Genomic DNA, 72,089 nt, shown 5'->3' on the forward strand with positions numbered 1-72,089 from the left:
CAAAGAGCAAATGTTTAAGCCAACCCCTCCATCTATTAGGACATGTTTAACTCGCATCTTATGAATGATGACTTCGATATGAAAGGGAGCATTATGGGGATGTTGCAAGGACATGTCGTCTTCTTTGGTGAATGATAAGCAGTGAGGGGTCGTGAGGTGTCCCACCATGGTTTGGAGTTGATCTATATCCAGATCTTTAGACACTATTGTATCTACTAATGCTCGTTCAAGAATTTCTTTGTGTGTAGGTGAAAGCTTTAAAATTTCTAAGATGGATATTTGGGCGGGCATTTTCTGCAATTGTTCCTCTAGATTGTATTGTTTTGTAGTGGATGACGTGTTTGTTGTAGGACCCAACAAAACAACTTTATCTTTGCTTCCTGTGATAGCATGAGAAGGTTCTTGATTTTGCTTTTCTTTAACTACAATCACATTTACCACATTATCATATGTGTGAGCATGGTTTACCTTCGCTTTACCCTTACCATTATTTGTTGTTGATGATTCACCCTTCTCATAGTTTGGAAGCCGAGTTTTAAAAGTTGTATGAGATTCATTTGTTGTGTGTCCATCCACAATTATTACTCCATTATCAATCAAATCTTGGCTGACATGTTTCAACCGTTGACAATTATCTATGTGATGTCCCTTGTTTCGATGGAAATCACAACAATGGTTATCATTCCACCAAGGTGGTTTTACTTGAGGTTCGTAGTTCCTTACTTCTGGTAAAGTAATCAATTTGTTTGCGAGAAGTGTCTTTAGTGCTGACCCAAGGGGTTCACCAATGTTTGTAAATTATCTTCGAAAGAAATTTTTTATAGTTGTTTTTTGGTGATGATTGTTGTTTTGTTGAGCCGCTGCTGAGTGGTGGGATAAATTAAAAACTGGTTGCTTTGGTTTCATATTGTTGTTATCCACTATTCCATCGTTGATGACATTATGATTTCTATTCCAAAACTTTGGCTTATCATTGTGGTTGTTGTTAGTGTTGTTAGGAGGGTTAACTTCGTCTTTGTATATTTTCAACTCACCTTTCTTTATCATGGCTTCCTCCATTCTGAGTCCATTATCAATCATCTTTCTGAAACTTTGATTTCCTTGCATTTTTAGATGATAACTCATTTGATCATTTAGGTTGTCGATGAATATGTCCATTTTTTCATACTCTGCCACTGTAGGAGGGTATCGTGAAGCTAACCGTCTCCATCGTTGTAAAAATGTCATGAAAAGTTCTCCACTCTTTTGTTTGACATTACATAGGTCTAGCATTGTTACTTCGTGTTGTATGTTGTAAGAGTATTGTGAAACAAACTTATCCACCAATTCTGAGAATGATCAGATTCCAAGTGGAAGTTTGGAGAACCATTCCATAGCTAGTCCAGTTAAGCTTTTCGGAAATAATCTCATCAAGAGGTATCCTCACGTGCAAACTCCATACTCATTGTGCAAAATTATCATATATGATCTCGAGGGTCAGTGCTTCCATCATATTTTTCGTATCTAGGAGTTTCACGACCTATAGGAAATGGTATCATGTTTAGATTTCTGTCGAATGGATAAGGATAGATTTCTTGAAGTATCTTCTAACATTTCCTCTCTGCATATCTTGAATTTGTGTTTGTAGTGTTTGTATTTGTTGCGTGAGAGTTGTGATAGGATTATCAACATGATTTGTTCTTGCATAACCATGATTTTGCATTCTAGGAGGATTTGGATCTCTTCTTGTATCATCTCTACCCCTTCTTGTATCTTCATTGGATTGAACGTTATTTAGAATTTCTACTTCATCTCTTTTGGGCATGTAAGTTTCCTCATTGGTTCTGGTGTTACTAGGAATTGACGTGTCATTCATTTTGAGACCAAAAATATCCTCATATTGTTCATTATTAGGGGTAGGGTTGCTTTTATTTTGTGTCAATTTGTTCACATCAAAATCTTGGGGAGTGTAGCACCAATTCTTGCTAACATTAGGAAGCATTTTTCTTTGTCTCCCTCCAATATTTTTTCCATAAATTTATCGTTTTGGGGATCTTTTTTGATGTCTCTGACATGTTGTTATGTAATTTCTTCTGCAACTTTTATTTCATCTTCGTGTTCCATGGTTCTATGCTCTTCAGTTATTTCCAATGTTTCGATTTCCGTCTCTGTGCTTTTTCATCTCCGAGCTCTGGTTAAAACGTGTGTTAGATATTGTGCTAGGATTCGATTGTCTAAAAGTTGTTTTGATGAGTGATCAACTGTCAATGTAAATGCGATAGAGTGATATGACACGAAAAGGTGATTCAAGTATTTAAAAGTTTGCAAGTTTTTCGATCTTCGATTCAAGAGTGCAATGATGATGATTTTGATAAAAACCAAGTCCAATAGGAACGATATATCCTACGATGTGGGACAAGGTTGTTTTGACCAAATGTTGTAGTTTCATGATAAAGGATGATAGATCCTGATGAGAAACTATATTTTGAGTGACCAGTTTATCAAAGAGGGTGATGATGCACTTTGAGATGTTTAGATCTTGAACTTGTTGAAGCTGAATACTTGAAAATCTTGAGGTGTTTATCTTTAGAATCTGATCTGACAAATGATAACTTGACCAAGTAAACCAATAAGACAACCCAAGCATAAAATGACAGATAACAGGTGTTTATGATCACTGTAAATTGACTGAACAAATATGACAGACCTGAAAAAGACATGCAAGAAGACAACTCTGGACCAACAAAGATAGAAATTCGTACAACAGTTTAAGCAGCTTCATAGGACAATACATACAGGCCCATACGACAAATCAGGAATCTCATATGACAAAGCACAAGCTCGTACAACAATTCCCATTGAGCAAAATGATAAACCAGAGGCCTTGTACGACAAAACTTTCTAAACCATACGACAACACAAGAAGGCTCGTATGACTCAAGACAAAACATAGGTAAAAAATGTTGTTTGGACAGATTTTTGATCATCGAAGTTTGATGTTTTGCTTCTGTTTTCCAGTTTTAGATGTCTGATTTTCTTTTTTCAGGGATGAAGACACAACAAACACGCGATATGATAAGTGAGCTCAAGAACATTACGCTACCTAAGGAAGTTGGCTGAGAGAGAAAACCTTTGCTTGCAAACTTAGGTACACACCCAATAGCAAATCAGAATACGTCTGCTGAGTCTCACACAATGGATTCTCAATGCCGTATTATCCGACTCCAAACGCTAATGGGGGCACGATATGGCAAGTGTCTTAGGAGAGTTATTATCTCTCTTGCACAAAGATTATCACCCTTTCGGAGGTGAATTAGGTAGCTTCTAATTTAATTGGAACTAGTAAGGGATCCGTTCAGTGTGTCGGGGTATAAACTCAATTAAGAGGTCTCCCAACCTTGAAAACCAAGGTTTGATATACCTGAAGGTACAGAGGAGAGTTATTCCTGAGCACTATCGTTGACTTGATTTTCATCAAATCACATTTATTTTATAGTGGGTTGGAGTACTTGGCGTTATCCGTTCCCACTTGGGTCATTCCCCTCTCACTGACCTTAATGACTTAGAGTTATTAGCTCCTCGGGAGGGTAGGCCCGCTAAAGATATGCATTATTGAAAGCAAAGGATGAGTCTAGCTTTCTGATCACCTAAGAAAGGTGAGAGCATACTCGCCTATCATCAAAACACATAATTTATGATTGTTCATTTCCATTAGCAAAAACAAGTGTTCCTAGAAAATTTAAAGAAGACATAAAGTTTGGTTGAGTCCTCCTAGGCAACCTGCAAAATAGATGCATTAGTAGTCATGATGTGTTTTGGTGAAATGAAGCTTTGACAAGCATAATCTTCGACAATCATCCTGCAAAAACCAGTTAGGCTGCCGAAAAAATCACAAACAGACCAGGGTTAGCATTAGTAATAGTCAAATTGAAGCATGAAAACCCTAAAATGCAATCTGCTTCGAAGACATAGGAGCAGAATTTCGTATGACACTATTTACCTGATCGTACAAGTATCCTTCAGTGACCATACGAGTGCAAAATGGAGCTCGTACGACAATTAAATATCCTTAAAAGCTTGTACGAGTAAGAAAGAATTATCGTCTACATGCACAAAGGAGCTCGTACGAGGCTGAAAAGGAACTCGTACGAGAGTTTGATTCAGACCCGACTAGAAATGAAGATTTGATGATGTTTGAGAGGCCAAAAATGAGATTTTCGTCCCCACGGTGGGCACCAAAATGTCGTGCCTGTGAAGTGTGATACCTGCAGCTGCAACACAAAACACTTAATAGATCATTACAAGCATGATTAGCAAATAATAAGCAAACAAAGATGAACCATGACAAAGCGACCTATCGCCTCCTAAGAGATGCGAGTATGGATTTGCTCTCAGATCTGGATAAGCAATCCTAGTGACTTGACTACACCTAGACGAAGGATTTGAAATGATAATGGTATGCAAAGATGAGATTGATTATGCTAGATTGATCCAAGAGACTAATTAAGCTAATAATATGCATGATTAAGCTACATGATTCAACAATTATGCTAGAAAATGATCAAATTAAACTAAATCTAAGATGCAATTGCTTACAACAACAATGCTCAAATGATATGCCTATAGTAACAATGCATAAGATGAAATGAGATGGGATACTTATTGCTCCAACATGGGGGATATTTATAGGATTTACAAGGTTAGGGGTGAGGTGTCAGGAATCAACGATCAAGATTGAGTATGAAGATATCAAGGGTGAAAATGGAGGAGGTTGGAGAAGAGGTTGGAGGAAGAGACACTTGTCATCTCTATGGTGACAAGTGTCAAGGAGCCTTGCTCATAAAAGGGCAAGTGTCCAAGAGAGGAGACATGTGGCCAAAGTGCCATGTGTCTCAAGAAGAAAATATCCACACCATAGGAGTTTAGGATAAGAAGGTTAGAATGTGCAAGACAGGATAGGGTTAGTTAAACCCAAGGTTAGGTAGAATGGGTTAGGTTAGGTGGTTAGAAGTTAGGAGGCATGTGGGTAATTTGAATTTAAAAATTCAAATAATAGGAAAAGACTAATTAACTCTCAACAACTCATAAATTGATTTGTTTTAATTAATTATGGGATTAGAAGAATTGATTGAAAAATGGGGGAGGATTAATTAATTTGAATTAATTAATCAAAGGGGACTATGGAAATGAACCTATTAAATAAATCCTTAGATTTATTAATAAGTAGATGAAAGGGAGAATTTAATCAAATTGCCTAATGAATTCAATTAAATTAGGAAGGGGGATTAATTAAATAATTGCTTATTTAATTAAATATCTTCAAACCATTTTTAGGTGTATACAAATAGAATTGCAAAACACTGAAGATCACTTCTTCAGGGAAAGATACAATAGATTTGATTACAATGAATAATTATTGTCAAGTTGAAGAGATATGTATCCTTTGAAATACCGATTACAATTCACTATTCTAAACATCTGAAACCGACTTCATTATTGCTCTTTTGCAATTGCATACCTTCATTCTTACACAATACACTATACACACCTTGTTGTACCATACATACCATTCTTCAAAAGATTTCATTCCTTATATATCATCCACACAAAGAGATATGTCAATTAGGTCAAACTAATTAGATGTAACATGTAGAGTATAAATGATGGACCCCAAAAACATTCTCCAAAGCAATGTAGAAGGGAAACAAGATGTGTGAAGCATCGCACCATGTTGACACACCTTCCTATCAATCCCAAATCATTGCCTTCAACTCTGCATGCTTTGCATTCCTGCAACCAGGTACACTGTTTTTGCATGACCAACACTAAGACCATCATCAAATCAACTGTAGATCAAATAGGAACACAAAACTTGAGATATACCATTCTTTTACATCCACCAACATCATATTACAATTGCAAGCAAAGATGAATCAACACGACACAATGTAGATCATAATAGTGAATCCTGTTTGACAAATAGTTCACTGATGCAGTCACACTTAGCCATAATTTGCTACAGACACCTAAATACATCTTCAATGCTCTGACATAGGCTTGAGTCAACCGAATATATCATCTATAGTCACCGCCATCAATCATCATACATCAATGTGTACACATAAGCTTGAGAACACAACCGACCTCATACTACCAGACCTTAGTTGACATCAATGACAACACATACTCATATTTGCAACGTAGTTAGGCCCTTAGGTTGACTCAACAAGATCAATATAGAGTAATAGGGGATAATGAATGTTGAGTAACTCTGCCTAATGTAAATTGAGACTAATGCAACTTGGAATTAATGATATGCATGATTGAATTTGTAAATGTGAATGGTCATTCAACAATGAAAATGTCCTAAGATGATGTCCGTAAATTACAACCCTAGACACAATTTAAAATCTTTAGGGCCTATGCTAATGAGCAATGGTAATATCTTAGGATTATTAGCTTTTGAATTAACTAATTTAAAATTGAAACTAGGGGATTAGATTGCACACATGATCTAGTCCAAGAAAGCAGATCACGAACATGGTCTGATCTACAAAAGAAAAGTCTTGAAAAATGATTCAGTGTTAATTTCAAACTTCAAATATAAAATAACAAAACGCTTAATTCACCTTTTTAATAAATATGTACCAAAAATACTCAATTGAATGCTAAAATTATATATTTATGCTGAGAGGCATCTACAATGACATCAAAATATCCGTAAACAAAAATCCATTTTTGAAACAATTTGACATGCAAATGACAGGTAAATGCATGAAAAATGCCATGTTTCAGCTTTTGTGGAGGTGTTATTTTATTACTCCAAATAAAATAAAACCCTTACCACTTGTCTCGAGCTAGATTTATAGCTTTTTGCATATAAGACTTTAATAGATATGTGTATCTTGATATATTTTACATATATTTTTTAAATATAAATATACAGTATAGAGATTCATACAAAATAATATGAACATCAAACTAAAAGAATAAACTCTACACTTTTTAAAAATAAAATACCAAATCCTTCACTCCAAGAAAGTATAAAAGGAGAAATATTCCAAATCAACATTACGGATTCAGTAAAAGGAGACTTCTTGGCTGCTAACCTGGAAAAGAACCTTTCGTTTCCCTCAATCTTAAACTGTTCAGCAAGGGTTAAGGTAGGCATTATTGTAATGATTAATTGAGTACAAGTGAAACACTCAAGCGTTGCTTGTGCTGCTGGTATTTCTCTTCGGCGCTTTTATTGTATTCGATAGCGTAGAGAGGATCTGCAAGACGTTATCCCACTCATCCGCATTGTCGAGGTGAGGAAGATTCCCTAGCAGCAATATTTTATCTTATTTCTGAAAGCAAATAAAATGAAAACAAGCTCATGTACTTATTTTTAACTTTCATTCTTCTGGGGTTGTTCACCAATGCATTTTCATCTTGTGGGGTCTACACCTGAGTATTCTGTACATATGAATAAGTTATGGGTAATAGGTTCTGATTGCTGGAAGGAATTCTAGGACATAATACCTTTCTCTGCTTAACAGTGATCAAGGTGGAGCACCAATATTTCTCATTCAACATGCGCAAGGGAGAGGTAAGTTATTCTGTAATAGCCCCCATTATTCAAGTTTCATTCTTTGGTTTGTTATCAAATGATCTTTGCACATAAGCACGTCCGAATTTCTGCACGTAATAAATAAATGGTGAATAGGTTCTATTAGTTAGCTGGTAAGTATGGATTCATTTGAATGACCCCTTGATTTCATTACAAAGCATTAATCTCATTCGATTTTATTTTTACTTTTGTTTGACAATTTTTATTTTAGTTTGGAATTTCATTAGAAAATGTCAATCTCATTATATATTTGGTGCGCCTTTTTGTTTTGGTAAATCTTGGGCAAGGTTATAGACAGCGTATGATGCATTGTGGGATAAGTTTGAACCACATTCTTAAGATTTTTAAATATAGGTCATGGTTGTATGTACCCAATGAGTATGTCAGCACTGTTAGGCTGGTTTATTGTGGTGAGGGGAATTTGAACCTGGTAGATTCTGTTGGGTTTGTTATGAAGATCCATTGATCTTGTTAGCTTCCAAGTTTTACAAATTTAACGCGTAGGGGACTCTGTTTGGTAGCTGGCATGTATAGGATATTTAATCGAAATTATGGTTTCCATCAACTTTTTTGTTATTCTGTTGTGCTTTTTTTCTCTGGGATTTGTTATCTGTGGCCTTTATTCTTATGGGTGTTCAAGTTTTTTTACTGAATAACTGAACCAAACAAATTGTATTGGGCCTGTCTCTTTCAGAAGGAAACCATCCAAATAGTTAATGCTCAATTGGGTATAGGAAAAATGGGAATCTGGGCTAAAATCTAAAGTTCCTGCTCCTGGGGCAAATCTGGTGTGAGTTCAGCATTCATGTTTGGAAAATCTTGTAATTGTGCATGTAATACATGCAATAGATAATCTTTCATTAGTTCAATGTTTGTTTGAGCTGTCATCTGCTATGTCTATTATGCACTCAAAAGAGCTGTTTTACTATAAACAATTTCAACAATTTTTAGCAGAACTAATAATTTGTAGCACAGCTACCAAAATGTCAATATTACACAACATACGTGATCTGCAAAATTGTGGTCAAAGAGAACACATTAGGTTCAGACATTTCACTCAAGACCTGTAAAATGGCTTTCTCACCTTTGCATGGTTCAGCATTGTCAAGGAAAGCAGTTTGACTACATTTGTCTTGGCTAAACTAAGTAAGAAATAGTGTGACAGTGTTTGTTATCCACACACAAAGAGCTTGTTTTGTTGCATTTGCAGCAATGCTTTGAGTTTGTTTTAACTCCGTTTTTCAATTTTTAAAATTCACTGTGTCTACAGAAGTGAAAAACCATGAACGGCAAACATTTTTTTTGTCAAATATTCTGAATCTGCTGTGTAAAGGACCAAAGCAGAAGAGAAGTGCACATCAAACTTGAATAACTGTTTGGCTTAGGTGCTGTGGCTGAGGAGGACTTGCAACCAGCTTTATCCAAACTGACTTACTTGGGAAGTATAACAAGATTTGAACCCAGGTTATCATTCTTAATGGAAACTACTCTGTCTTACCACAAGACTATAGCTGGCTGGAGCATATGAGCCATACTTATGACAAAGTGGAGAGATATACTGTTGACCTGAGCGTTATTTTGTTGTACTCACTGAAATCATTATTCGGCCTTTGTTTTGATTCCATAATATCATTTGATGTTTTTGATGTTTAGATAGTCAGTGTGGATAATCTAAATTATAGATGAGAACTTTTTAGTTAGAGGTTTGTGGCATAAGTTTTTTAAACTATTAGTTAGTTGATTTAGTTGATCCTTTATTTGAAGGAAATTCTGTCAGTGAGTATATGGCACAATAATTTCCTTTGTAGTTAAAAGTACTTTTTGTGTAGTTGCTTCTCATTTCCTCATTTGTCTCTGATCAATAATGATGTTTTGTGCATATGTGTCATTAGATTTTAGTTTATCAATACCATGCCTAACTTATTGGTTAAAAATTCCTATTAATTATGATATTTAACAATTATAAGATATATCAAATCATGCTAGACTCATCTGTAACAATGTTTCTACTTAAAAATTATATGGTCTTGAGAAAAACCATTATAGAGGTTCTAAAGCAACTGACTCTAGATACTTATATGATAACAGAAAACAACTATTTATGATGTCTACAAATGATAAGCCTTTTGACCGAGTCATAATACAGGTTCACCAATGAGCAAGTACTGTAAGATCTTTGGTGATGGCAATGCTTATAGACTTGTAGTTCCTAGTAGCTACACAGGCCTGTAGCTTCTTGGTTCTGGCATTACTTGCATCCAATTTTTTCTTTATACTGTCCAACTTTTCTTGGAGTTCTTCAATGGATTTCTCGAAATGCTTACTTTCTGTTCTTTAACATCTCTCTAGGTATTCTTGAAATTTCAATAGCAACCTATTTTTGCCTGAATGCTTCTTACTTCAGTGTGCTATTTGTTTTCCTTGAGTAGGACTTCAGAATTACTGCTTTTGAAATTTACAGAAACAGTTACAGAATCATTTTCTTTTTGAATTTTGGTCTTCTCTATCCCTTTGCTTCATTCATTGTTACCACTTCCTCTGATACTGGTAACAATGACGAAAAGGCATTATTAAAGTCTGAGATAATTCCTTTCTAATCTAAGTAGTGGTTGGTAAGGATGTGTAATCAATTGGCCAATTTTTTCACATCAACATTTAAGGATCTCAGATCCACCATCCTTCCAAATATAGATCATCCATCAATCAAGGGCTGGGGAAATAAGTAGTATCTATTGGTTTGATTCCAAGCAAGTGGGTGGATTGACAATATTTAGGACCTACTCCAGCCAAAGCAAATCAGTTTCTTTCACTCCATCAATATATTCCTTTGTTCTAATTTGGATTAAAAACAATGATATTCTTATGTTGGCCAATCAATAAGTCAACTTGTGCATAGTGCTTTATAAACGATTATTATTCTCTCACACTATCTTATGTTTTCCTATCTGTATTTTTCCACTTGTACCGAGTCCAATTGATCATCAAAACTGTGTTTCCTTCCACCAGAAATTTCTAATGTTTATTCATACATTGAGTTTCATTCCCATAAAGAAGGCTAGACATGTTACTAGAGGTTTGTGTAAGATCTATCTTCTAAGCAAAAGGTTACAGTTCTTTCATGTCCCTAAGGACTCTTACTCTACCTGCGGTGCTTGGATTACTTTTTAAAGCCCTTTTAAAGTTTAGGATGAGAAGACCTTGGGATGATTAGCATATCCCAAGGTAAAAGTCTGCTCAAGTTCATCTACTCAAGGTCATTGCTTCCTGATTCCTGATAGTCCATTTACAGGGTGCCTAGCTTGTTTATTAAAAGTAATTTTCTTTCTTCTATGAAAAGCCTATGTTCTTTTTCTTTGGATTTAAGTTCATTTACTTTTCCACTTGGATCCTAATATGCTAATTCTCGATGCAGTCATCTGCAAGAAAGGAGATAAAAAGAGATGAATGGGAGAAAAGGCTCAATGATGTAAAGATTAGAAAAGAAGATATGAATAAGCTCATAATGAATTTTCTTGTCACAGAAGGCTATGTTGAAGCAGCTGAGAAGTTTCAGCTAGAATCGGGCACAGAGCGTATCTTTTATGTTTACATTCAGCTTCCTTATTTGTTTAGTATAGTCTAATATACTGTTATAGGCTGAAGTTTTGTTTGTCTTATTATAGTTTTGCTACTGTAGAACCACATTTATTTGGCCTTTTATTAACTGTTAAGGTAAGGGTTACTTTTGTGCAAGATATAATTCTTGAGCAGTTCCAGAAAGAAGAAGCAGTGTTCCTGGTCATCTAATTGTTTTTCTTCTTCTTTGTGGTTTTGGAGTATCTATAGTTCTGTCAACAGTGTTAATGGTTTTCTTAGCTATAAACAGCAGATATGGATCTTGGAACGACAACAGATCGAGTGGCAGTGCGCACAGCTATTCAATATGGCAATGTAGAAGCTGCTATTGAGAAGGTCAATGATTTAAATCCAGAGGTCAGTTTCCTCCAATTTCTTCTGTGATAATCAGTTTGACAGCTTGTGAAATTCAAAGTGCATTTACTATAAAAAAATACTGCCAGTTGTTGTCTTCCTAAAGTTATGACAGTTGAATAATTTGTGATGCTGATAATGAGGAAAATTGTTTTATGTTTGCATGTTGATTTCTACAATTATGTGTGATTATCTTGTTACCATCCCTCTTTTGGATTTCTTTCTCATGTAGAAAAGCTGGATTTAAAAGGGATTTTTTGGTAAATGCTTTGACCTCGAGAGAAATAAAATTATAAAACTTTATTCTATTTTCACATAAACATTCTCTCTTCTGCCTAGCATTTTCGGATTTCTTCTTTCTTTGATCTAACAAAGTGTGGATGTATTTTTCTCAAAGTAAAAAAATTCCAAGTACCTTAGGTTTTCAATAAAACGTTAGAAGTCATTCATGTTGAGATCTTGTAAAAGCAAAGCAACTGATGGTTCAATATCTTTGACTGTAGTACTTACCAATTTTATTAAGTTAAAAATGGATGTGCTTTTATATACATTTTCTTCTTCCTTATTTTGTGTAAAAAATGTCTGTTCTTCCAAAAGTAAAGCCTAGACACACAATAGCAAGATGCTGAGATTGTATTAGCCAACAAACTCTTATGAATATAAACAATAAAAATGGGTATTTGCAGGCCTCTACCTTTTGACAGCTAGTCTTGTAGTTTCTAGTTGCCAAGGTGAACCAAAATAGTGCTGGATGTCTTCATACAATGAAAGTGAAGGGCTCAAGTTTGTCTTGAGGATTCTAAATTAATCCTCACATACTTTCATGCAGTTGTTTGTATAACTAAATTTGAATCCCCATTTTTATTTATAGGATTACATAGAATCATTATGACAACCAATATATTTGACATTGTTTATATTATAATAAAGTAAATGCAAATATTGAACACTAATATTATTAGAAGTGAAGTGAAATACATAGAATGATGCTTAAAACCTAAGCATGAAAGTTGACTTATTGTATATTTTCAGAAATTGATATTCTTATCACCGAGCAAAGTGCATTAAATGAAACAAGTAATCACTTAACACTTAACTTTTTATTGCAAAGTATGGGATTGGTTTGCGTAGTGCTTTGAAATTTATGTTAAATGCATCTTTGTTGAACTAGATGTGGTGCACAACAGATTTCTATTCAAAAAGACGATTGGCATTAGAGTAGAGGAATACTAAAAGATAATTTCAAGGTCTGTAAATAATTTTCATCTTATTTCAAGTGGAAATATTAAAATAATGATGAACATTAAGGGAACCTATTATAAGCCAGAAAATCAGTAAATTTAATTTTGTGCTCTAGATATTGAACCCTGTGCACACTTAAAAGCCTTGAATCATCAAACTTGAATTTTTGAAAGGAATATACCCTTTTCAACATATTTTTGAAAGTTTGATCTTATAACAGTTTATGCCTTTCAGCAACATAGAATAAATGCTAACAGCTGCATCATGGATGGTATGGACATTCTCTCTTCAGGTTGTCCTTAGATGGTAAGCCCCATCATAATATGTGAACATAACCTCCCATATTTCTATTTCTCAGACTCCATATTGAATAAATCATATTGTTTTCAGCTGAGAAACTAATATAATGGATTTTATGATAATCAATTTCCATCCATATTTGAATAAGGTGGTTTAGATTATAAACTTATCACTGATATTTGTTTGATGTTTCAAGCAATCTTTCAACAAATAGGCCATGGGTGCTGATGGGAGATGTAGATTTTTTTGGGGATTATTGTGTGATGACACCTAGTATTATGGATCAACTGGAAATGAAGAAGCATCTGAATTATTTAGCAAATTACCACCCTTAAGAACTGTAAAGAGGTGGATTTTATGGCAGGAGGTAACGGAGGAATATAGGATAATAGTCAACAACTGCATCATGGATGGTGTGGATATTCTCTCTTCAGTTTCTCTTTAGACTGTAAACCCTACCATAATATGTGCACATAACCTCCCATATCTCTATTTCTGAAACTCAATGTTGAATTTATCATAGTGTTTTCAGCTGACGAACTGTATTCAGATTTTAGTACAACCAAAATTTGAGCGGAACTTGAACAAGTGATTTATATTAAAAACTTATCACTGATATTTGTTTGATGTTTTAATCATACTGTCAAACGAATATGCAATGGATGCCAATGGAAGATATAGTTTTGGAGGATTATTGTGTGATGAAGCCTAATATTGTGGATCAATTGAAATGAAGATGCATCTGAATTCTTGAGCAAATTACCACTCTTTATAATTAAGAAGAGGTGGATTTGATTGCATAAGTCAATGGATTGGTCCAATATATTGAGACACTCATAGTGTTATGTGAATTTGAGATTGCCATGTTATTTTCTTCAATTTCTAGATATAATTAGAGTGAGGATGATTAACATTGACCTAATTTATTTGAAAAGGGGAACTTCCCTTCAACTTTAGTCATTGGTTGACAATGGACATGTAAAACAGATACCCAGATCTTTTGTTTTGCAAATTAGATTTATACATGCTCATTACTGATAGAAGAATATCAACTCTTACAGTTGTAGGATAGGCCTATATCTAGTTTATAAAACTCCTAGAGTAGATACAAGGATAGTTTATAAATGCTATCAGAAACTTCTGAAGTTGACCAGTTATGAAGAAACAAAAGAATGATAGCAGCATTTTTTTTGCATGACATTGAGATATAATACGAAACATATAAATAGGATTCAATTATTTGGGTTTAAAATGGCAAAAATTCATGTAGAATTTTGCAAACTACAAAATGATGATATATTCATAACAAAATAAAGAAAATCTGTTTTTGTTCTTTCATGCCAAATATGGTGCCTAGAGATAAAAACAAACATAAAAACTGAATTTGTTCAATGTTGCTAATCACAAAATTTGGTAAAAGTGGTTGTGTCTAGATTTGAACTTTTCATGTGTCAATCACAAGTTACATCTTATAGTATAAAACAAAATGTGCTATAAGGCCACCAGAGTATAGAATGTGAATTTGAAGCTCCAACATCTTAATTCTTCTACATTAGATCAGTTCATTCAATACCTCATCCAAGATACCCCAATCCTCATCTGAAAACATTGGCTGCAATCCATTATAATTCAAGATTAATCCCCTCAATAGCAATTGGTTGATCCTGTTTTACGCTACTTGATATTATCAAGACATCAGATCGTATGCAAGAAATTTTAATAGTGATCAAAATTTAAACAAGCAACCAAGTTATTAGTAACTTCTAACCTTGATTTTTTAAAGGAGAAGCAGAATGTTCTATCTAGAAACACTTTCAAGTAGCATAATTGCAAGGTTTATTCAAAAATCTGCATGGCTTTTTATTGATTCTATTTAGCTTCATGGCCAAATAATCCCACCATCGCCCCGACAATTTTTTCTTTGTAAAACCAAAACATAATATAAATCCATTTGATAACATTAGAAACATAAATTCTTTGAAAGAAACGAAAATAAAAATTATCCTTTAAGCATGTGTATAAGATAATATTTCTTTCAAATGTACAAACTAGTTACAAATCAGTTAATAATAGACATTCAAATCTAAAACTATTAGATTTGATCTACAAACAGTGGGTACAAGGAGCTGGGAATGGAAACATAGAAATTGCTGATTGAAATGAAAATGAGGAAAAAGAACATATGCACCGGATGTGAACTGTATCTGAGACTTGAAATGAGTTAAAGGAGACCAAAACAGTCCATTTGGTGAATTTTGGGAGCTGTCAGAGGTGATTTGTGAAAAAGCAGTGGAGCTGGCTATACTAGAAGAGCTCAGGTGGTCATAGGTGTGCACATGGTTTTCTGTCTATCATTCTTGAAATTTTCACTGAAGCTTTGTCTTCACTCACAATGCCTGTTCTTGCCTGCAAACTATTTCTGCAACCTTAAGAATGCAAAATACATAGATCTGAGCTTAGGGAATGCTGACAGAAAAACCTTGACCGGAAGCTAAGGTTTAATATTCTGTTATATGTAGTTAACCTTGGTGTGTTGCAGTAAAAAGGGAGAACTTATATATGCAATAAGTATAAACCAGCATTACCCGGGGACGCGTTTCCACCTGTTTGGCCAAGTTTCTGAAAAGGGAATGTTTGGGGGATGCTGGGATCCCCAAGCCATCCCCAATTTTTTGCTTGTCATAGGAAACGTCTCCAGTACGTGAAAACAGCCGACACGTCTGAGGGGGACAGCCGGGGACGTCCAAGATGTCCCTCAACCATCCTAGGGATGGTTGACCGTCCCCCCTGGATGTGTCATGTTTTGGGTTTAAAAAACAAAAAAAATCTTGCCCTAAATGTGCAAAAACCCCCAAATTTATGTCATTTTGTTGAGGAGAGCAAAAAAGGAGAAAGAAGTAGCAGTTGGAGGAGAGAAAAAGGAGAGGAAACAGCATGGTTTGAAGGAGCATTTGGAGCATTGAGACCACTCCAAGTAAGTCCATTGTTCCATTTTTTGTTTTTTTGTTTTGAAATTTTTTCAAAGTTTGAATAAGTAATGTCCATCAAATATCTTTTTTTTTGCCTCATATCTCAGTTCTCTAAACTTGCATTACCAATGATTACACTCATAAAACATGGCTAGTAGCAGTGACAATGATAGTAGTGACTAAGAAGAAGTTGGAGTTAAAATAAATACAACTAGGGGTGGGAGTGAAACAAAACCACAAAACAGATTTGAGTGTCCTTTAGCTACCTTAAAATCCTATGCACAAGGCCCTTTTAACCCCAAAAACTCTTCTTTGCCTTGTTCATCCCATAGACGTTAAAAAGGAAAATTCAGGAGGGAGTAGGGTGTGGGAATGTCACATATGCCATAATAATATTAGAGGGAGCTACACAAGTGTGTGGTCTCATTTCTTGGGTGTTTCGAACAAAGGAGTTAAATTTTGCAAAGATATACAAGAGCATGAGAAGCTAGAGTGTTATAGATTACATACGGAGGCAAAATGCAAGTATAAAGATGTGCCCTTGCCAGCGCAACCTCCTTCACAACCATCTACACTTCAGCCTATGTCACATATTGGTATTCATAGCGTGGATAAAAAAGGAAAGAGGAAGGCTAGTGATAGTGGGCATGCAGGGGCAGTTTCAACTATGTTCAATGTGCACACACAAGAAACAACAGAGACTTCCATTGTTGATTTTTTTTATGCCCATGCCATCTCATTTCATGTTGTGTAATGTCTCCCTCTTAGTAAGCCATCTCAGTGATTTCTTGGCCTTTATACTCCCAAAGGCTAAGTGGAGAAATAAGGAGAATTAAGTTAATTATTTATAAAGTTATTGAATAAATAAAAAAATAAAATTAAAAGGTGACTTTATATTTAATTAATTTAATTAAGTGACTAAATAAAAATATTATATCATAAAGTCACTAAAGTAACTAATATGTTTCTAGAAGCTTCTTGAAGGATCCATCGCCTCTTGGAGAAAAAGTATAAATAGAGGGGTCAGCCAAGCTTCTAAGCATCTAGGATTTGATATTTGCTTTGATGAATTTATTGTGGAACCCAGGGTTTCTGCAGTTTGCTACATTTGTCATTGGGAACAAACACTCCCATTGATTCGTATAACTGAGGTGGTGAAAGATCCTCCGAAGGGTTGCAGCCATTGGAGGAGATAACTCAGTCTTCTCATTGTGCCAATTTTGTGGCCTAGGGCCAACTTTGTGGATAAACGATTGAAGGAATAATTCTGATGCAAATTTCAGTTATATTGCAACAGTGCTGAGGTCCCATGATTTTGCTCATGGAGGCTTGTTTGTGCATTGATTTCATACGGGTAGTTGGGCGCTCCATTTTGTGAGTCTTGGCAATGATTTTTGCAAGGGTTTGAAGGCTTTCCTAAGATTGAAGGTGACATGAACAGTGGTCGTGAACAATGCCGTCGCTACAGTGGTCATGAATAGTACCGCTACAGTATATGGTAGATTCTGATGAGATTTATTTCTGCTTATCAATCCCAGGTTCCTTTCATTATATCTTCATGTTATTGCATTGTAATTGTTCTGAGTATAAATCTGAAATAAATTTTCAGGGCATTTGTATGGGCATTGTAGTCAGCTTGTTGAAGGCATTGTAATCTGATTCTATATCAGAATTTTATATCAGCAAACTATCATTTTTAAAAGTATGAAATATAATTGAAGTTTATATGACAAGTGTTTGTAAAAATGCCACTTAGCTATAGGTGTTGATTTGCATTAGATAAGTCATATATATGCTTTTGGAAAATGTCAAAAACAATTGCATCTTCATCCTAGTTCAGTTTTAGATGTTTAGAAGTCTTTGCAAAACTTTTTCTATTGTACCATTTTGGACTAAGTACAAGTGAAAGCAATCTGAAATTTATAACAGTAAGATATCCCTTTGTATGCCAAGTATTTGACAAAATTCTCAGAGTCAAAAATCAGAAAATTGAATTTAGAATTTGCAAGGGATATTATAGTGGTATCGGAGCCATTTTCCTGTCATCCTGTGATCAGTCAGCTATCAGATGAGTGAAAGAGATATCAGACATTATAATATGGAACTAAGAAGATAACAATATCAAAATCCACAAGTGCTTGAAGCAGAGATATTTTCAGTGGCTCTAAGAAAAAGGGATAATGGTAAAACGTTATAACCATGTCAGAAGGCCCTAGACTATCCGCGGAGGAAAAGGAAGAGAGAATGGAAAAGAAGTTCAATGGAATGATTGACATGATGACACGCCTACTTGCAAGAATGGATCAACAAGCGGCCCAAAATCATCATCAATATCACAACACAGTTGAACATAGTGGAGTCAATGGAAACAATGGTAACTATGAAAGAGAAAGAACTGCCCAACACATTGCAATCACTAGAGGATCAACCTCTAGACCCCTTTTTCCTACCTTTACACAAAGAGAAGAACAACCACAAGTTGCTGCAGCTGTACCTTTCGGAGATGAAGCAAGGCAGGCTTACTTGGAATATAGTACCTTACCTCCTGATTTGAGAGAACAATGGACCTTTGATCAGTTCATGAATCAAAGGAATAGGAGAAATGGTGTAAAAAATGAACATTATGCTCCAGCAAGAACATATTATCAACAAGCTCTTGGCAAGCTTACATTGGCCTATTTTGATGGAGGTAATAAGTGTACAGCTAGGGCATGGGTACAAAAGCTTGATAACTACCTATCATTGAGACCAATGCCTAAAGAGGACGCCATCAAATTTGCGCTACATTACACTTGGAGGGAGCTGCTCATGAATGGTGGTACCACGGGTTGGTCACTCTTGGTCATAATCTGATTACTACTTATGATGAATTCACTAATAGAGTGATAGAGAGATTTGATGTTAAGGATCTTGAAGTGAGTTTCCGAGAGTTGACACAATTGAAGCAACATGGAACTCTTGAAACATATGTTGCTGATTTTCAAAGGTTATCAGTTATGGTTCCCAATATTAGCGAGAGGCGATTGGTGGTCCTGTTCATTGAAGGTTTGATGGAGCCATTGAAAGGTTGGTTGAAAGCCTTTGATCCACCAACACTACAGGAGGCAATGAAAAAGGCTCAAAGCATGTGGAACTTGCAGCACCTTCAAGCAAGTTCTCATCAAAAGGATATTCTTCATATCGTGACAAGAATTTTTCCAAAAAAGAAGACAAGTCAAATCAAAAAGGGAAATCAGCAACCCCTTTTGATCGAGAGACACTTAATGATTTGAGAAAGAAGAAGTTATGTTTCTATTGCAAAGGGCCATATGATGCAAACCATGACTGCCCCTTGAGGCCTAAGGGTAAGGCCAATCGAGCTATGTGGGCTTTTTATGAGGATTTAGAATCTGATCAGCAAACAGATAATGAGGATTCTGAGACATAGAAGTCCGAGCATGAGGTAGAAGTGGAGACTGAAGTGAAGCTTAGGAGGCACGTCTCACTAGCATCCAATGCAAAGGTTCTTTTGGGAGGTGTGGAGGCCTAGTTGGACAAAAGATCATCACCTTGCTTGATACTGGCGCCACACATAATTTCATTGATGCTAGGTTAGTTGAGAGGCGTGGTATACGAACATAGGACTTTGAAGGAATAAGAGTGAAGGTTGCAGATGGCTACACTCTCAAGTGTGATAAGATGATCTCAAATCTTCCCATGTGTTTGAATAACTTTGAGTTAAAGGCCGATTTTTATGTGGTGAACATGGGAGATATTGATATGGTATTAGGGATGACATGACTTCATGACATAGGTGAGTTTACCCTCAACCTTCATGTCATGGAAATGAGATTTCAGATGGATGGAAAGACCCATGTGTTAAAGGCCCTCTGAGACACTGGTTGTAGGACTATATCTTTCAGGAGGATGGAACGGCTCATGCTTCATGATATGGTTGAGTGGGCAGCAGGATGTGTTTTGATGCCAACACAGGAGGAGCAGCAAAAACCTATTTATCCTCCTGACATACAAGAGTTGAGAATCAAGTATACCAAGGTATTTAGTGAGATTCCACCTGGTAGACCTCGAGACAGAGGGATAGAGCATATCATCGAGTTGGAAGAGGGTGCTAAGCTTGTGATAGTTACTCCCTACAGGTATCCCAAGTGGCTCAAGGATGAGATAGAAAAAACCAACAAGGAGCTACTGGCCATGGGTTACATCAGACCTAGTAAGTCACTATTTGCTTCATTTGTAGTTTTGGTCAAGAAGAAAGATCGTACCTTGCGTATGTGCATTGACTATAGGTTGTTAAACAAGAAGACTATTAAAAACAGGTATCCTATCCCTAGGATTGATGAGTTGATAGATGAGTTACATGGTGCCCAATATTTTTCCAAAATTGATTTAAGGTCAGGGTATCATTAGATTCGTGTCAGGGAGCAGGATATTGAGAAGACAACATTCCGTTGTCATTGTGGGCGTTTTGAGTTTGTGGTTATGCCATTTGGGCTAACCAATGCACCTGCTACTTTTCAGTCCACGATGAACAGGGTATTTCATTCATAGTTGAGACAGTTTGTGCTAGTCTTCTTTGATGACATCTTGGTGTACAACAAAACATGGGAAGATCAAATTGCACATCTTGATACAGTTTTGGGTATTCTTGGCAAGGAATCATTGTATGCCAAGGAATCTAAGTGTGATTTGGGCATGACAGAGTTGCTGTACTTGGGCCACATCATCAGCGCAGAAGGGGTACGTATGGATCCTGACAAGGTCAAGGCAATCATCGAGTGGCCTACACCTGAGAATCTTACATAGCTTAGAGGGTTTTTGGGCTTATGTGGTTTCTACTGCAGATTTGTTAATGGATATTCACGACATGCAGCACCACTCACAAATTTGACAAAGAAGGGAGCTTTCATTTGGACTCAGGAGGCATAGGGCTGTTTTGAAATGTTCAAACAACTTATGACTACTTGCCCAATACTGGCATTGCCGGATTTCACTAAACCGTTTGATCTACAATGTGATGCTTCAGATGAGGGGATTGGAGCAATCCTTATGCAGGACAAACATCCGATTGCATTTGAGGGCAGGAGGCTAAGAGGTCCTGAGAAGAGCTACAATATATATGACAAGGAGATGTTGGCCATTATGCATGCATTGGCCAAATTTAGGCAACACTTAGTAGGCAGTAAGTTCGTTGTTAAAACAAACCATAATAGCTCGAGACATTTCCTAGGGCAGCAGGATCTTAATGATCGTCAGCAGAAATGGGTGAGCAAGTTGCAATCTTATGACTTTGACATTGCCTTTGTCAAAGGAACACAAAATGTAGTTGTTGATGCTTTATCTCGCCATCTACATTTGAGCTCCATGGCGGAGGTTTCAAAGGTTTGGAGGCATTTGATTGTGGCAGAGTATGCCAAGGACTCTTGGGCTTCTGGTATTGTTGAGGGGTTGATACAGGATGACAAATACTTAGTTGTGAATGATCTTATCATTTACAAAGGGAGGGTCTTTTTGACCCCAGGATCGGAGGTGAAGAACATGGTGTTGAGGTCCTTTCATGATATACCTATGGCAACACATCCTGGGTACTTCAAAACTTACAAACAAATACAGGAGAGGTTCACTTGGAAGGGCCTAAAATCAGATGTTCTTCGCTATGTCAGAGATTGTCTTGTTTGCCAATAAAATAAATAGGAACACACCTACCCTGCAGGCTTACTCCAGCCACTTCCGATTCCTGATAGGAAGTGGGAATGCATATCTATGGATTTCATTACAGGATTGCTGAAAGCTTAGGGCAAGGATTGCATTTATGTGGTGGTTGATCGTTTGACTAAGTATGCTCATTTCTTTCCGATCACTGCTACATACTCAGCTACATAGGTAGCATAATTGTTTTTTTGTGAGATATTCAGATTGCATGGGTTACCTTAGAGCATTGTTAGTGATAGAGACAGTTGGTTTATGAGTCATTTCTGGAAGGAGCTTTTCAGACTTTGTGGGATTGAGCTCACTCCGAGTACTAGTTACCACCCATAGACTGATGGACAAACAAAAATAGTTTATAAATGGATGGAGGGATATCTCAGGAACTACATTGTAGGGCAGCAGAAGGGTTGGGTTAAGTGGATATACCTTTGTGAGTACTGCTACAATACCACTTACCATCTTTCTATTCAGATGACACCATTCATGGCCTTGTATGGTTATGAGGCGCCTAGCTTTCTTGACTTGCTGATGAGTGATAGTAGAGTGCCTAGTGCTGGGGATATGTTGTAGGAGAATCAGGATATCATGAGGGCTCTTAGGGAGAATATCCAGAACGCACATTATTAGTAGAAGCAGTATGCGGACCAAAAGAGAGGTGAGCACTCATTTGAGGTAGGGGATATGGTGTACTTGATGCTGTAGCTTTATAGACAGTCTACTCTCAAGAAGAGTGGTGCAAAGAAACTCAAGCCACGATACTATGGACCTTTCAGGATCATTAGGCGTGTATGTGAGGTGGCTTATGAGCTAGAGTTGTCGGCATATAGTAGGGTGCATAATGTATTTCATGCATCTCGCCTCAAGAAGGCGTTGGGACATCATGTGATTCCTTCCACGATTTTATCACCCTTAGATGATGAGGGTAAGTTGATATTGGTACTTGAGGCTATCTTGGATGTCAAGGAGAAACAGTTGAGTAGACGAGTTATCAGGGAATATTTGATCAAATGGAGGGACTTGCCGGTTGAGGATGCTACATGGGAGAACGAGTAGATTCTGCAACATCCAGAGTTGATATTTCTTGGGGAAAAGCAATTTTAGGAGGGGTGGACTGTAATGTCCCCCTCTTAGTAAGCCAGCTCAGTGATTTCTTAGCCTTTATGCTCTCGAAGGCTAAGTGGAGAAATAAGGGAGAATTAAGTTAATTATATATAAAGTTATCAAATAAATAATAAAAAAAATTAAAAGGTGACTTTATATTTAATTTATTTAATTAAGTGACTAAATAAAAATATTATATCATAAAGTCACTAAAGTAACTAATTTGTTTCTAGAAGCTTCTTGAAGGATCCACCACCTCTTGGAGAAAAAGTATAAATAGAGGGGTCAGCCAAGCTTGTAAGCATCTGGGATTTGATATTTGCTTTGATGAATTTATTGTGGAGCCAAGGGTCTCTGCAGTTTGCTATGGGAATGAATACTCCAATTGATTCGCATAATTGAGGTGGTGAAAGATCCTCCGAAGGGTTGCAGCTATTGGAGGAGATAACTCAGTCTTCCCATTGTGCCAAATTTTGTGGCCTAGGGCCAACTTTGTGGATAAACGATTGAAGGAATAATTCTGGTGCAAATTTCAGTCATATTGCAGCAGTGCTGAGGTCCCGCGATTTTGCTCGTGGAGGCTTGTTTGTGCATCGATTTCATATGGGTAGTTGGGCGCTCCATTTTGTGAGTCTTGGCAATGATTTTTGGGAGGGTTTGAAGGCTTTCATAAGATTGAAGGTGACATGAATAGTGGTCATGAACAGTACTGCTACAGTATATGGTAGATTCTGATCAGATTTAATTCTTCTTATCAATCCCAAGTTCCCTTCATTATATCTTCATGTTATTGCATTGTAATTGTTCTGAGTATAAATCTGAAATACATTTCCAGGGCATTTGTATGGGCATTGTAGTCAGCTTGTTGAAGGCATTGTAATCTGATTTTATATCAGAATATTATATCAGCAAACTATAATTGAAGTTTGGATGACAAGTGTTTGTAAAAATGCCACTTAGCTATAGGTGTTGATTTGCATTAGATAAGTCATATATATGCTTTTGGAAAATGCCAAAAACATTTGCATCTTCATCCTAGTTCATTTTTAGATGATTAGAAGTCTTTGCAAAACTTTTTCTATTGTACCATTTTGGACTAAGTACAAGTGAAAGCAATCTGAAATTTATAACAGTAAGATATTGTGATGAACCCTTGCTAGTTCAACTCTTCAATTGCTGTAATTTGTAGATCTTCTTTGTAATTTTTAATTATTGAGATGGTCTTTCAGAAATAGACAGAAGTTGCAGAAGAGGGTTTCTTTAATTTGCAACCATATTGAAATAATACATGAATTTAATCAACTGAAACAATGAATTAGAGAATTTAGAAGCATACCCGTAGGTCTTTAGCCAATTTATTGAGAAGAAAGAATAAATCAGCAACTTACAAAGTTCTGATTTTTATTCTGAAACAATTTAGATCTGCTCTTATTTAATACTAAGACACCCAAACAGTGGAAGATGGTGCCAATAAATGAGCAAGCTGTATGTTTGGGAAAGAAGCCTCCAAACCACTGAAGAATTGACAACAAAACAGTAAATACGGAAACCTCCAACAAATCTGCCTTGTAAGAAGCCAAATTTGCCCCAATTCAATTCAATTTGACTTTTGAATGAAGCCAACCAAGTTGCAACAATTTGATTGATCTTTCACAATCTCAAAGCTACTGAATTCTGAAGAATGCACTCTCTCCAAAACAGGTCCAAACTCTAGCCGCCATAGCCAAGTGCTTAGAAGAAAATGTCAAATGCTCAATATCAAAGAATGAGGTTTAATTTCCATCTTGGTTGCCTAAATACCCAAAAGGTGCGATTTTTGGCAATTAGGGATTTAAAAATTATAACTTGCTTTTAGGGTTTCCAACTTAACCCTAAAAGCAACGCCTAGCTTAGGAGATAATAAATTTTCACTTAAATGCACTTTATGATTTTATATTAATATTTCATTAAAATATTAATTGCCTGTGGAACCACTTAAAAATTCATCTCTCTCTCATTATTGCTCGGAAGCTGAATCTGTCAGAAGCTAGGGCCACAGTTCGCCATGCCAATGAAAATAGGACCATGTCTGTTTTTAGCAATTTTTCCCTAAAAAATAGGAAATCCTCATAAAATGTTAGAAACTGGTGAAACGAAAACCAGAACTGAACTAGAACAAATAGACAGACCACTCCTCAAGATACTACATTACTGACCCCTTTATCCATACACTGTTAGCCTACAAGGGTCCAAAAATAGGCTAACTCCTCAAACCCAAGTCCCTGACTAGGATGGGGACATTACAGATATCCCTTTGTATGCCAAGTATTTGACAAAATTCTCAAAGTCAAAAATTTGCAAGGGATATTACATGTGGCCCAATCTTCTTACTTAAAAAAAATGGTCAAAGATATAGGTGTTGTTGGTTCCTGTTTTGTACCCCTTGGAGATCATAAACTATGCACTACCCTCCTTGACAAATCATATTCTAAGGTGAGTTTGGTGATGGATGACATGAGGTAGACTTGGATGAGGACAGGTTGCTCTATTGTGATGGATGGGTGGATTGATATTAGACACCGGCCACTCAATAATATCATAGTCACTTGCACAACTCGCTCTTATTTTCTTAGAGCCATTGATTGTTTAGGGAAACTCAAGGATGCAAACTTTTAGTTTTGCATTTTGAGAGAGGCCATAGAGGAGGTTGGGGCTTCAAATGTTGTTTAGGTAATCACTGATTCAACACGTGTGCAAATTGGCAGGCTTGATGGTGCAGGGTGTTTACAAGCACATCTTTTGGACTCCATGTTGTGTTCATGCATTGAAGGACATAGGCAAATCAGATTGGTTAAAGGAAGTGGTGGCACAAGCTAGAAATATTCAAATGTTCATTTGCAACCACCACACCTCACTTTCTCTCTTCAAAACTTTTTCAAAGAAGGAATTTCCCAAACCTGTGGAGAGAAGATATGCCAGCTACTTCATTTTGTTAGAGAGGATGATTGAGGTGCATGATGCCCTACAGTTGATGGTGGTGAATTCAAAATGGAATAGATGGCCTAATGCAACCACTGTCTCCACAGTGAGGTAATTAATTGCTGATTTTCAGATTTTTGTTTAAATTTTTTTGATTTTAATAATTTAATTTTGTTGTCGAATCTTTCAAAGTTTCTAAGTTTCCTAGTTGTCAATTAACTTTGAGATTGATAATCTTTTTTCATTCTTATTTGAATGTTTTTTGTTTTTTTTTGCACTTTGTAGATATGTTTGCTCCATCATCTCACTTGTTGTAGATGTCATCAGATATGTTGATATAGACTCTCCTAATCTTGGAGAGATATATATATATATATATATATGAGACTTTTGACAACATGATTCAAAAGATGAAGGAAGTAATTTTGGCCAAGGATCAGAATTTGGAGTTATATGAGGAGTATGTTAAGCCCATTGTCATGTGGAGGTGGAACATAATGAAGTCTCCACTTCATATGGCAGCCTATGCGCTAAATCCAAAATGATATGAGCCCAAGCCTAGAAGGTGCCTACCTTGTGATGATGACAAGGTGAGACGTGGGTTTATGAAGGCCCTTCAAAAGATGTATTCACCTAAGGTGGCTGGTAGGCTTCGCGAGCAATGTAATGACTTCTCAAATCTTGATGGTCCAAACTTCAACTCACCAGATGCAAGGATGGATAGAGTAGTAATGGCACAAAAGAACCCTATTGGATGGTGGCAATGGCATGGGGCAGATGCACTAGAGTTGAGGAGGCTTGCCATTTGCCTACTTTCGTAGGTTGCTAGTTCCTTTGCTGCAGTGAGGAATTGGTCGACGTATAGCTTTATCCACTTCATCAAGAGGAATAGGCTTACCCCTAGATGAGTAGAGAAGTTACTGGTTGTGCATAGTGCTTAGCGACTTAAGGATTGTCAGACTCTAGAGTATCAACAGAGTCCAGCATCACGGTGGGATATTAATCCCAAAGACGCCACCTAGGTTAATGAGGAGGAATAGGAGGGATTGATTGGGATTCTGTTGGATGATGCAACCTTTGAGGTTGAGGCTAACGGTGGGAGTGACTCTGGATTTGATGAAGATTAGGGGCAGCAGCATGCTTTCTTTGTTTTACTTTTAGACTTTGACTCATTTGAGACTTTTGACATATATGATACATTGAAACTTGCAGCCTTTGGACATTTTGATATTGATATAATTATATGCATGATATTGACAATGATTCTAGATTCAATGAATTATATTTATGAATGCGTATGAATTTATGAATTTCAAGTTTCAACTCTCTTTTCAACTCAATTGCTACGTATAAAGTATATGTAAATATGATGATTGATAATTCTGATTCATCACTGATTTAAATTTTAGATTTCTGATTTATCAATGTTACATTGTTATGATTATCGTATGAAATTTCCCTACATGTTTATATGCTTATATATATATATATATATATACACCCTCTATCATCCCCCCGTCCCCTAAAATGGCAAAAACAAAATCTGTCCCTGAACCCTGTTTCCCTGTCCCGAAAACTTGGGGTAACATAGGTATAAACCAAATTACAATAAGTTACATAGATTCATATATATACACCCATAATATCATATATTCATATACTCTAATGTCTTACAAATGTATTATAATTTATTCATCATGCTTCATCCATATATATTTCACACATCCTTATTCCCACATATATTTATTTCATATTATTCCATACATGTTAACACTCTATTCCACATTCTTATCTTTGACTTTTCTCTCTTTATATAGCATCTTTATGCCTTTTCATAATGCCTTTCCATCATATCCTTTTATAATAACTTTTAAATATCTTATTCCCATGAATTTACCTTTCATTCTATAATATTTCACACTTATAAGTTTTATACCTTATTTTGGTATATTAGAGGTGTTTTAAGGCCATTTAAGTGGTATATAATGGATATATGGGTCTAGAAATGACCCAAATGACATTTGTGGTGCCTCACAACCCTAATATCTTGCCAATAGGGAACATGGAATATAGTTAGAGTTACAAAGGAGACTGCCTCAGTCTATCCCCTAGTGGGAATATTCCAACTTGTTCCACAAAAAGCAGAGTATGAAATTGGATAGTGTGTGCAGACCCAAGTGATGGTGTGTAACAATGATAAAGACAACTAAAAACCCTAAGAGGTAATATTGATGACAATGGTGCATATTTGTGATGGAGGACAATCAAGAAGATGCTAACATGATCAGAGGAGGAAAAGGCAAGAGGGTAAGAGCTTTAGATCTAGGGATATTTGAAATAGAAGGTTTCTGATCTGGGATGATTATGGAAGAGGACAAGTGCTTCACAAAGGGGGAATCAAGGGAAATAGACATGATGGATGTAGAGAGAACAAGGAAATGATGAATCTCCAATGGCTTGGATGAGTCAAGAGGCTTCCACAACTTAATATCTCCAGTCCTTGTTTGCTGCATTGTTGTTTCAATGGATCACCTCCAATTCTGAGAAGAGGAATGCTACTAAGTACTCTATTTTTCGAGCAAGATAACCTAATGAGTGATTAGAGGTATAAATGGGCTTAAATGCAATCCCAAATTAAGTTTTTAGGGTTGGTGCTAATAAAAAACTAGTTAGGATTAGGGTGAAAACTCTTGGATAATGTTCGGTAAAGAGACTCCAGGAGATTGGGGGTGCTTGCTAGGGGGGCAGCCTTGGTCATGTGAATAAGCTTAGTAGTGGGCATCCTTGCTCACATGACCAGGGGTACTAGGGGGCACCCATGGCACTGAAAGCAACCAATTCTTGCCTTTGGGGAGAGGTCTATGGGTCTAGTGAGCTTCCAAGAAACCTACATTGTCCAACTATAATCATTAGGGAGGCTAAAAATAGGGTAAAAAGGACTAAAAACACATTAAGATAATGAAAACTAAGTTCAAAAATGTAATAAGGAAGTTGTAGGCTATATTGTTTTTGTTGTTACATTTTGCCCTCACTTTAGTGGGTTTAGGACACTAAGTGGAAGAAGCATGCTAAAGTACAATAATAGTAAATTAAATATACCATCGCATCAATGGAAGGACACAAAAAAGGATATAGGTGTTCTTCTTCATCGTTCTTTGTTCATTCTTCGTTGTGCATGTACCTATTCTTGCAATGCACCTCATCAAGGCAAAGTAGTCACTGCATGGAGACATGCTTACACTATATATAGAAGTGAAAACATGATAACAAGATACAAAGCATGGAAATAAATACATACAAAAATCAACATTAAGCATAGACAACATGAAAAACACATGGAGAAACACAAACATGATCAATTCAATAAGGGAAATAGTTTCTAAATGTGATATTAAACACACACGATGGGTGTAGGATGGAAACAAGATGCGAAGGAACACACACATTCACTATGCTTCATGTGGGTAATGTGGTAGCATGGGGGAAAGGGAAAGAGAAAAAAGGATCCAAGTGGATCACATGATAGGAGGTAGAAACAAATATGATGCTTTAGTTTCATGTAGGAAAGGAAACCATGTCAAAGGTTAATAGGATAGGATAGTGGCCAAACATCTAAAGAAAATATTGAATAAATGTCATGAAAACAAAACCCCACAAACAATAAAACAATCAACCAAAGATTTGATAAATGTTGTGAAAACACCATAACACAAAACTAAATCTAGAGAAACATCAATAATAAAGTTTTCAATGTGTGCATAAGGTCATGAAAACAGCCACTAGGTGCAAAGGTTAAAATAATCACACATTATGATATCTACCATCCAAGTTATCAGTTTTGGTACTGGTTCAAGTTTGGATTCGAGGGTTCAATTTGTGAGTTTGGTTAAAAATATTTTGGGTTTGGGTTTGTCCATACAAAAACATATACAAATAAAAAATATATACATATTTGCAGCAGTAATTAGGTTCAAAATACACAACACATAGTATTTTATATTATATAATAAACAAATCCATCATATTAATAGTCAAATATTAGTCAAACTCAAATGTCCTTATATACAATAAAATTAAAAAATAATAATGTCAAGTGTCAACAATCAGCCATCATTGATAAAAATCATATGGGTATTCAAAAATATCATTATCATTATCCATATTAGATGATGTAGGTATTGGTAAATTAGAAGAAATGCAAATTGTGCCATGGGTACTGGCAATAGCACTAACACTAGCACTAACCCTAGCACTCTCATGCTCACTAGGTGGCTCATTGTTAACATCAAGTATAGTAGAGTGGGAAGTGGAAGCATCCTAGTCAATATGGTCTAACTTGATATCCCACTTCCTTGTAGCCACTTTGTTTGTGTGTAAGGAGCTGCAAGTTTGAATACACATACACTAAGTCCTCTGCCTTTTTTGAGTGTAGTCGATTGCACTTTATTGAGTAGATGGAGTATTTGCTCAAATTCCTTTATATTGCAGGTTTGAATATGCATACACCAAGTCCTCTGCCTTTTTTGAGTGTAGTCGATTGCACTTTATTGAGTGGATGGAGTATGTGCTCCAATTTCTGTTAGATACAGATGAACTAACAAGTTATTAAGACAAAATTTGAGAGTTAAAGAGGTACAAAATAACAAAATATAAATTATAAATTTAAAATATAAATAAAAAAAAGCTTTTTTTTATAGAACTTGAAATAAAATTTTGATCGTAAGAGGTTGTTGTGTGAATGATTGGCCTTGAATGTAGCACCGGCTATGAGCATCAACTTTATACTTGTCTTGAAGAGCATCAACATTAAAGTTGCTGGAGCATGCAAAACCCATGAACTCAACCATCACTGCATCCCACATGTCACAATCAATGAAGAGTCTGTGAATTGCTGCCTTGTACCCTTAATTGGCTTTAACATCTCTATATGGGCAACTCTTGTCACAAAAAGGAATTCAACACTATAATAGTTGAGACTCAATGCAAAGGCAAAAATACGTGTCAGAGTAGTCATTTTTTTCCATCTCTCTTCAATGATTTTGTGTTGTTGTTTGAAGAAAGTAATCTTCAAGATCTTTCTCTTTTGCATTTATGATGAATTTCATCTTCTCAATCATTAAGTTGATGCTATCATATATCTCACCCAAACAAGGCCTATCCAAGTAGGTGTAATGGATCTTGTTCAATATGGGCTTAGTGAAATTGGGGAGATACTTAACACAATCCTACCAAATGTCATCTAGGATCATTTGCTTAACCTCGACTGCTTTTGTAGTGCTAGATTGCCTCCAATGGACCAATTTGGGCTGATGACCCTGTTAGAAAGTGCCTCATGGACCTTCACAAGTCGTCTCAACACAATTGTGCTGGAGGCAAAATGGGTCTCAACAACTTGTTTGAAAATTAAAATAAAATTAAAAAGTTTACTAAAGTGAAACATATTTATTATTTAACTTGCCTTTAGCGACTCAAATTTTGAGAATGTTTTAAATATGCTTTGTGACATATGGTGGTTGGTGACAAACATTTGGATCTCTTTGGCCTCAACATACACTTGTTTGATCGTTTCAATTTTGGTGCCATTTTTTTGTAGGATAAGGTTGAGGGAGTGGACAACACAAGGTGTCCAAAAGTTGTGTGAATAACGCTTCTCAACCAATAACCCAACCACTCTACATTTTTTGGCATTATCTGTTATTACTTGGACAACATTTCTAGGTCCCACTTTCTCAATGGCTTGACAAAGAATGTAGCAATAAATGCACCATCCTTCACCTCCCCTTCACAATCCATTGCTCTCAAATATTGCTCCTTTAGGGGACACTATAATAATATTGGTCGAAAGTTGAATTTTTGCATCTTTCCATCCATAAAAAATGATGGACACCTTTGTTTTGACCCATGAATCCCTTATAGGTTTTAGGGACTTATTTACAAACTTTACCTCTTTTCCAATAAGGTGCTACGCACCTTCTCATAACCTGGGTCCTTGTACCTTTTTGGAGCCTCATTATTTGCTTTCACCATTTGTTGCTAATATGGTGAGTGAACAACATTGAATGCCAATCCATTTGCATAGACACATCTTGCTTTGTGTTGATTGGCAATCTCTCAAGACTCGTTATGAAATGCCATTTCCAATGGTTCCTTTGATCTCTTATGTGTATAGGCTACAATTGTGCTTTAGGAGTGAACAAATATGGGTGGCTCTCTATATGTTGAAAATGAGAAGGCAGTGGAGGGGGCTTATTCCTTGAGATCTTTTCTTTAACAAAGTATGATTTTATTTATGACCTATTGCTTGATTTTCTTTTTCTTGTTCTTTAATATATGCCAAGACTTGTGGTTTTGGAATGCCATAACCATCTTTGCCAAGACAAAATCTGTTGCCTTGCCCAAGGATTTTGCATAAATAGCTTTTCACTCGACTGTGTGCACTCGAATATCTAACTTTACATTCACCACAAATCCAAACATAACCCCCACCACCTAGAAACTGCTTTACCATTTCAACATATTTCCAAAGGGGAGAGTTTGGGTTTGTTTTGAAGCAGTGTTGACTCACAGAGATAGAACCAGTCACACTATTGTAATATCTAAGACAACAAGTTCAGTAAAATAATAATATATTTATACAACTCAATAGTTAATTCATTTCAAAAAAATTAATCATGTGTTATAGATACCTAGAAGAATGAAAACAAAAGAAAAACTTCAAAACAAAACAAAAGAGTTCATCTGTAAAAAAAATGTAGGAAAAAAAACCAAAAAAGAAAAAAAGCTACTTATTTTGAAGAAATCTTCCTCTACAGTCTCCTTGACAATAAACAAACTCTTGCAAATGCGTAGGGATAGCACAACTACTGGCTTGGAATGTTCGACGATCAATCTTCAACTCTATTTGTGCAGTGGCAAGCAAGAAATAAAGACCAACAATGGAGGATAATATTTTTGTTTTTCATTCGCAATATGAAAAATGAGTTTTCTTTTTACCTTTTGGATGTCTTCTATACCACGTTTTAAGATTTTGGGGGCAAATTGCACTTTTTTAGTGTAAAAAAGTAATTAAAAATGGCAGAATTCACTGATTTGGTGTAGGTACCTGCCAAATTCGCCCTGGGTTCACCCGGGACGGCTGTAGGTGTTTAGGAGCATCCTGCCCAGACCCATAGTCATGTCAGATCTAGACCCACACATGGGCTGGATTGGGACCTGGGTTCTGCAGGGCTGGATGGGTAACATAGATTTTATCCTTTATCTTTTATCTTTGAGTTTGTGCTTGGCTGTATATAACACACATCATTATCATTGTGCATCTACTTATCTTGTATTGGTGAAGAGTGTAAAGTAACAGTTTGGGCTGTACTCTGCCATTAATGTATGTGATTCTCAGTTTCTGCTGCAAGTTTTGAGTCATATCAACCTAGGTTTTACATATAGATGTCAGAAACCTTAGTCCAGTTAATTTGCATACTTAGAAATTGCAATGTTATAAGGGAACTGGGTAGAGTGTCTCACTAATGTACGTGATTCTCAATTTCTTCTGCAAGTTTTGAGAGTCATATCAACCCAGATTTTACATATGGATGCCAGAAACCTTAGTCCAGTTAATTTGCATGCTTAAAGATTGCAATGTAATAAGGGAACTGGGTAGAGTGTCTCACTTATGTACGTGATTCTCAATTTCTGCTGCAAGTTTTGAGAGTCATATCAACCTAGGTTTTACATATCGATGTCAGAAAACTTAGTCCAGTTAATTTGCATGCTTAGAGATTGCAATGTTGTAAGGGAACTAGGTAGAGTGTCTCAAAGATAGTGAGTTAGCAGTAGTTAGTAGTTAATAGTTGCTTTTTGTTTCTTACTAGTATGTTCTGTGGAAGTGTGCAGGACAGGTGTTGCCAATGCGAAGGACCTTATAAATTTGGACACAGTTATGGTAGATTGATGGTTCCTATAGGAGGATTGACGTGTAGCAATAAATTTTTATCTATTTGGCTAGCTGATTCTCAAGTGTGAAATGTTTTAGCCCCTTTTACTTGTTCCTTCTATTAAATTTTATGGTAAGACAGATTTATCTGTGTCCGGCCTATCATTTATATAGATATGTTTTGATCTTCCTAATGTTTATGATGTTTTTGCTTTGTTTCTTCCCCGTCCAAACTTTGATTTATGACCCTACATACATGCCATATTAAACAAAATTGTACCAAGTTACCTAGGGAAGTTGATTTCAACTTATTAATGCCCAGAACTAGTATTGTAACAATTGTAAGATATTTCTTGTAACTTTTGAACGATTTAATTTTTTCTTACCAAAAGTTGTTAGCTTTCCTGATTTGCATGATCTAACTGAATTTCAAGATTTTGCTGCAATATTGATTGCAGAAATTCATTTGTCAGTTCAGCATGAGTGAGTGATATGGGTTAAATTCCTAAATTTTTTGTGCTTTTGGGGTTTGAGGTATTAATGAAGATTTGGTGTAGTATGCAGAGGTGGGATTGTTTGTATGCACTTCTCTCAACAATTTCTGTACAGGATGACCCTTTTTCTGAACTTTTGCTGTTTGCGGATATTGATAGAAATGTGAAATATGTCCAAATATTATTATAAATAATAATTTTCAAGTGAATGTTTCACTATTTGTTTGGAATGTACGTATTGCTTGTCTTTTTCTTCTGATCTTCCCTTGTTTTATATTTTGTTTTTTTAGATTGACATGGTCTTTTTAGTATCAGTCAAATATTTTAGGTTTTGTAATTTTGTAAGTTTTCTGTTATAACTGTAGGCTTTAATTTATAGTGGAGGTTATTGGTTTAGGGCAAAGAGATTTATATACTGGTCTACTAGATTTATAAGATTAACTTGTTAGCCTGTTGTGCAGCAGATTTTGGACATGAATCCCCAGTTGTATTTCCATCTACAGCAACAGACATTAATCGAACTCATACGCAATGGTAAGCTACAAGAGGCTCTTGAATTTGCACAGGAGGAATTGGCACCAAGAGGAGAAGAAAATGTATGTATTTTCTACTTCATCAAATTTTAGATTAAACCTTGTTCAAGCACTATATATTAACTTAGTTACCAGGTTCAGGCCCTGGAGCCTGGATGGGGGTCCAGGTCCGTGTTCAGTATGGGATTGGTTCGCCGGAATTCATAAGTTATTTTTTTTCTATATTAATATGTGCTATGATGTGAATTTTTAGAGAGATTATTTTTTTATTTATAAATTCAGTTAATTTTTTTTAATAAATTCATTGATTATTATATTATAATACTAACGTATATTAATAAATAATATATATAATATTATTAATTTATAATATAATATAATATAATATAATATAATATATATTATAACAATATTGTATATTTATATTTATATATAAATATACAACATTGTTATAATATATATATATATATATATATTAACATTTTTTTGTACTAATGAACCCAAAACAAACCCAAACCCCTTTTCAAAATTTTGTTGAACTGGCAAACTGGGTTCTCGGAGCCGAACCAGGGCTCATCAAGCACTGAACCAAAGTAGTCATGGAGTCACACACATGACACTGATCATGAACCATATCAAATTAATAAGGGTTTACACTTTAAACATCTTAGAGAATACATTAGTACTATTAAAACAAGTCAATGTTGCTGAGACTCAATCTCAGCTAGAGCTACATTTTCTACCATACCAAGCTTACCTCGAAAGTATGCATATTTTATTCTAGAAAGAGGCTTGGTGAGGATATCTGCAGTTTGTTCATCTGTACTAACATATCTCAATTGAATAACATTCCTTTCCACCATGTTTCTAACATAATGATAAGGAATCTCCACATGCTTTGTTCTTTCATGAAACACAGGATTGACATAAAGCTTTATATAACTCTGATTGTCACAATGGATGATAGTAGGGTCTAAGGATTGTCCAAACAATCCTACAAGAAGTTTTCTGAGCCACACAGCTTCTCGAGCCCCCATGGATGCTGCAATATACTCTGCTTCTGTGGAGTTGAGTGCAACTGAAGGTTGCTTCCTACTAAACTAGGAAATCATAGCCGAACCCAAACTGAAACAACACCCTGATGTGCTTTTCCGATCAATTACACTCCCAGCCCAATTAGAATTAGTATACCCATGAAGGTTTAGGTCCACATCATTATATTTTAAACCATATCCAATTGTGCCACACAGGTATCTCAGAACATGCTTTGCCGCAACTAGATGTATTTTTCTTGGTTCAATCATGAACTGACTAAGTGCACTCACTGCATAACAAATATCTGGTCTAATGTTGACCAAGTACATCAAGGACCCAATCATTTGCCTGTAAAGAGTGGAATCTGCCAAGTCTGAATAAGCTGCATCTTCTCTTAACTTATGCAAGTTTGTTTCCATAGGTGTAACCATGGATTTACAATCCATCATTCCAAACCTTTTCAAAATGTCAATGGTATACTTTCCTTGACTTAGAATGATTCCATCAGATTTTTGCCATACTTCTAAACCAAGGAAATAGTGTAATAGACCTAGATCTTTCATATCAAATTCAGATGCTAACTCTTGCTTACATTTGATAATAAGATGATCTTCTCTTGTAATTAATAAGTCATCATTATAAAGAATTAGGATCAATATCTCTCCATTAATTACCTTGAAATATAGGTTTGAATCTGCATCATTCTTGGAGAAACCCAAGCCCAAAAGGTAATGGTCAATCTTCTCATACCAAGCACAAGGAGCTTGTTTAAGACCATACAATGCCTTCTTTAATTTACAAACATGAGATTCCTTTCCATGTATTACAAAACCTTCAGGTTGCTCAAGGGATCTTCCACCCCTTTGATGCAACAATATCAATCACGGTTTTGACAAAAGTATATCGGGCAACAGGAGCAAAGGTTTCTTCGTAGTCAATTACCTCCTTTTGAGAAAATCCTCTAGCTACAAATCTGGCTTTATATTTTTCAATTCTACCATCAGCAGCATGTTTAATTTTGAAGAGTCATTTAGAGGAAACATTCGATTTACCTTCTGGTCTAGGTACAATGTCCCAAACATCATTCTTTAGAATAGATTGGTATTCTTCTGTCATAGCATCTTTCCAAACTTGAAGACTAGAAGCTTCCTCAACACTAGTGGGTTTTGACTTAATGGTTTCACTCATTAATGCAACATAGGTGGAGAATCTGCGTGGTCTTTTACTTTCCCTGAAGGTTCCTTTTTGTGCTGCAAAACCTTCAGCCTCTTGCATCATTTTTCTTGCCCAAAGAGGTCTTTTCCGGTTTACAACAATATCTCTAGGCCCGTTAGTGGGATCCAAGGGTTCATTTGGATTAACATCTTCCACAAGTTCACGAGTCTCCCTATGAATCTCAGGAGTATGGTCTTCTTTCATACTTTGAGGAGGCTCTTGATCTTCAATGTCTATCTCATGGATATCCTTGGATTTTCTGAATGCAACATCTTCTTCAAAGATTACATCTCTACTTAACTCAATCAATTTTTGTCCTGGAATATAGATCCTATAGGCTTTAGATGTTTACTGTAGCCTACAAAAATTCCCTTCTTGCCTGAAGGTCCTAGTTTTGATCTTTTATCTTTGGGTATGTGTATGTATACTGGGCAACCAAAGATTCTCAAGTGGCTTATCTCAGATTTTACTCCTATGAATGCTTCTTCGGGTGTATTGTTTCCCAAAATGCTGTGAGGGCATCTATTTTGAATATAAACAGTAGTTCTAGAAGCTTCAGCCCAAAAGGAAGTATGAAGATTTTGGTCATGTATCATGGCTTTGGCTGATTCTACAATGGTCCTATTTTTCCTTTCTGCCACACCATTTTGTTGAGGGTTATAGGGAACACTAAACTCCCTCTTAATCCCAGCGTCACTACAAAAGTTTCTAAAGTTATTAGAGGTATACTCTCCTCCATTATCTGATCTTAAGGTTTTGATTCTTTTCCCTGACATATTTTCTACTAGGGCTTTGAATTCCTTAAATCTCATTAGTACTTCATCAGATTCTTTACTTTTCAAAAAATATATCCAAGTTTTCTTAGAATAGTCATCAATGAAAATAACATAGTACAAGAACCCACCTAAGGAAGCTACTGTCATGGGGCCACATAAGTCTGAATGAATAAGTTCTAAAACATATTTAGATCTACTTTCACTGTTATGAAAAGTGCCTTTAGTGTTCTTCCCCAAGGCACATCCTTTGCAAGTTCCTTCACGTTCTTGGTTAAGCTTGGGAAGTCCTGTCACCATCTTTCCATTGAAGGTAGAGCACGAAAATGAAGACGCCCCAATCTTCTATGCCAAATCTCACATGTGAATTGGCTATTGTGCTCGAGTCTTAACAAGTGCGCAATTAAGAAATGTTTCTCAATTCATGGTGCAGTTATATTTTCCAAAATTGATTTTATATGGGTTAGGATACCATCAAATTCACATGTGAGCTGGAGATATGCACGCACAAGACTGCTTTCCAGACACATCATGGTCATTATGAATTCTTAGTCATGTCATTTGGCTTGACAAACGCACTTTCCACTATCTAATCTACTATTTTGGAGGTATTCCAACCATATGCAGAATTGTGCTTGTTATTTTGATGATATTTTGGTTTAGGACAGAAGTCTATGAGAACACATGCAACACTTGTACGCTGCCTTCAGTACTTCGGAAACTCAACGACTCTTTGCAAAAGGGAGCAAATGCACCTTTGCGGCTAGTGAGTTATGGTATCTTAGGCATATCATCAGCAAAGAGGGAGCCAAAGTAAATGCTACATAAATCCAAGCAATACAAGACCGGCAAGAACCAAAGAATCTAACACAGCTATGGAATTTTTCTCAGATTGCGCAGCTACTATTTGATATTCATTAATGGGTTTCTCACTTAGCTGCTGCTCTTATAGATTTGACAGTGAAAGAGTGATTTGCTCGGAGTGAAGCTGCTAGAACAGCTTTCAAGGAGTTGAAAGGGCTAATGGGTACTTGTCCAATTTTTCCTGTAGCTGATTTTTCAGACCCTTTATCATTGGATGTAATGCTTTAGGCCTAGGAGTTGGTGCAGTTTTGATACAATAAGGAAGGCCAATATCCTTTTAGAAATGGAAATTGAATGAGGAGAGGCTCCTCTCCAGATACAACAATGAAATGCTTGTAGTCTGCATGCCTTGTCAAAATTCAAACAATATTCATTATTGTAAGAACTGACCACAATAGCTTGAAATATTTCCTTTCCTTATGCAAACTCAATAAACTTCAAGAAAAATGGGTAAGCAATCTTCAAGCATATGATTTTTATATCCAATATTGCAGGGGTCAAAAGAATGTAGTACTTGATACCCTTTCCCAAATTCCAGGTTTTAATGCTATCTCCATGGGCTTAGCTAATTGGCATACGAGATTGAAGTAGAGTATACAAGGGATGATGAATTGGATGCATTATTAGAAGATCCATAGACAGCACAAAAGTATAGTAGCTTTACTTTACAAAATGGAGTGGTCTTTTATGATAATGAGTAGTTTTTAGCTCTAGCTCAAAACTTAAATCTAAAGTCATGGCTGAAAACCCCTCTCCAGTCTACACCATCAGCAGGACATGTAGTATAATTCAAAACTTATGCAAATTTCAGAAAAACATACAAATGGAAGTTTTGAAAGGGATACTGATGACAGTTTGTGTCATCATGTGAATGGTGCCAATGAAATGTGGATGAAACTTTAAATAACCCCGGACTACTTCAGCCCTTGCCCATTCCAAGTGAAAAATGGGCATCCATCATTATGGATTTTATCACTGGTTTATTGAAAGTCAAAGATAAGCATTGTGTTTATGTTGTAGACTAATCAAGTCCCTCTCATTTCATCGCCATTGATTCTACTTACAAGGCACATCAGTTAGCAGTTATTTTAATGGAGAACATTTACAAACTGCATGGGTTACCAAAAATCATTGTTAGTGATCATAATCCAGAGTTCACCAGGAATTTCTGGAGGGAATTATTTGAGCTCACTGGTACCAACTTATCTTCAGCAGGAGTTACTGTCCTCAAACTGATGACCAGGTTAAGACTGTCGATAAGACTCTAAGGCCTATCTTTGTACTATGTAGCTGATCTGAAAAGCCCTTGGCTCAGATGACTGCACCTGGCAGAAAATTGGTACCAAACGTCCATAGGTATGACTCCATTCAAGGCATTCTACAGTTACGACTCACCTTTATTGATTAATTGAGACCTACAAGAAACCAAGGTACCAGAAGTACAAGATTTCGGTCTTGAAGAGCCAACAGTTTTTACAGGCTACCAAGGAAAATTTGCAAACAGCACAAGAGTGGATGAAGATTAAGCAGATCAAAACAAATCTGAGAGAAAATTTGAGCTGGGAGATCAAGTCCTCAAACTTCAACCATACAAACAGACTTATCCCAAGAAAAGAGCTTCTGAAGAGTTGTCACCCAAATACTATGGACTCTTGACAATTCTTTCGAAAGTAAGTCCGGTAACCTATGCACTCCAGTTACCTCCATCAACTATAATCCATAATACATTCTGGCTGAAGAAGGCAATTGGATAGCAAGTGCAAGCTTCTCCACCCTTACACCCATTGAATTATGAAGGCAAACTAATATTACTTCCTGACCAGATCCTTGCCATTTGAGATAAGCATCTGTGAAACGAAGTCATGACTGAATACCTGATTCACTGGAAATATATGCCTGCTAAAGATGCCTCATGGGAAAGGCCTGATATCTTGAAGCATCGAGCATTATAGTATATGTTTGGGGACCAATTAAACTCAGAGCAGTGGACTTGTAATGAATCAGCAATGAGTCAAAGTCAGTCAACAGTAAATTCAGGACAGTTTATACTGAATTAGAGGTTAAGTTAGGATCTGTCCACATAGTTAAATAAACAGATTGAGTTCCTAAAATAAAGAGACAGTTAGCACATAGTCAGGAGTTCCTAAATAAAGGACAGTTAGCACCTAGTTAGAAGTATAGTTAGGATTTGTCACACAATGGTAACTAAATAGATTGCGGATGATCGATCAATTAGCCATAGATTGAGGGTGATTGCCCATTCAGGGATGATTGCTGCCAGCAGATTTCCTCTTCTATCCTAAGTTACCGATTCGGGTACGGATTCGCGGATTTGGCAATTTTTTTTTTCTTTCTTGGGTAAGGATATGGGTATGTCCGTACACACACACACACACACACACACAGATATATATATATATATATATATATATATATATATGTTCAAACATCAAAATTATATAGGTTAATAGTTCAAACATACAAATATGAAACATACAATGTAACTTTCCCATACAACGATACATAAATGATAACAGATAGATCATTAATCCATAATTGCCAATGCCAATAAATAATCTGATATTCATATTCAAGTTTCAAGTTTCAAACTGATTCAAGTTTGTTTATACTTTTTTCAGTTTTTGACCTATAATTTTCATGTTTGGTTATAATTTTTTGACTTTTATGACCTGTGGGCCCCGTTTTTGGGAACACACGGGCCTTGGTTCTCCTTGGGTTCCACCCAGGTCTTGCCCAGGTGGTTGGGTTCTCTGTGGGTAACCTGGCCACCTGGGCAAGACCTGGTTGGAACCCAAGGAGAACCAGGCTCGGACCAGGACCAGGCAAGAAACAGGACCCGGACCCAGCCTTTTCCCCCAAGAACCGGTATCTGAGCTTCTATCCCATACCCTACCCCATTGTAAGCAGCTGTAGAATCATTTCTAAAAGGCCTTTGGAATTAATAGGTTTCCTTTTGAATTGTAATGGAGGACTTAGTGGCTTCTCCACATGATAGGTGCTCACTGAAGTGCTTGGACTGTTCAATGCATGGTACACAGACTTGCACTTGGAGGGTACATGGCAAGCCAAAAATTTGTGACTCGTCAAAAACTCGACAATTTAAAAAAAAAGGTGCTTAAATTTCTTAATTTTTTTTTTTGTAAAATTCAGTTACAAAATGTACCAAATGAATCTAAAGAACCATGGTGAAGTGTTTTCAATTAGATTTGATTCTTAAATATGAATTAAGCACAAATGGCATCATCATGTGGAGCTGGATACAATGGCTAATTGATAACTATTAACAATTTATAATGATTGTCTTTGAAAATCATCATCAATTGCATGTCTAGGCAAGTAAAATAAATTACAAGCTTTTAGAATTTTCTCATCTCGCTTCTAGTAAAAAATTGGGTTGTAGAGAGTCTACTCCTTGCATTGACTTGTGGCTCTTTGCTCAGTGTAGAAGACTATTCTTGTTCTTTAAGAATCCACAGGTGATTATTGATATATTTTGTTATATTCCTTGCATCTTCTACAATCAGCCTTACCCAATCAATTTTGTCTCTATCCTCCAAAAGAAGGTCAATCCAATGAAGTGCACAAAGGGTCCAAAACAGTGTTGGATGCCTCCCTTGAAGCAATCTTTCAGTCACCACATGTGCTGCTACGTTGTTAGTAACAACTTACACAACATTCTGTATGCCCACCTCTAAAACAACCTCCTCCAACATCAAGCTCAAAGTTTTTGCTTTTTTTTATTTTGTTGGAGAATATCAACTTATTATTTGAAGCCATGCAAAGACTGATGAGGGTGCAGTTCCATCCACTTGTCCACTTTTTTGAAAGAATTGTGCAACTAAACTTTCTCCACTACTTTGATTTTATATAATCATATTTGTATCTACAATAGCATCTTGGAGCAACTTGTTACTTAACTCTTTTGGAGAGGGTGCTTGTATCCTTTATCTACAATTGTGAATACTGTCAACAAATACCATCCAATATGGATGGACTTTTTGCCACGTTGAAAGGAAGCTTGTTGTATTACCAAATTTTTTGACATGTTGTACCTGCTTCTTTGTGGCTTCCTTGTTCCACCTAGTAGTTTCCAATGAAGGTTGTGCTCATTTTACCTTTCTAGGCACAAAAAATCTTGTGATTGAGCTCTACTTGAGTTGGACGAGTGAATGTGCCATGTATGTTTATACCACAACCAGAGCCCACAATCCTTGTCATATCTATACCGAATATTGTTGCCAGATTAGGAGCAATGGTTGCTTGTGCCTTAGACTTTGTTGTGAAAATTTGCAATGCAAATTTAAGTAGAGAAAATCAATAAACAGATAACACAAAATTTACTTGGAAAACTTGGTAAAATCATACCAGGAAAAAATCACAGGCAAAGATCTTTCATATTTTATTTCTCATGAAATTTTCACAGTTACAAGAGTCTTCAATAATCCAGAAAACATGACTTTGCATAGCATAAGACAATCAAGTTGCAGAGTCCTTTTCAAACAAAAAATTCTAAAAATAGAAAGTGTGGTTTGTGCAACTACATTCAAACACATGTTAAAATACCATAAATAGTAAATCCTCCCCCCCAAAAAAAGAATTTGGCTTCGTTGGAAAATGCCTTCGGCATGGTAGGGCAGCTTGTTGGAAAATTATTCTCATTGATGTCAAAGGTCAAACCAAAGCAATGCCAGTGAGATAATCAATGGAATTTAATGCAAAAATCAGATGAGACTTGGCACTCAGATTGGAAGTATTAATTTAAATTTAAATTGAATAAATAAATTTTTATTTATTCCTAGGGCCGACCTTGCAAGGAGATTTTCCCCTCTTGGAGATTTAAATCAAATTAAACTTCATGCTGTTATTGGGGCCAACCTCTCTTGATATGGGCGCCTAATTTTGAAGTTAAATCAAATCAGTTCCTTTTTGGGCTGACACTATCTTGGCGTCCAAGTTTTTGTTAAAAAGATTTATAAATAAATAAGTTAAAAAGAAGTCAAACTGGTTCAAGTGTCATCTCTCTTGGGTGAAGGGGTGCATGTGTGGGGTATTAAGGAAGATAATTTTGATGTGTAAGGGGCAAGAAATTAACGTGATATCTTTCCATACATGAGCAGACCTGAAGGTGTTAAAAATCAAAGTTTATGAGCAGATTTATGAAGCAAACTTGAGCAGATTGATGAAGCATATATGAGCAGTTTTATGAAGCATATTTGAGGCAAATTTATTTAGATTCTAAAATTGGTTGAGTGCAGATTTGAAATTATTATAGCAGATTTGTGAACAGAATTTAAGGCAGAAATATAGCAGATTAAGAGAGTTTTTCAAGAAGACCTAAACTTTGTTGTTAGAGGTTGGTGCCTCTCATTAGAAGAGATTGGTATCTCTTAATAAGTTAGTTCTTAGTTGTGGGGATTTGTGTCTCCAGTGGGTTGGTGCCTATGAATTATCAAGAGGGGATTAGTGTTCCTATGGGCTGGTGCCTACGAAATTTGTAAGAAGGTTTTGTACAAGAAATATTTTGCCATGGTTTTCTCCCGAAAGGGTTTCCATGTAAAATCCTATCTCTTATGTGTGGATTTTTGTGATTGTTTCGTTGTCATTATTAAAGTTTAATAAGTTAAAGATTGACTTATACTGATTCACCCCCCCTCTCAGTATACGTGTGTTTCATCAGGGCTATGACAACCGCCCTTTAACCCCTCATGACACCAACCTTCAATTGAATATTTTAGGCCTTTAGCCATGTTGGGTGCATATTTGAGTAGACCATCGTAATACTCTATGTCAAGTATTCGTCACTGTTGGAATAAGAACAAAATTGACTTCATATTCCAACAAATTTCTCAACTTATTTTCATCTAGTAATGCAAAAGTGCCATAATCTCTCATTTGACCTCATCTAGGGCCATTGCACATGGCTTGGAATTGTGATTAGTAATGCCTGAAAGATGATATTTAAGGCAATTGATGCCTCCACTAAGCTTCTTTGAACACTGGGTACAAATCACAGTCCCCACAACCGGTCCCATTATGACATTTTCAAGTGGGGTCACGACTTCCAAGGGGGTTTGATTCAATTGGGGCGGCTTTCACCTATTGAGTTTGAACATGATGCAAATATCAGATGCCATAGTTATTAAATTGCAACATTGATAAAATATTAAAAACAAAAAAAAAGTGTTAAAAAAAATATAGCAATTTGAACATGAATCTTCAAAAAAATTCGTAAAATATAAATGCATATGAAAAATTGAAATGTAATATGGTAATTAATTTAATGAATTTGACAAAAATAGAATGTCTAATCCTAAAATGTAAACCCTATATTGAGGAAAAATAAAAAAAATTGAAAAAATTTGATTCAAATAAAGTTGTGTAACTGTAAATCATTTAAATTTATTCAACTAACAAATTTATAAGTTGATTCAATTAAAGCATTTACAGTTACACAATTAATGCATTGACAAAAATTCTGTCCCCAAATCTTGTCCCCTATCTCCAAACCCCGTCCCTGCGTCCCCGCCACTCCTTTGTCGCCCCCCTGCCGTCCCTAAATTTAGGCCCTTGGTCCCCCTACCCCTCGTCAGTAAACTCTGTCAAGAATCATTTAAAGCATGAATTTGGAAGCTATTAGGGAATTTTTTGAGAAAGTTGGGTCATGTAACAATGAAAGGGGGTGTTGGAGTAGTGTAAGGGCATTGGAGTAATGGGTGTTGGGCATTGCATCACTTTTGGGGAGCTAATGATTTCTATTCCAAAGGCTCTACAACTTCTTGGATAGTTCTATTTTCCCTTGTTGACCCTGATCTCACTTACGAAAGAGGCACATCACTCCAGAATTTTCAAAAACCTAAATTGAAACATAGGGAACATGATGAAATAGTGATGCTGTTTAACAAATTGCCTTAGCTAGTCTCCTATATGTTGCGTTTGAGTCTAACAATAGCAATCATATAGAATTAGGTACTTAAAACTACAACTAGATATGTTCAATATGAGAAAGATTTGATAAAATTTGTTGCGTAGTTTTAAAATTTGTATCACGTTGGAGGAAGTCATACACTTAATGAAGGGTCAAGCTGTCTTTTTAGACCTTGAATATTTGTTACAAGCCCTTTTTGGGGACTATGAATGTATTGTCCTCCATCCACATGAGGCTTCAGTCGTATTCAACAAAGACTTCTTGCCCAAGTAATTGAACAAAATATTTCAGGAACGGCAACTCACAAGAGTCGTATACTTGACAGGAAGAAGAATAAATTCTTAAAAAAAATTGGGCTTAAATAATTAGAAGATACCATGACGATGGCATAAATCTATGACACAAGTAGTGAGGTTTCTACAGTTCAACCCTTGGTTTTCCATGGTTGTATCATCTTGAGTATAAACATTGATTTCCATGAATAAAATTTAAACAAGTTCATGCATCTTAAATTGCATTTTTGGGATTTTTACATGATTCAAATGCGATAAATCATTGAAAATCGTAATTTTTAGGTCAATGTCTTTTAAAAAAATCATGATTTTTTTAAAGAAATTTCTCGTGTGCCAATTTAATAAAAATCACAATTTTTTTGATTTTTTGCAGATGTTTGCTTCTATGGAATGTAGACAATTTAATACAGTTTGTGATTAAGAATGGTTTAACTTGAGAATTGATGATAAATTGAAAATACTAGAAAATTTAGCTTTATTCATTAGATATCAGATGAACATATTAGCACTCTTAAAGATTCTATCTTTGAGTTTATGTGATTTGCTGATTATGTACTAGCCTCAAGAACTTATATTTTACAATATTATTACTTGCTCAAAGCATGACTTCCTAGAAGAAGTTGAGCGTACTGTTGCATTGCTAGCCTTCGAAGATCCATCAACTTGCCCTGTTGGAGAATTTTTAGACATTTCTCAGCGTCAAAAGACAGCTAGTGAATTGAATGCTGCAATTCTAACTAGTCAAAATCATGAAAAAGGTATGCACGTCTGAATGGTTTGGTCAATTCATGTTTTTGATTTGTTGATCTTTTCCTGGCAGTCCTTACTTAAGCACTTTCTATTATTCTAATCTGTACCATACTTACATTTCCATTTTATTGTGGTAACTTTTGCAGACCCTAAACTTCCAAATCTACTAAAGATGTTAATTTGGGCTCAAGCACAGCTTGATGAGAAACTCCGTTACCCACATATTACGGATATTGTGAATGCAACGATGGAGGATCCTATTGTTTGACCAACTGGCTTGAAGTTGACATTTCTGTTTTTCTTCGTCATTGCAGTTTCCCTACACATGCCTAAAAGCTTAAAGCTTCACATGTTTTCGTCTCACAGTCTGCTTTCTTGAATGCTCCTATAAGTGGAGATTTATGCTTATTTCCTGGGAGTTTAAGCTGCAGGGATCCATAAAGAAGGATGTTCCAACTTTGTAAATGACTTGTGCTATATTTTATTAAATCCAAAATATTGCGCGCAACATAATAATCTGCAAGTCATTGTCCTAATAAAATAGATCCATATGTATAGAGAAGTTCTGAGGTTGATTAGATAGATCAACTCATTCTTTTGTTGCTGCCATGTTTGGATGTATGTGTATGTGTTCTCACATCTCCTCTCCCATGCACACATGCGATACAAACACATCTCGTCAATGTGAAATCTTTTTGTTGCATAGATTTTTTCTAAAATCTGTGATATGCTTTAATTATTAGTTGTGCAGTTAAAATCATTTGCACAGAATCGGATGTCAGAGATACTGAAATTGCAGTCTTGGGCTAAATAACAAAGCCTTGTTACCACTTTGGCTTGTAATAACACCTAATTCAAGGCTAGTTTTTATATTTCAATTGCATGACACTATCATCGCCTATCCAATCTTTGATGTCACTCACGGTTGCTGTTTCCAAGATTAATAAAAAGTGATGTTAGAGAGCTGCCGAATTTTGTCAATTTGGCACATTTTTTGAGGGACAATATGTTTTTGATTAGATAAATGCTTTTGACCAGAGCTATGAACTGGAAGGGGGTTTTGAAAGGACCCAAAATCTTGAACATCAAGAAAAGGCATCAACATGAGACAAGAAGCAACAAACAAACGAGCCTTAAAACCAAAGAAGTCCCTGAGAAACAAGCAGCAAGGCCACAGCAGAGGGATATCCATAACAACAATTATGGAGGTTTGAAACCAAACCTCACCAAAGAACTTTGAATTGGAGTCAAAGCCTGACCTGAATGGGCCATCTTGCCTTTTTTCAAAGAAGAGCCACTCAACCTAAGGATGCTTAGACATAGCATCTGGTTTTCTCATCTTAATAGGGAGACCCCCACACTTTCCCCACATGACCATAACTGCAATGTCCAAATCTTTTCCTTCATTCCTTATATCGGAGTGCTCTTTAACAACATTCTGACACCCTTCCCATGCTCGGGAGGATTCATGATACTTTTTTATCAACTTTATGGCAATGCAGGCAAACATGCAAAGACTCATAATGGATTCTCTGCTACCAAACACCAAGTTTGGAACACAGTTTTATGATGTACGGCAGTACCTTATCAACATCAACACTAGCACAATATCTAGCAAAAACCAAAGGTTTCATAGATTTCATGGCATTATCAATAGATAAATACAGACCAAGAGAATTGGCTATATCTTGTATAATCTCTTCTTCTGAGTATTCTGAAGAAAATCCTGGAAGCCTAACTCAAACAGAGACTCAAGCTTTCCTTGGCAGCATTGAAACTAGTAGACCATCTTTTCAATGAAAGATCAGAGTTACCAAGGACCTCTTTGCAAAATTCTTGTTCTTTCCTCCAGAGCTTGGGAAGAGAATAAGAAAAATCCATGTCATGGCAGCCACACAAATTTGACTGGGCACACACCATCTTTTAAGAACCCAGCTTTGGACAACATCAATATTCAGACGAAAGCTCGAGGATCTCGCAATGAGGGCATTCCTAATTTAGGTAGAAGCTCTGTTGACAATAGCATCAGGGACCCTCAAAATGGCACATTATTCGTTCAAGGCGAAAGCAACTTCACCTAGGCAAACATCAGAAGCATGCAATGTTGAATCCGAAAATGAGCCACCCACCACCGACACAATAGAAGTGGCCCTGGTTTGCACAGCGTTAACAGACCTCAAAACACACCCAAGTGGCCAAATTTTGGGAAAAACTGTTTTGCAGGTTCGGATTGGAAACCTACAAAATCTGGGGAGAAGGGGTCATTAACACTTAGGAGTACCAATGCAAAGAGGTGTTGTAACAGAGGAGTTAAATCCCTCTCCAGAATCTCCCTGCAGTTTCCATGAGCTTGGTGGCAGGTTGAGATCCTGTCCCCACCAAAACCCTACTGGGCTCCCAAATGCTCCAATTTTGTTCCTGACAAACGTCTGATCATAACCAATCACGTCCCTAATAAAAGGTTGGGACTGGAGGAGTCTGCATGCGATGGTTGACCAGGGTGGACCCAGAATAGATCTTGTAGAATCGCAACATGAAGTATCAATGAAGACCTTCACAAAATCCTTCCTTACGGCCACATGGGAGGCAGGCTCCTTCAAATGAGCCTCAGTCAGCAAATCAAGTAGCATCTTGTCCCCCTCGTCCCAGGCTCTAGATCACTCATCCTCATCTGCATTGTTAGGATCATCCTTGGCCTTGCCTCCATTGAAGGTCTTCCCGCTTACAAAGGAATTCAAATTCCTGCTTCTGCTTCCGCTCCACTCCACTCCATGGATATGTTTCGGTTGTAGCTATGAGGGACAGTATGTTGGAACGCCTGCATACACAAGTATTTATCAGGGAATCATAGAACTTGAAAAAAATATTGGGCGTATACTTTCCATAAGTTTGATGTTGCCAGCCATGTAGTAAATCTGCATATATCATATATTTCAATTTAGTTATATGTTTATTCTTTTATCTGGGATGCTTTCTGATCTTGGACGCTGTTTTATATATCATGGACATATGACTGAAATTGGTCTGAAGGAAATTCATGAATAGATATGCTCTTGAGAATGAGTTTACAAATCTGCGAGCGTAATGGTTACCCTCCCTAAGCATGAGGACCATTGAACTTGATTATCAAGAAAGATTAATATGTTTCTTCTAAGCTTCAATTATCTTATTAATGCTTGTTTGGTGGATGCCGACTTTGTCGAGTAGGTTGTTTGCAGAGGCTTCAAGTCAGCCACAATGCCGATGACATAAGAGACATGGTCATTGTGCTTCTCACTTGGACACAAGTACACACCAGTGAGTGGATGCTTTATTAATCATCTGTATAGTGCTCTTACGAAATTTCGCCAATCTTGGTTTCCTTAATTTTGCTCCTTCTGCATGATTTGAAGATTGTTAAGGATGTGATTCCTGGTCCCTTAGATGCTGGTCTCATTATCAAAATTCCTTCCTAATTCATTCAATGCAAATTTGGTGGTTTTCTCATAATCACTTTGCACCATCTATTCAGTCATCACAGCAGATTCAATGTAAGATTCTTTTAATCAAATAATTTACCATTCTCTCAGAACAAACAGTTTTCTACGAGTCTCCCGCGGATAATTTGGAGCCTGGAGGTTATACCGGCTTGTTTTTTAACAGCATTTAATATTTAAAATCTGATATATAATGTCAATAAAAATCCAAATTAATATATAATGACCTAATATTTTTCAATTTTATGGTATAAATACAGGTGATCTTATTAAACCAGGTCTTCAGGTAATTAAAATATAAATATATTCATTAGTAAAACAAATCGTATCGACAAAAGTTGGAAAACGAATTAAACTCAATAATAACGAATTAAACTCAATAATATTAGAAAGGCATTATATAAAAAATGTGTTATATATTAGAAACATCGAACATGACCATAAATTGAGTGGCGATACTACTATCATAGTCGTATATTTGCAAGAGATGTTTCTAAAACTTAATAATTAATAGGTACACATTACACCTTATAAAAATAGTAATGAATGTATCTTTAATTTTTTATATAATGATTGTATTTTTTTTTAAAGTATAATAAATATACTTTTTAAAACTATAGTGATATTCATAGCTTTTGAAGGAAAATTTATGGTTAGAAAGATTTTGAAATGGGTACTATTAGTTGTTAAATAGAATAAAGTAGTAAGAATTATATATGTTGTGTTCATAACATAATTGATTTCATACAAATTAGGAAATTATGGTTTTTGGAAGGATGTTTTTATTCGAATTGTTCAAATGTTCATGGAGATTCAAGAGAAGATTATTCTTGTGTTCTCTAACATGAAATATCATTATTTAGATAGGTTAGTGCTTGTTTTTGAAGTACTTGGAGCATTATATTTTAGAACTATCCTTCAACTCTTCAGTAGTATAAAACGGAAATGGTTCAATTAAGGAATTCTCCAAAAAAATGTCTTTTCTTCCTTACATCTTAGCAAAGAAGAGGGTTCAAAATCTATTAAGGAGAAGATTCTACATAGGACGCATCATAATGGTTCTAAAAAGTGACAATTTGTTAAAGGACCAAAGTGTTCAAATACTTCATAAGATTTTAGGCATCACTTCTCTAAAATAATCTTTAAGTCAAAATTAAATTCATCTTTTTCTTGATCCTTAAATATAACTCACCATTATTTTGGAAAGAAACCTTGTTTTGACTTGTCAAAGCCATTTTTTAGTTTTTTTATTAGCACATTACCTTTAGTAGGCATCAACATCATTGGCATCATATAAATAGAAACTTTTTGGAATTAGTTATTCTAGTTGGGAAAATTTGTTTAACTTTCTATTCTACTAATTTGTGCACACAAACTTTTCATATGATGGGGAAATTTCTACCTTCATATATGACGCTTAAGCAAGAAATGGATCTTGAGTTTGAATGTTTGTATTTGTTTTAAAGATGACCTTAATTTTTTTTCTTTTTGCTTATTTTCTATCATATGATATGTTAAAAAATCTAAGAACTTTTGAAAATTTATTAATCCACCTTACAAAATTTCTCTCTAAATATCATCTACAAAATTGTAACAGAGAGATTTCTGAAATTTCAATAGTGATTCTCTCAAAATATCATCTACAAAATTGTAACAGAAGGATTTTTGAAATTTCAATAGTTATATTTATAAAAAAACAACTTACATACTCGTTTCATATCATTCAACAACCTACTACATGGACTTGCTACAATGACAAATAAATAGGGAAAATTGGATATTACTGCATAGTTCACATGAGACATTGAAGAAACCAGCAAGTTCCTTATTGGTTAGGATAGAGAATTTGAAATCTTAATTAATACATTATTATATCTAAAAAAGGTCCAATTGATTTTATCACTCTTTATACATATCGATATCAAACAAATGCTTTCTTCCTTTTAAGATTTCATATAATTGGAAAGTTCATGGGCAATGGTTACTCCATTAAGAATAGGGTATGTTTGACAATACACCTTTCTCATCAAAGATAAGTGTTTGGACATGATCTTGTATATCATATTACATAACAAAATGAAAATGTATATATCACAAACATTTCCTCTTTTGTCAAAATGGTTTTATTTTTCATGATTATTGAATTACTATTATATCTTGATTTAAAGTTTTTCTAAATTATTAAAAGCTAGCAAGGAGATTTGTTCCCCTAGAGTGTTCTTCCTTATAGACTTCCTCCTATGAGATTAGGGAGGTTTATTAATTTATTATTTTCTAATATCAAAGAGGAATTATATTTGAAAAAAATTGGATTTGTTTCAAACCTATACATTCATTTTCCATAGAATGTATTTTAAAATTCATCATAATAATTTTTAATGATTCTAGATTCTATATCTTATCTCCTAATTATTTAAGATCTATGAAAAAAGCTATACCTTTATTCTTATTTTAACCATAGAACCCTTGAACTCTAATTTCAATGGATTTCTTCTTAGACTAAAATCATGTACATCTCTTACTCTATTTCTATTCCTTCAATTATATCTTTCAATTCATTCCCCCAAACAAGAATTAATTTCTAAAACTCATAAGTTTTTGTTTGAAGTTCCCCTCTTCTTGCCCTTAATATTTTTAAAATTTTATTTGCCTTATTCTTTCATCTTGGTTTTTGTGAGCCAACTTTAAAGGGTACTTTCTAGGTTTTACTTCATTTACAAATGCTTATGTAGATTGGTCAATAGTATGAGCTTGTCTTATTTAATATGTTAGATTTTTTTTAATCATATTGGATTCAATCACTTATTAGAAATCTATCCAGACTCATACATATCATCAATTTGGCCAATTATATACCATTGTTATTGTTTTTGGTTTTATATTCAATGCCTCAATCATTTAGGAATAGATTGGATTCTTGAGCAAATTGAAATAGAAGTGATGTTTCCTTTAATATATTAACTAGATAGAAGATGGAGTTGAAGTATCCTCCTATAATCCATTTGTCACACACATAAACATTCTTTAATTTCATAATGGATTAAAAATACAAATCCCTTCCTTGTGAATTAAGCCCACATATATTTACAAGAATAATTCTCCCATAACTTTAGGTTTCATCAAATCTAATTGAATTTGAGTTTAGGTAGACATCTAATTACAATCCGAAGAAAGGTCTAAGGTTTTATAAACACCTCTATACCCTTTCAAGCACCATTTGAGTTTACATATCTTATTTTCTTTCTTCTTAAGCAGCCTATGAATATGAGAGAAATAAAAACCTCTTACCTTTCATGAGAGGATAATCATGACAACTTCTTTTGCTTGCATGCATGTGTGAAGGGCCTATTCATTACAACTAGTTTGTCTCTATTGTTAGTTGATTTTGCTCTTTTTTTTTAACTTTCATTTTTTTCTTTCTTATATTTTCAATTTTTTTGATCTATTTTGGGATGGTATTCACTTATTCAATTTATTTTATATTTCTTGAAATCGATTGAAAGGTTTTTCTTGGTTTCTTTAAGTTGCAATTTAGTATTTTTTGTCTTAATAATTTTTCAACCACAACTTATCTAAATGAATAATTCTTTCAAATTTATGAGAGTGAGAGGTTATCCATTCCAAGCAACTTATCAATTTTGTTCTTTAAATTTTATTCAATATTATTTAATTTATAGATCCTCTCTTTCTTGAATCTTATTGTGAGTGCACTTGATTTTGCTTGAAGGAAAATATCTTTTAAAGCCTTAAATGATAGATAAGGGTTTAATGTTCCAACTTCAATATTGGCGAAATTTACTTTGTTAGAGACAAATATTTCAACATGTATCTTAAGAACCCTAGTTTCTTCAAATTTTTATATAAGCATCTTACCTCCTCAAATCACAAATATTTTTTACAAGAGAAATCCTCACTTTAATCTACCTAATCATTTTTTGTAATTATTAAGCATTCTAAAATCTTCCTTTATGTTCTTTTAATTATGTAGGAACAATGAGATTTTATAACTTAGATTCTTAAAGAATTTGAGATATATATTTAAATAAAGTATGAGTAATTGAAGTTGCAATGGAAATAGAGTGATCGTTTTGATTGGTTAAAACATTACAACAAAATTAGAATCTCGAATTTGGTATTGGATCATTGATGTATACACATAAAAATGGCTATGAGCGATTAAATAAATAATTTATATTTAGTTAATATTTATTCTTCTATTAAATAGTTAATTTGAAAAGATTAATTTATTTAATTCATTTCGTGTCTTTCTATTAATTAATTTAATTGAAATATTTTATTAATTAATTCATCTATCCTATTCCTCTAATTAATTAAATATCTAATATTTAATTATCTCCTTCAATCAATTAAATATCTAATATTTAATGGTTATTCTCCTATCCTATAGTCTCAAATATTAAATAATTTCTTAAATTATTTAATCCCCCTTTTCCAACTCACCTTCCATCTCCACTTCATCTTCCCTTTGCCAACTCATCCATCATGTGGCTAAGGAAATTAATATTTCTTAAATATTAATTCATCATTTATCTCCAACCTCCAAAATTAATGAAATATTGTGTGCGTACACATATTTCATAACCTCCTTCTATATTCTTTCCAACATCCCTATATTTTAGGAAGGACTTGAGTCCACTTGTCCTCTCATTCCTAAATTTTCTCCAACCATCTCTAGATTCCCTCAGTCAGCAACCCAGTCAAGGTGAGATGAGTGATACTTATCTTCTCCTTCCCCCTTTCTCTCAACCTTCACCTTTTCTCACAACCATCCAAATCTGCAGATCTGATCATGATTGTTGATCTAAGCCACATCACCTTATCCTCTCAAGGTCTATAAAATCAAGAGTTTTAGTTGAGAGAGAGTTAGTCTTCAAGTGAGTTTTCAAAGCTAATCATTTGTGAAAACTTATGCATCTGTGAGTTTTAATCTTGAAGCAAATAGCATAATCATTTTAGCATAATCATGTAGTATTACATATCATAGCATTTGTGAACTATCAATTATCCATCCATTCTTCATATGCCATCTTGGAAGCTATCAATGCTTGTTTGAGAGCACACCATCTGCAACCAGGAACAATGGAGTTAGGACACAATGAGACATAAATCATGAAGGTAAAAATAATGTTTTATTTTAATATGTATTTCATGTAGTTTCATTGGTTGAGTGTGGATTTCCTGTAGCATTTCCTTTGTATTTTGTGAAACTAACTTGTTGCAGGTAGCATTCTGAGGATGAAATTCAAGTCGACACATTTTGGCGCCCACCGTGGGGCTCATGGACCTCACATATACCTTTAAAAATCTTGCAAAAGTAAAATTAACACATTTGTAATGCAGATTCACGCATGTGTGAATTTTGACAGCACTTTTGTTCAATAGGTTAGCGCATTTGCATCACAGGTTAACACATTTGCATCGCAGGTTAACACATATGTCATGTATGTTAGCGCTTTTGTCTGAAAATCTGTGTATTTGCATTACAGGTTAATGCTTTTGTCATCTAGGTTAGCGCACTTGTTAAAGAAGTCACACTTTTGAGTCCACAGAGCAGCGCTTTTGTAGTGCAGGTTAGCGCTTTTGAGGTGAAAGATAGCACATGTTTTAGAATAGCGCTTTTGTTTACAACTGACATAATTTTCTTGCAGGTCCGAATGTCCCAGCACTAAATTTTTCAAACTACTGACATGCATGTGCAGGATTGTGTTTAAGGTAAATTTTATGCATTTCCTCACCTAGTTAATTAAAAGCCCTATTTTGGAAAGTAATATATCATATTTTGCTCATTTAGTCTAACTAAGGGGATAAATTGACAGCATGCAACTTGCATTTTGAGTAACTTCTCTAAAATAGTTGCACGTACACTTTTAAAAAGGCTAAAATAAACACCATGCTTGTTGGAGCAACATCTCCAAATAGAGGATAGATCATATTGCTATGGAAAGTTAAAAAGAACACTTATATTCCGTGTCTCGAAAGTGGTAGGTATACACTCTCCCCTTAATTGGGTGATCAAAAAGCCAAACCCACTCTTTTATGCTTTCTTTACTTTCAAACAATTAAATCCTTTAGAGGGTCTGCCTTCTCGAGCTTCTTTGAGGGGGCCAGTGAGAGGGGAACGACTTAAAGTGGAAACGGGCTAATACTGAGTCCTTCCAATCCACTCTAAATAAATCGTGTTTGTGACGAAAGTCCCAAACAACATGTGCTGATAAGTTCATACCAACACTATGTTTCCCCATAAACCCTATGGAGCGTAACCTCTATAGGCTGGGAACCTTCTGTATTTATAGAGCTGAAAGTGCCGCATGTATGGCCACATGACCATAAGCCTTTACTAAAAACCACTTGTACTAGTTGCCAAAATCCTTCTAGTTGTTGGTGCAGGAGGTTGGACCTCTGAAGCGGCTCACACACATACGGTTCTTAGTAGAGATATAAAGTTTGCCATGGAGAGTTTTCATGGAAACTGGTGCTTGGCTGCCCCAGAGAAGTGAGAGCCAATGGGGTCAAGCATCTAAATATCCGCTTTGAATAGCATAGCCTCGAAAAAACCCCATGTGAGATTCAACAACTATTGTCTCAACCTGCCATAAGATTTGTACTTGCTTGTGCATTTTTGTTTATTAAACATTGTGTCTTCTATGTCTGTAACATGTTCCAAATGGCCAAAAATTGAAGAAAATTATCATCTACGGGTGGGCAAAAATCCAACAAATTACTAGAAAAATTGATCAAAAGGGTAATACAAAGGCTTTCCAACATTTGAAACACCAGATCAAACTAAAGTGTCAAAACATCAGTATCGAAATACTTCTTGAGTAGATTTGTCTCTAAACCATCACGTATTTTCAAACTAGCTCAACAACTGGGAATCCAACAGGCTATTCCCAAAAGGTTTCTATAAGCATAAACATTCAACAAGCTATTGATTCAAACATCTTAAGTACAAAAAAATCAACATCATTGTCAAGTCTCTCATCAGGATAATCAAATCCTCTATCACGAAGCTTGATCAATTTATCCTATGTTCATAATCTTGGATATATCTTTCCTATTTTGAACCTAGGTTATATCAAAATCAGAATTGCACCAACATTGGAATCAAAAAACTTATAAAATGTCAGATGCTTATATGAATTTTAAGTATCACCTTAAGAAAAGAAGACCCAGTTATACAGCTACTCAGAAAAGAATAAGATTCTTGTATATCAATTGCAAGATCTTATTAAAACATAGGACATTCCTACACCGTTTTCGTCACTATTTAAGTGGTTGCGGTACAAAGTTTGACGGAGAAATTTTGCAAAGATGTGCTTTTCAACAAAGAGACACTTTATCACAACGAACAAACAATAACGGTAAAATCAACAAAGCATATCTTCCTAAACCAATAATCACCTATTGACTTTGTCCTTTGGAAATTTCAATTTTTTTGAAATAATCACATGCCAATTTGGACTAGAGCTCAATACGAACAACTTAGAAAACAACAAAAATAAATGGAGGAAGAAGATAATCCTACATTCCAAACTTTTGGGTATACCGCTGTTGACGAAGAAGCAGTCAATAGCACCATTAGAGACCTTGAGCAAGATTTTAAATTTGATAGGCTAATGGAAAAATTGTTGGCAAAGCAAAAAGAAAAATATCTCTTGATGTTGGCAAAATTTGGAGCTAAAATACCACAAGTCTTTAACATAGAAATCTTGAAACAAGATGCGGAGACAAGTAACACCCAAAACACAGATGATCCAAATAACGAAGATGTGAACAAAGAAAGTCATGAAGAGACAAGAAAAGAAAGAGATGACACAAGAAAAGAGCGTAGTGATAAAAAAACTTACAAAGAAACAAGGAGAAACTATGTGGATAATCCGTTGTTAAACCTTACTCAACAAGTGCAAACTCTACAACAAAAGATGCAAGATATACAAAATGGAACAAGCTCCAAGAATGGAAGATATATGCCCATATCCTTTCGATAAAAAATTGAATATGGTACCATTTCCGCAACATTGCGAGATCCCTAAATATGACAAATACGATGGAAAATCTGATCCTTAGGATCACATTAGGGTGTTTTGTACTATGAGCATGGAATTTGCCCACGATGAAACTTACCTTATGCGTCTTTTTCCTAGGAGTTTAAATGGACAATCAATGGAGTGGTTTTCAAGATTACCATCCGGAATCAAATCTTTTGAAGAACTTGTGAATAGATTTATTTCACAATACTTCTACAATATAAGGAATGAGATAACAATGCTGGATCTATGCAATGTTAAACAAAAGAACGGTGAATCTTTTATGATCTTCTTACAACGATGGAAACACATGTTTAATAGGTATCCAAGAGATGTGACTGATCAAGAAAAAATGGATATATTCATTGATAATCTTATCGGTGAAATGAGTTATCGACTAAGAATGCAATGTCTTCCCTCCTTTGCCAAGATGATTGAGAATGGTCCAAAAATAGAGAATGCGATGGTAAAGAAAGGAGAGCTAAAACTTTACAATAATTCCAACAACAACAACAACAACAACAACAACAACAATGATAAACCCAAGTTCTGGTCAAAGAATAAGAATGTTAGCAATGGAGGAAATGACGATAATAGTGCTACAAAACAACAACAACCAATTTTTAATCTATCAAGTCAAATCCCAAGCAATAACAATCCAGAAAACAATAAAACCAAGTCCTTCTCCAATCCTCGGAGGAAATTCACAAACATTGGAGAACCTTTGGAATTAACTTTAAAAACTTTGCTTGCTAACAAATTGATTGTTTTACCAGAAGCAAGAAGTTATGAACCACCAGTAAAGCCAAATTGGTGGAATGACAATCTTTTTTGCAATTACCATCGGAATAAAGGACACCAAACAAATGATTGTCAAAGATTGAAACACCTTATCCAAGATCTAATCGATAATGCAACTATCACAATGGATAGCCACTAGACAAATGAATCACACCTAGCTTTCAAAACTCCACTTCCGAATTATGACAAAGGTTAACCATCCCAATTAAAAGATGACAAAGGAAAAGCCAAAGTGAATTACACTTATACATATGATGATGTGGTAAATGTTATCATTGTTAAAGATAATCCATCTTCAGAGCCAATCAATGTTATTACGAGAAGCAAAGCAAATGTTACCTTCCTAGGTATAACAAAAGACCCAACATCCACTTCACAACAATAAAATTTAGTAAAGCAATTACAAAGAATACCCGCTCAAATATCAATTTTGGAACTTCTCAAGGTTTCACCTATGCATAAGGAAATTTTGGAGAAAGATTTAGTGGAAACAACAGTTTCAAAATATTTGGATATAGATCAGTTCCAAAACATGGTAGGACACCTTATAGCTCCTCATTGCTTATCATTTTCTGAAAATGATGACGCATCCTTACAACATCCTCACAATTCTCCCTTACATGTTGAAGTCACCATTAATAAAACTCGTGTCAAACGCGTAGTCATAGATGGTGGAGCCGACTTAAACATTTGTGCATTAAGTTTGATAAAAGCTTTGGGATATTCAAAAAATGTAGTGGACCCAAAGAAGAAAATAACCATTAAGGCTTATGATAAGCAGAACGTTCTTCTAAAGGAACTGTTATGTTACCAATCAAAATAAGACCTGTGGAAAGGAATACATTGTGTCAGGTTTTAGATTTGAACCTCTCTTACAACATTCTTCTAGGAGGACCATGGATTCACAAAATGCAAGCAATTCCTTCTACATATCATCAATGTGTAAAATTTCCTCATGAAGGACGAGAGATCACTATAATTGCAGATTCTAGTCAATATTACAATAATTTGAAGCCAACACAAGATACAAGAGTTCCACATAACAAAGAATCAGTATAGCCTACCAAAGAAATTCAAGAAAAGTTATGGGAAACCTTTGAGGAAAAGCTCAAATTAAATGATGAAGGAATGGGAAAATATTCTTTGCATAATTTTCCACTTTCCCCTAAGTCATATGGAAAGCCTACAAATATTCAATCAAAGACATGTTTAAAGGAACATTTGTTAGAGCTGGAACTCTTGAAGAAGAAAATGAAGACAAAGACATTCTTGGTTGGTTGTACAAGGATGAAGATAAAACTATAGCAACAACAACAAAAGTCAATATTCCCATAAAACAATATGGCAAAGGTTATGAAATCATGCAAAAAATGGGACATGAAGGAAAATAACCAATTGGTAAGCGACATCAAGGTATTTCAGAACCTATTTGTCCCCACTCGCAATCCAAAGAAGATAAATCAGGGCTTGGATATCTAAAATCCAATCAAAAGCAACATAATCATCAACAACAAAAGTGGAGAAAGAAATCAGTCTCTAAAGAAGAACAATGACAAGAAAAGCTACATCAAGTAGGAGAAATAGTAACCAATAAACAAAAGAAGCAAGAAGAACATGAAAAGAAAGAAGAGGAGATTACCATCAAAGATAAAGAAGAATCTTGTCAACAAGTTTTCTGAAAATACAAACAAATGCAAAATTTGAACAAGATATTCCAGAAGCAGTGAAAACAAAGATGGCAGAAATCAGGGAACTTTTTGCACCATGCAACATTCTTGTATGGTATAGTGGAGTAGTCCTAGATCATGGTTCAGAGACAAATTCAAATGCGTATGAATGGGATCCAGATGTCTTATCTAGTACATCAAGTAAGGAAAACAATGAAGAACAAATAGCTATTATAGTGGAAGACTTATTTAATACAAAACAAAAGATGGAGTTAGAAAGAAGACGAGAAGAAATTAGAATTAAGAGAAAAGAGGCGTATGCAAAACAACAAAGGAAAGAGAATGACAAAGACAAAGAAGTAATGCCACAAGAAGTACAAACATGGATAGATCAAGCATCTGGAAATATAAGATTTTTATCAAAAGAGGAACAAGATGTATCAAGATGTGGCAGAACCATAGAAGAATTAAGAGATAGTCAAGTAGGATTGACTATTAGTCCAGAAGAAGTTGAGTTAGAAAGGAGACAAAATCTAGCAAAAGAATCCTCTTTATCATGTACACAAGTATGTCAACTCCAAAATGCAAATGAGGTCAATCAAGAAGGAATTTGTAGTATTAAAGACGTGTGTGTTGATATAATCCATTCGTTTAAGGGACAAACGTCAGTTGAAGAACCACTTGAGTGTGAACCACAAAATACTAATACTGATTTTGTTAGAAATAATTGGGAGACGCTTGAGAGAGACAATTCTCAAAAACATTTAATCTATGACATTACCTACTCTATGCCAAATTATGATCATTATGTCATGAACTTTGAAGCACCTAATGATGACAATGACTATGATTTACCCCTTCTTCATCTTGAACTAATTGATTGGGATAATTTAGAAAACCCTGAACTAAATGTCTTTTCCAATGATCATGACTTAGCCGTGTCCCTTAATGCTATCAAACCCATCACACCTAAGATATCTTCCATTGCAGAATCAAGTAATGTTTCTCGTAGTCAGAAGAATGCCAAACTTTCCAGTCGTAAAATTGAAATAAAACAAGGAAAGAGACCTACTGTTGAAAACCATTTCATGGCAACACTAGATCAATCAAAAGGGAAATTAAAGGACATATTTGATGGTGAAAACCTCTTTGAGGCTCCAGAAGATGGAAAGTTTGACATTCTTCCTGCATATTTTCAGGATATATCTGCTATCCTGATAGAACCAATAGAAGCAGTAAATATTGGTACATCAAAGGATCCTAAAATACTTCATTATGCTGCCTCATTATCAGATGAAGAGAGGAAATAATACATGGAATTCTTTAAGAAAAGACAAATAAATTTTGCTTGGTCCTATGCAGACATGCTAGGACTTAATTCAGATCTTATCATGCATCATCTTAATGTGTATTTAAAATCAAAACCAATTAAGCAAAAGCTAAGAAAATGCATCCACACATTGCTCTTCTTGTAAAAACCAAGCTGAAGAAACTATTAGATGTGGGTTTTATAAGACCCGTTGCTTATCTAGAATTGGTTTCAAGTATTGTACCAGTGTCAAAGCCAGATAAAAGCATAAGAGTTTGTATGGATTTTAGAGATTTGAATAAAGCATGTCCAAAAGATGATTTCCCGCTACCAAACATTGATATAATTGTGGACTTATCAGTAGGGCATGAGATGTTTTCATTAATGGATGGATTTTCGGGATATAATCAAATCACCTGAAGATCAAGAAAAAACAACTTTCACCTGTGCATGGGGAACTTATTGCTGGAATGTTATGCCATTTGGGCTTAAGAATGCAGGGGTGACTTATCAAAGGGCTATGACAACAATTTTCCATGATATGATGCATACATTTATGGAAGATTATGTAGATGATATACTTGCAAAATATCATACAAGACAAGAACATTTGAACATCTTAAGCAAGATTTTGACAGGCTAGAAAGATATCAATTGAGATTAAATCCAAAGAAATGTGCATTTGGGTTAACCTCTGGAAAACTTATTGGGTACATTATATCAGCTCGTGGAATTGAAGTAGATCCTGAAAAGGTCAAAGCCATCATGGAGATGGAGTCACCTAGGAACATAAGTCAATTGCAATCTTTACAAGGAAGATTGCAATCAATCAGGAGGTTTGTCTATCAGTTAGCAGATAGATGTCTTCCATTCACCCATCTTCTACATAAGAATATTCCATTCAAATGGGATCTAAAATGTGAAGAAGTTTTTTTGCAAATAAAAGAATATCTTATGAGTCCTCCAGTACTGATATCACCAACCAAAGGGAAACCATTGTTGCTCTATATCTTAGCAACAAATGTATCATTAGGAGCTCTCCTAGCTCAACATGATGAAGAAGGAAAATAAAGAGCAATGTATTATATCAGTAGAACGCTTGTTGGCTATGAATTAAAGTATTCCTCAATAGAGAAGACATGTCTAGCAGTTGTATTTGCAACTCAGAAGCTGCGACATTATATGTTGATTCATTATGTGAAACTAATAGCAAAGATAGATCCACTCAAATATTTGTTGAGCAAGTCAACCTTGACAGGAAGACTAGCCAAATGGGTTATGATACTAAGTGAATTTGATATAGAGTGTGTTGACCAAAAATCTATCAAGGGACAAATCATTGCTTATCAATTGGCTGATGCACCTTTACAACACGACATGCCTTTGCACATTGAATTTCCTGATGCAGATATTTTGACAATAAGTACAAACTTTTGGGAATTGTACTTTGATGGTTCTTATACACAATATGGATCAGGCACATGAATCTTTTTCATCACACCTCAGGGACACACAATTTTGAAATCATATAGACTGTGGTTTCCATGCACCAACAATATTGCAGAATATGAAGCATTGTCTATTGGGCTCAAAATGGCCATTGAATGGAATGTCAAAGATCTACATGTCTATGGTGATTCACATCTTATCATCAACCAAATAAATGCTGATTATCAAACTAAGGATGATAAGCTCATGCCATACAAACAGTTGGTAGAGGAGTTTAAAGAACACTTCAAAGAAATATCATTCACCTAGATTCCAAGAAATGAGAATAAAGCAACAGATGCAATGGCTACAATAGCATCTCTCTTGCAAAATAAGGAGAATCAACATCGTTACGAATTTCTCGTGGAAGATATCTTAACCCCTACCTTTCAATCCCAACAAATCTACCGAATTGCCATATATCAGGAACCAGTCAATTCTTATACGGTCAAACTTATCAATATTTAAAAGAGAATATCCTTCCTCTTGACCTATCCCGCAATTAGAGAAGGGATTTTATCTGCCAGTCCTCTCGCTATACTATTATTGTAGATATCTTATATAGGCATGGTCTAGATGGTACTTTGTTGAGATGTCTTGAACATGAAGAATTTGAGAAATTTCTTAACGAAGTTCATGCAGGTATTTGTGGCACACACTCAAGTGGTTTATAGACCTTGAGAGGATAAGGTGATGTGGCTTAGATCAACGGTCATGATCAGATCTGCAGATTTGGATGGCTGTGAGAAAAGGTGAAGGTTGAGATAAAGGGGGAAGGAGAAGACAAGTGTCACTCATCTCACCTTGACTGGGTTGCTGACTGAGGGAATCTAGGGATGGTTGGAGAAAATTTAGGCATGAGAGGACAAGTGGACTCAAGTCCTTCCTAAGATATAGGGATGTTGGAAAGAATATAGAAGGAGGTTATGAAATATGTGTACGTACACAATATTTCATTAATTTTGGAGGTTGGAGATAAATGATGAATTAATATTTAAGAAATATTAATTTCCTTATCCACATGATGGATGAGTTGGCAAAGGGAAGATGGAGTGGAGATGGAAGGTGAGTTAGAAAAGGGGGATTAAATAATTTAAGAAATTATTTAATATTTGAGACTATAGGATAGGATAATAACCATTAAATATTAGATATTTAATTGATTGAAGGAGATAATTAAATATTAGATATTTAATTAATTAGAGGAATAGGATAGATGAATTAATTAATAAAATATTTCAATTAAATTAATTAATAGAAAGACGCGAAATGAATTAAATAAATTAATCTTTTCAAATTAACTATTTAATAGAAGAATAAATATTAAATATTTATTTAATTGCTCATAGCCATTTTTATGTGTATACTTTTTGCCCCTCTTTGAAATGATGTCGAGACAACATTGTTTCAAAGATTAAATCAAGTCTCGATAGTGTGCCTGATGGAGATTAAAATCTTGATTGTGTTCCCCCTCGAGAGATTGATCGTGAAATTGCTGAAAAATTTCGGTTTGAACGATTGATTTCATGATAATGGAAAAGTTTCGCCAATTAAATTCATTTGTAAAAAATAAATTAAATTGCCCCATTGAAAAGCATTAATTACTCTTTCAAATAGTAAATATAAAATTAACCAAGGTTAATTTTAATTTCATTGTCATCCTTGTCAGCTTGTGAAGAAAATTGTCTTGGTGAGGTGGCGAAATGATGATTCCTGTGAAGATCCATCAATTTGAGCATGTTCGACGATATCGGCGACCTCCTGAGTATGGGGATTTGGTATGTATCTTATCCCGAGCTTTGTTTTCAACTTGGTATAACTTTTCATGTTTTTTTGGCGCGTTTTTGGATTTTTAAATCTTTTTGCGATTTTTGGCATTAGGTTAGCGCTTTTGCATTTAGATTTAGCACACATGCAATTAGGTTTAGCTCTTTTGCTCATGATAGCGCTTATGCCCATTTTGTTAGCGCATATGCTAAGGATGTTAGAGTATATGCATCAGTTAGTGCTTATGTTTCATTTGTTAGCGCATATGCATTGTGTGTTAGCACTTTTGCAAGTTTTGCGCATATGTGCTTAGGGTTAGCTCATTTGTTGAAAAGGTTAGCACATATGCTTTGTTTAGCACTTCTGTTCAATAGGATATCACATATGCTTTAAATGAATGTTTTTGATAGATGCAAAATAATAATGATGATACACTACATGGTTAATGAAATGCACTTAATTGAATGCAAACTAATGCAATTTTTGAAATGCAACTAAATGATTTGAAATGATTCTAAAGATGAATGCACCTACGATGATCAAATGCAACTAAATGATTTGAAATGATTCTAGAGGATAGAACCACCATCTATGAGTACGCGTTTGACACGAGTTTTATTAATGGTGACTTCAACATGTAAGGGAGCATTGTGAGGATGTTGTAAGGATGCGTCGTCGTTCCTCTAATTAATTAAATATGTAATATTTAATTATCTCCTCCAGTCAATTAAACATCTAATATTTAATGGTTATTATCCTATCCTATAGTCTCAAATATTAAATAATTTATTAAATTATTTAATCCCCCTTTTCCAACTCACCTTCCATCTCCACTTCATCTTCCCTTTGTCAACTCATCTATCATGTGGCTAAGGAAATTAATATTTCTTAAATATTAATTCATCATTTATCTCCAACCTCCAAAATTAATGAAATATTGTGTACGTACACATATTTCATAACCTCCTTCTATATTCTTTCCAACATCCCTATATCTTAGGAAGGACTTGATTCCACTTGTCCTCTCATGGCTAAATTTTCTCCAACCATTCCTAAATTCCCTCAGTCAGCAACCCAGTCAAGGTGAGATGAGTGACACTTGTCTTCTCCTTACCCCTTTATCTCAACCTTCACCTTTTCTCATAGCCATCCAAATCTGCAGATCTGATCATGACCGTTGATCTAAGCCACATCACCTTATCCTCTCAAGGTCTATAAAATCAAGAGTTTCAATTGAGAGAGAGTTAGTCTTCAAGTGAGTTTTCAAAGCTAATCATTTGTGAAAACTTATGCATATGTGAGTTTTAATCTTGAAGCAGATAGCATAATCATATAGCGTAATTATTTTAGCATAATCATGTAGTATTGCATATCGTAGCATTTGTGAACTATCAGTTATCAGTCCATTCTTCATATGCCATCTTGGAAGCTATCAGTGCTTGTTTGAGAGCACACCATCTGTAACCAGGAATAGTGGAGTTAGGACACAATGAGACATAAATCATGAAGATAAAAATAATGTTTTATTTTAATATGTATTTCATGTAGTTTCATTGGTTGAGTTTGGATTTCCTGTAGCATTTCCTTTGTATTTTGTGAAACTAACTTGTTGCAGGTAGCATTCTAAGGATGAAATTCAAGTCGACACAATTGATAAGGAACATGAAAGATTTGATTAGAAAATTTTGATGTTTGGACTATGCCACACCTAAAATTTAGTCTTGAAACACATTGCTCCAACCGATTTTGTTCAATATTGAATTTCATGTTCAGGATGTACAAAACCTATTTGCTTGTATTTTCACTTACATCTATGAAATATATGGTGCTAAGAATCATCTTTAGGACTTTCTATAGATAGAGGAAAGTTCATTGGACTCCTTGATAGTAGTTGAACCCCACGATTGATGTAATATGATAAAAAAATATAAAACACATGCCATTGATGTTGATGCAAATGAAACTAAGTAGATTGAATTTGATAGGAGACAAAGTCTATGATTGATGTACTAAATGTAGATCATTCTAACTATTGATATTAATATGGTTTAGGATTATGTCCTACAAGTCTTAGACACACAACTTTGGACCTTTGACATAGAAGCTAGTGGTTAACAATCATATTCCTAGAAAGTCAACTTGGGAAATGAAGAGATTTAAAATTTAAAATTGACATGACTGTATCTAGAAGATAGAACCACACGATAAATTAGTTGAGGGATACAAAGCTCAATGAATTTGATATATCCTATTTTATATTGATGAACTTTACATATTCAAGTAATCGTTTAGAATTAGGATCAATTAGAGTGCCAAATGTGTTAGATTATGTGCTCAAAATATGTATTTATGACGTATACAAAAGGTTAAAAAACAAAGAGGCAAAAGTGCAAGGTATGCACTTTTATCCTCTGCATTTTTCCTATCTGGGTGGGTGTACAAATTTGTGAGAAACATGCCAAAGTAGAAGTGCACAAAATAAATAATCATAAAAATAATATATATTTTTAGATTATGGAATCTTATCCATCGAAAATGTGTTTGATCCCTTTATACTTGATATGTAGTAGGCACCCATCAAAAAATACCAACCTATGAAAAACCAAGCATAATTGAGAATGCAATTCAATAATCTATCCACTTGAGTTATTTATTCTATGAAAGGAGACAAAGGAAAATACAATAAAGTAAAATATGAAAAGTAGGATTGGATGCTAAATATGGTAAAGAAAATAATTCTATTTTGTGCAATTGATGTATATAGTTATGTATGTTGTGGCATTGATGTAAAAAATGAACCTAATTTCGCTCCTATGAAAATAATGACAAGTACATAAAACTTGCAAAAGGAATGATACATTACTCCCGAAGTGGCAATATGAAGTGGGATTAGTGAAAGAAACATGAACATAGAATATAAAAATATAATATAAAGCAAGTGATAGAGATGAATAAGAGGCTAATAAATAATATGGGTGTATGTAGTGGTAATGGGTCAATTTCAATGCCATAGAGTGTCATAGGAATCAATGTATTCCACATATTTGTCATCCATGGTGATATGATGCATAAGTGACGATTTTCATGTTGTGCAATCATGGACTATTCCTGTATGTAAAAATGTAACAATTTTAATGTTATCTTTTGAAGAGTGGGTCTTGTAATTATCCCCGTGTTATATATATATTCTTTTTTATACACATTTTTTTGGCATTTTTGATAGTTGTAGCTTTGTTAACACTATGATCATTATTATGAGCTTGTATGAATAAAAATTACAACTTTTGTAATTTTTATCTCACATCGAATCTCTTGAAGTATCCCTCTATTGAAATCTTCATTTAAGTTCTAAGGTAATCATCATACCACCATGTGTTGTTCTGTTAGCTTATGTGTACATTATTCCTTAATTTTTTTTTTTTTTTTTTTGATCAATAAAAGGCCGAAGCCATATTTTATTTCTTTTGTAAATTTTTACATCTCCATTCAGTGTGGGCACCGGTAGGAAAGAATGGAGATTCCTTAATTTTTATTTATATTTCATATATTTGCTTGTAATATTTTATGTTTTGTGTGTTATATGTACTCTTAGTTTTTTTACTAAAATTGATACAATAATAATGGTTTTCATTGTGACAATCATCATCATCCACTTCCACTTGATTAAAGTTATCATGTTGAGATGCTAACCATTTATTGGCATTTTAATTAATATTAAAGTACATTACTATCAATAAGATCTTATATTTTAAATGAGTGTTATGCACCCACCCACAGTGTGTCCACATGTCTAATTGTAACTACAAAATAAATCAACATTAAATATACATTAGTGGTTTGATAGTTGTATTGTTGCATTAACTTAGATGTTGTCTTTATAGGAAGTCTTAATATCATCACAACTATCAAGACCTACCAAAGAATCAAGCTATTCTTTTATATAATCATCATATAGTAGGTTATCATATTAAAAGAGAACAAGATTGCTCATATCAAGATCATTTAGGAATGGAGAGAGATGTGTCTCCAAAGATCTCTCAAGTTCTAGTCCAAAAAATTTCTGGGCACTCAATATGTGAGATGGAACACACAATGTCAAAATAAACATTGCTACCAATTAATCCAAGCCCACGATTATACTTGATATCCCATGCTCGCTTTTGGTTAGGTGTACTTGGTTCAAGAAAAGTACATAGAGATTTAGCAAGAGTTGAAGCCACTTAAGATGTTTTAGGATGCCATATTGCCAACAAATATTGTTCTCTTTCTTCAAGGTAATTATAGAAAGATGAATTAAAAAACCATGTTTCTACAATAATAGAGTCCTCATATATAGATTAGGAATCAAGAAATATAAACTAGAACCCTCACAACATAAAAAATGGTCCCATATTTTGTAATACCTAAAGTAAGAGTAAACAAAATTGACCTCAAACTAAAATAACAAGCACTTCAAGAAAAATTAAGATAAACTTGATACATGATCACATAGTACATAGAATCACCATTCCAATTTATTTTGGTGTTGCTCAAGCCATGTGATAATGATGATATTTGGTGGTACTACTTGCAACACAAACTAATAGATTAAGCTCCTTAGGGTTAGGTGTGACTAGGGATGACCGCCCAAGGCCACACCCTACTTTGTGTGAAGGAAGTTGGACGAATGATGTTAGATTTATTATAAAAAATAGTTCACACTTATACCCATTGAATTTTTTCTACCACCTATACCATATGATGTAGTGCTGGATCCTACAACTAGAATATTTCTTGTAAGATAGAAGGGTATGGTAAAGTTTGCCAATTGTATGGCGAATTACAATCTTAGGGATCCTTTAAACTATATAGATTTTGTATGGTGATTTTTTAGAGCTCCTAAAAAAGCTCCATTTTTTTGGTATAAAATGCTATTATTTTTATGTTGATTTATAGGTTTTTGAACTTTCTAAGATCAACTATTAGGTATGCTTGGCACTTAAATGCATTGTATGAAATATCTTGTCTAAAACTCTCCAAAAGAGGAAATGGAATTAAATATTTGGAGCTTTGAAACCATGTAAGAGTTATTGATCAATCCTATAGTAGCCCAATAATCACTTGCAATGAAAACAACCCTCCACACAAGGGAGAAATAATGAAAAGGATATGAAGCTAAAGAGTTCATTAGATTTAAAATGAAACTGGTACAATATATAATGATACAAATATTTTTATAAAGATAAGGATAAAACCCTCAGATATACTAAGATCATGACACATGTCGTAATCATACATGATATAAGACACAAAGTAAATGAAGTATGCAATTTTAAGTATGCAAGAGTGAATATAACCTAATAGGAAATCGGTTAGGTAATATACCACACTCCAACCAAGAGAATTAAAATTATGGGAATGATGAGTGTTAGATATCTTATAATGGAGAATGTTACTTTATAACAATCTAATATCATAATATTGCATATTATAAAATAATGTTGTGAAAGGTGTGTTGTACACCTTGTGTAATAAAAATAATAATACTAATAATATAAACACAACTGTTTGATTATGATGCATCCTAGAGATGTAGATACCACAATAGGTTAGGAATTATTGAGGACACTTGTGTGTTGTATGCAATATTTGGATAAATAGTTAATGTGTGTGTAACATTCTAAAAATATTTAATATTAAAAAATTATAGTACTAGATATCATATTTGGGCAACGGTGTAGTATGCTCATGGTTTTGAGGCACATGGTTTATGTAATACTATGTAGTGCTTTATGAAAAAAAGAAATCTATAAAGGGAACCATATGAGTAGTTATTGAGGTTGGCTGTGGACTAAGTTTGGACTAAGCATCTCTTGTAGGTTTCATTGTGAGTAGATGAAGTATGGATTTCGATGTGTGACTACATATTTCTCATTTTCTTGTTCATATGAAGGAATATAATTAGGGTGCTTTGTGCTTTAGGAGTCCTGAGCAGAGAATCTGCAAGTGTATTGTAATCTTGTTCTTGAGATAATAGATTGAGTTTTGAGGTTGCTTTCAAAGGTTAGGATTTTTCCTTGAGATGGTTTTCCCTAGGCACATCTAGTATTATCTTGTGGTAAGTTTGTTATTCGTTTGCATGATGAATTTTACACTCATTTTATATATTTTTCTCTCATGAGGGTTATATGGAAATATTATATTTTATGGAAAATTTTCTTACATAACTTAGAAAATGACCTAAAGTATTGAAAGTGTTGGTGTAATTAATTTATCTTTAGGATATAATTACACTGAATATTACTTAGGGAACTGCATAGGATTAGTTGGTGCATGTCCACTTATTGACTACTAATTTTGCATTAAATGCTAATAGCCTTATGGGAAATTCAGTGATGTGGGACCTTTTGCGTGAGATTCATTGAATAACCTCTGGGTTTGAGAAGCTGACTCTTCATACAATTGGGGGAGAAAAGGGGGAGAAGACAACTTAAAAAAAGCTACACTACTTAGGTGAGACACTAGAATATTTTTAGGATATTTACAACACAGAAAACCCAAATACATGCAGTTTTAAGGCCCATTCAACAATCTACATACTCAACACCATTTGAGAAGATAATTAAACCAAAATAAATCAACATAATATGACATTCATCATTCATCCAACATATAACAAGTCCTAAAACATAGTTTAATCCATAGAGTCTCACAACATATACCATAGAAGTTACCGAATTTGAATATAGCACATAAGTTGGTCTATTAAGCTTCAAATAAAACAACCATAGAGGCCATAGGCACAATCTTATATGTCTTTCATTCACCAAATTTAATTAACATAAAGGCTTTTCAATGTGGCAAAGTCTAATCAATTCTCACAAAAGT

At 34.9% G+C, this 72,089-nt stretch overlaps 1 protein-coding gene across 5 annotated transcripts; it reads left to right on the forward strand.

Annotated features, from left to right (window-relative positions):
- Positions 1-7,053: 7,053 nt before the first annotated feature.
- On the forward strand, positions 7,054-47,371 carry LOC131032479 (protein GID8 homolog). Of its 5 annotated transcripts, none has more exons than XM_057963470.1 (7): positions 7,054-7,289; positions 7,521-7,570; positions 11,004-11,163; positions 11,460-11,563; positions 34,722-34,853; positions 46,518-46,674; positions 46,813-47,371. In XM_057963470.1, exons 2-7 carry the CDS (start codon positions 7,556-7,558, stop codon positions 46,932-46,934), a joined length of 690 nt encoding a protein of 229 aa, XP_057819453.1. In that variant the 5' UTR covers positions 7,054-7,289; positions 7,521-7,555; the 3' UTR covers positions 46,935-47,371. The 5 variants fall into 5 exon arrangements, with proteins under 5 accessions (XP_057819453.1, XP_057819451.1, XP_057819450.1 ...); XM_057963468.2 differs by having other exon boundaries at positions 7,056-7,289; positions 7,455-7,570; positions 11,457-11,563; XM_057963467.2 differs by having other exon boundaries at positions 7,056-7,289; positions 7,468-7,570; positions 11,457-11,563.
- The last annotated feature ends 24,718 nt before the right edge of the window (positions 47,372-72,089 follow it).

Source organism: Cryptomeria japonica, chromosome 7, assembly GCF_030272615.1.
Source record: "Cryptomeria japonica chromosome 7, Sugi_1.0, whole genome shotgun sequence".
Taxonomy (NCBI): Eukaryota; Viridiplantae; Streptophyta; class Pinopsida; order Cupressales; family Cupressaceae; genus Cryptomeria; species Cryptomeria japonica.

Excerpts from the sequence above, each read along its gene's own strand:
- LOC131032479 (XM_057963468.2), top strand. Across the intron at positions 34,854-46,517 it reads CACCAAGAGGAGAAGAAAAT|CATGACTTCCTAGAAGAAGT; the intron begins GTATGTATTTTC and ends ACTTGCTCAAAG. Across the intron at positions 46,675-46,812 it reads TAGTCAAAATCATGAAAAAG|ACCCTAAACTTCCAAATCTA; the intron begins GTATGCACGTCT and ends TAACTTTTGCAG.